The 61,983-nt window shown below is 35.9% G+C and overlaps 1 protein-coding gene across 1 annotated transcript; it reads left to right on the top strand.

The window, feature by feature from the left end:
* Positions 1-1,525: 1,525 nt before the first annotated feature.
* Positions 1,526-36,353, top strand: LOC104276218 (cadherin-8; the record flags this gene model as incomplete). The annotated part of the gene is made up of 4 exons (XM_009872448.1): positions 1,526-1,647; positions 8,870-8,987; positions 32,934-33,185; positions 34,291-36,353. Coding segments are annotated over 4 exons (986 nt in total), but the record flags the coding sequence as incomplete, so codon positions are not given.
* Between the last annotated feature and the right edge of the window lie 25,630 nt (positions 36,354-61,983).

Genomic DNA, 61,983 nt, shown 5'->3' with positions numbered 1-61,983 from the left:
AATATTAGAAAAAACTTTTTCACTGTGAGGGTGACAGAGCACTGGCACAGGCTGCCCAGGGAGGGTGTGGAGTCTCATTCTTTGGAGACATTCAAACCTGCCTGGACACGTTCCTGTGCGATCTACTGTAGCTGATCCTGCTCTGGTGGGGGGGCTGGACTAGATGATCTTTTGAGGTCCCTTCCAGCCCCTAACATTCTGTGATTCTGTGATTCTTCCTTTAAGCATCTCTACCACTTGCAGGGCTGCCACCACTTGCTACCTGGTGGAGCCTGACGTACTGCTGCTTTGTAGACATTTGTTATGAGAGGTACACTGAACACCAGGCACTAGGGAGTTCTGTCCTGCCTTCCTCTCAGCCAGTTCTGTATTGCCAGAGAACAGAACCCACATGGACTGACGACAGCTTTGGACAGCTGCTCAGCTGTCACAACAACTGTGAGTAAGTAGATACACAGACTTGTGGTAGCAGCTTTCCTGCCTGCAGTAATGATGTAGGCAAAACCATGTAGTTCAATTACAAGTCAGACCCAGAGTTTAATTCACACAGTGTACAGGTCTTCAAATTGTAGATAAAATACAGTGGTTTTAAAATAGTACTCAGAGATGGAATTTGAAACTAGCATTGAGTTACTTGTAGAAGTATACATCTGCTATAGGACAGTTTTTTAAATTGCTCAGATCAGCTGGTCACCTCAGTTTACCCCAAATTCATGTTTTTGCTTTTTGGGGAAAAATAATCTAAAATATGTATAAATAGTCTCTTAAATCAGCTATACCAAATTGAAGTAAAGACACTAGAAGCTGACTGTGAAATCTATTCAAAGTAGAATGAGAACTGTTGATTTGGCTTTCCTTTCCTTAGAGTTTAACAAGGTTATTCTATTCTTTACAGTGATAAACAATTTTATGCAAAATAGCTCTTTATTATAAATAATGGGACTTTATTTCAGTGAAGAAGGAGATCCATAGATCCTGTTTTGGGTCAGTGGCAGATGAATGTGCTTTAATAGTCCAAAGTACTATCTAGTTTTTGCCTATGTCAATCTACCATCTGTCTTTCTCACAGTGGGGGTCACTGCGTTAATCGTATTTGTAATGAAGAAATAATAGATGTGCAGTCAGAAAAACTAATAGAGTAAAATGTTCTGTGCTCTGCCAAAGATAAACAAAGAAATAAATCTATGTTGCTTACAGCCTTCCCTTTTCCATGTATAATGCACTTTATCAATAAAACAATACAAACTTCATCAAAGAAAAATCTTGCCAATTTAGTCCAAGAAATGTCTTCATTGAGCTAATCTCCAACAAATGCTGTTTGCAATAGGGATCTATTTATTCTTTTCGGTCATAAAATACTGGTCATTCTTCTTTATCTCATGCTCTAAATCTACGATCCCTTACAGATAAGACAATCCAATTAACAAAGACAGAAGACGGGAGGAATATGGTTACTACATAAGCATTTATGCATTAGCCCCAGATTAAATATGTTTACCTTTTATGCTTTGATTTCTTTTCTTAGGGAATCACAGTCAAGTGTCCCGGGTGCCTGTTGCTATCAAAGTGCTCGATGTAAATGACAATGCTCCTGAGTTTGCATCAGAACATGAAGCCTTTTTATGTGAGAATGGGAAGCCTGGACAAGTAAGTATCTCCACATTTTTATGTTGCGTACTTTGGTGTGGGAGAATGAGGTTCAGCTTCTCCCTGCCATCTTATCTTTATTCCCAAAATATATGCCTATGTGTTCATGCTAACAACTCTTCACAATCATTTAAGATAAACGTATGATTGTATTCTGTGCTACATCTCTCTATACATGGATATAAATATTTTTTAAAGTACAAGTTTTAAATTAAAGGTAGGTGTCTTGGGAAAATATCCAGAAAAAATGTTGAGTGTCTTTAAGCTTCCACTGTTTTCACTTTTTGATAGAGCTCATCATTTCATAGGTTCATGGGTGTTAATAGGTAAAATTATAATCCAGCTGGAATTCCAATTAAATTATTGAACTATATTGCAGCTAGGTCCAGGCATAATTTAGAAGAAACACTTAAAACAATAAAGCCATTTCCCCTTACCCATATCTCAGTTATAATCTCTACCCAATTAGTACTTACTCATCTTTCTGTAATTGGGAAAAAACAAGAAAGCAGACTAGAACTTGGTGGAAAGTCAAGTAAATTGTAACAGTATTTAAAGTATCTAAAGAGAGATGGGATGTTTGTTGGGGAAGTGGAGTTCAAGTTTTCAAGTCACACAGAAAAGCAAATGATAGATTATTTCCTTCTTGGTTTAATGAAATAAAATGAAAGGGTTGGCAAAGGAATTTACACAACCCTCTACAATGTGAAGTAAACACAAGATACCAGAAACAAGATTTAACCTGTATAGCCATTTTCAAAGAAAATTAAACAGATTTCTAAAAAGACATCCATTTGAAGGACAAATATACAGAAATAGGGAAGAAAATTCAAGAAAATGTACAGACGAATGTTATAGACAGCAATGCAAAGTAAATGAGATTTAACCTTTGTCCAGCATAAGAAACACTATATGTTACAACAATTCACTGTTTTTAAAATTTCTAATTTATTTCTAGATTGTGACATTTTTTTTAAATAAACAGCAGCTGACAGCATGACACTAGTCTTGTTAATCCAACTATTCCTGTGCCTCATGTGGGTGTTAGGCATTAAATTCACTGTTCTCTGAAGATGGTTACCTGACAATAGTTAGAAATTATTTTCTTTCAGTAGTATTAAATGACAACCTATACAGAAGTATATGACACCCTACCTCTGCCAAGACTGGGTTGTGGCAGAAGGTGATTTTACTTCCAGCACCCCTTTTTATTTATTAAAGAAGTGTCAAAAATGTGTCATTTAAGAAATGAGAATACTCTCTAATCACTAAAAAGCAGATTATTGAAATATGCCCTTATGGGCAGACAGTTATGTTGCTGTTGGTATTTAAGTTCTTCTAGCTATGAGTGGATTTCTCTTTAGCTCAGGATGGATTTCAGAAGCTGAGTAGTCACATTTTCTAGGATATATTAAATTCTAATGAGCATACCTTTATCCAGGGCTCAGTAAGCTTCCCTGAAATCAAAAAGCTGTGTCGCACAGTGTTTTCTGAATATATTTATCTAGGTATTGCTATCAAATTTCACGTGGTTTAAGAGATGTTGATTGCATTTTATTTTGGAATGAAACAATAAATTAGATGATTAAGAATCTGATAGTAAAAAGGCTTTTGTTTAAGCACTTACAGAAAACTTTCATTAAACCTTGGTATTCTTCATCTTACCATTACCTCTTACACTCTTGATCTGATGGCAGATATCACTCTTGAGTGTGAATCCTTATGTGAACTTTACAGATGGTTATTAAATATTTGGCTGCCAGCATGGATGAGGTGGCACTGATCCTGCAATTTATTCTCTGTTTTAAACAAATAACATTATTGGAACAGTAACCAGTCTAGAATAATCACTGAGGTTAGGTTCTAAATTTAAGTTGTCATTCAAAAATTATCTGCTCCTGTAAGGATTTTAGTATCTACAGTACCTGATTTTTCTTATGCTTATTATTCTATATTCAAATTTTAGAAGAAATCATATTAGTCAGTCAAGATGTAGAATTCAAAAAATTAAATGTGTCTCATCTATGGAATAGTAATAGACACTACTCTCTTTCCTTGTAGCAAAAGCCTAATTTGGATAGTTCTCAAAAGTATAAACTTAGATGTTGCATTTGCAGGGAAGGCACAATTGTGTTACGGTATTCCAATCTATTTACATTTGCAGTTCAACTTAAATCTAAGTTTAAATCAAGTTTGAATTACCATAAGGGAGATTACATTTGAACCTTTTATGAAACCTTATTTGCAGCCCCTAAATACATTGAACCATCTATTCCAGTTCAGTTTCTAAGTGTTCTATTTTGGGTTCTGATATAATTGCAAGTGGCAAGTGCAGCTGCTGGTGATGTGACAGAATGTATTAAAAACTGTTGATGTATAACACAGCCAGATGCATATTCTTTGCTTTAACCTACGTCTAACAGTAGAGATACTACATCTAGTAGGAGAAGAAAGGGAGAGGAGGAGGAAATGTATTTGTCCATGCAGGTATTAATGTGCTCCTTGTACATTTTAACAGTCAACAGAAAGTTCCCAGAAATGTGGAGGGGGTTGTCAGTTTTAAGGAGAAAAAAAAAGAAAAAAAAAAAGAAAATTCTCTTGGAGCACCTATAAGGTACCCACGAGCCAGCTCATGCCTTTCCCCATTATTGCTTATTTTGCATAATTCCAGTTACTAAAGCCAGAATATGCATAGTTTTGCTAGCTATAGCTGTACAGGTAATTGTTCTCAAGCTGAGCTAAATTACTTTCCTATACTCCTGGAACAGAACATCTATACTGCTGTGTAAGAAAAGTGCCTCACTCCCTGTTCCCCAGTCCACACAGAGACTTTTCCAGTGAAGTGCTATTTGATCAAAAGAAAGCTACAAAATTGTCAAACACTTAAGTAATACAGACAATAATATATCAGTGCTCAAGCCAGAGTTCCAACTAGAGCAACATAAAACTGAATGCAGCGTTCCTCCAGTCTCGCACAATTTGTTTCTGTTTTATTCGGTTCTCCTAATAGAACTGGCTTTTCCTAATGGAAGGAATCTTCAGATAGATCTTTGTCTCTCTGAAGAGTCAAAGCTCATTCACATGGCAAAATGCAGGTTCTAGCAGTAAAGGGCTGGTTTTAGCTGAAAAGACATTTAAAATTGTACTTGACAAGCTGACTGCTTATAGGATTGTGAGTTTGCAAAGTAATTCAGAGATAACTGTGAGCACCAATGTAACTGCAAATGTTTATTCGAAGTTGGAAGAACAGTTTTATAAAAGTAGGGAACAGTTTACTAATGAAAAGGAGCCACTCCAAGGTTAAGAAGTTGCATTGCAGGGAAATATGTAAATTAAATTCACACATAGATATGGTATCTTGGTAAGAACTTTGTTTTGCTATTATGCTTCTACATCATTCATTATGATTTTACCTATACTCTTTTATAAGTGTTATTTCAGGCAATGCAATACAAATGTGCAAACTATAATGCCAAAATGTCCTGGGGGTTCATTTAACTATTCATTTAACTATTACTTTGCCTGTTAGGCAAAATATGCTGATTTACTGTATTTCTACTAAATGTATATACAGAATCAAATACATGCTTTTTAATAGTACATCAAAGTTGAAATTTTACATGGAAGAATTTCACAAATTTCAAGATTGAACAGCCAAGGAGTTATTAACTCTCTGTGTAGTGCTTGTGGATACGTAGTGAGAAAAAATCAGTTCTTGTTTTCTTTATTATTAGTAATTATGAGTTTTGTTACATGGAACATCTTTTTTATGCATGTTATTACTAGGAAAAAACCCAACACACCTGTAGTGACAGGTAGCACTGGTGATAGTGATAGGACTGGAAGATTCTCTGCCATGTTATGAACACCAGATTAAGAGTTGGAGAATTACTTCAGCAGGGTTCTATTGCATGATCACACAATACCGAGCATTAAAGTATGCTCATCAGCATACTAATAAAAATGTGGTAATGAGAATTACTGCACTTTTCTCACCCCTATGGAGTAAAAGATACAGCTACTTTGTATCCCTGTATATATGTGATGCTTTTTTTTTAAAAAAAGAGCTTATTTTAATGCAAACGCACAAAGAAATAAGGTTGCTATGGGAACACTAACTCTTAATTCCTTGATGTGTGCATATAACACAACAAATGTAGTATTCCACTAAGCCTGTCATTTGCATATAATTTTCAGTGCATTTTCAGAGAAAGAATGATTTGGTAAACAATGAATGGAAAGAACTTAAATGTATAAAAGAATTCTGTAGGACGTTAAGAGGTATCCATAGTTCTTGGGGAGGACAGGAGAAAAGGACAAAGAACATTCCCAGGTCTTTTATTTCTTAAAATTTCCAATTTAGATGATATCCCAAGCTTATTTCATAAAATTTGTGAGCTGAAAACCCACATTACTATTGCTCTTGGCTACTGGTTTTCAGGTATATTAACTGAAAACCTAGAGAGAGAGAAGTGAATATTTACAGTCAACTCTCTTACATAATGCTGGAAAGAGCTAGCATTTATGTAGCCCATAGAGATAAAATCATATAGCCCTCTGATAAATTGCACGCATTATGTGCAGTTGACCCTCCAGACTTCACTGTGCCATTATCCTTTTTCCCTTTTGCTTTCCCATTCTAGCAGTGTTTTATAACATGGAACAAACATAAAATACATCTGTCTGAAGACACTTCTTTGGGATTCCATTCTAAACTGCAGTTACCTGTGATGCAGAATTATTAGTATCTAGTCCAGCACTGGGCCTGATGCATGGTGGATAGTTTAGGCCTTTACACCTCTGCAAAGAGGTAGCTGAAAATATTCCACATCTGTAAATGGGTCCATTCCCACAGTGGGACAGGCAACATCTGCTTATGTATTTTTTAGCTGTTATATTTTTTTCAGACAGCAAAGCTCTTTAGGATCTGTTTTACAGCTGTTAAATTGGAGACCTACTTCTTTAAGCAAAAGCTGTGTTTGGCTTTTTTTCGTCCAACTCTTCTAATACATGTGTTTGAAATCATATTGGTCAAGGTTTCCACCTTGACAGTTGCAGTTATCAAATAAAAGAATCTGCTTATGTGGTATTAAAACAATCTAAAACTTTTTCCATTAGATATTGGACAATAACTCTGACCTGACCAGAATATGGTTAGGCAAGGAATGAATTCTCTCAGATTCCTTCCTAGGTTATCTTACAAATTATGTATGCCTATATCAATACCTGCTCAAACATCTTTTTACACATATAATTTCAAATAGTTGGGGTTGGGTGTTGCTCTTTGTAGTTATCTAGTAAGATTTTATTCTTTCTTTGAATATTGAGGAACATAGAACAAAGAATGGGACGTTGACTATTATCAGAGTCCTGAGTTTGGCTGGAATAAAATTAATCTCTTACTAGTAGCCGGTACAGTGCTGAGTTTTGGATTTTGGATGAGATAGTGTTGGTAACACACTGATGTTTTAGTTGTTGCTAAGCAGTGTTTACAGTAAGTCAAGGACTTCTCGATTTCTCACGCTGCCCTGCAAGCAGAGTCTGGCTGTGAACAAGGTGGTGGGAGGGGACACAGCATGGGGAGCTGACCCACACGAGCCAAAGGGGTGCTCCATACCATAGGATGTCATGCCCAGAATATAGATAATATAAACATAAGCATAAATAATATAAATATAAAGATGCCCAGAATATAAATTTGGGGAAGTTGCCTGAGGGACACCATGGCTTGGGGACTGGCTGAGCACGACCAGCAACAAAATAATAGTAATAGTAGTAATCATATTAATAATAAGAATCCATTCCTTTGCTGTCCTATTAAACTGTCTTTATCTCAGCCCATGAGTTTTACGTTTTTTCTCCAATTCTCTTCCCCATCCCATTTGTGAGCGAGCGGTTGCGTGGTGCTTAGTTGCTAGCTGGGGTTAAACCACAACAACTGTATATGTAATATACATAGATTAAGAGTCCTTTCTCTTGTGGTAAAACCAGTATAAAATAATAGTTATTAGCATTTTGCTAGTGAAGCCTTGAAAATTTAAATTATAAGACTATGATTTTGAAGAGCATCAGACCCTGTTTCCATTTTTTACTCTAATCTTCAAAAATTAAATTTGTAATGATTCCTAATTTGAATTTAATTGTCCAAATTATTGGTCAGTTGGTTTAGGCATGACAAAAATAACTACATAAAACAAAAGTATTATTGAATTCAATGGACATGGGAAAGGTCAATAATTGTCATTAAATTTATAAACCACATCTAGCATGAGCTAAACTACTACTGAAATCCATCTCCAAGCTTGCTCCTAATTCTTGGGAAAATATTAGGAATCAAAAGTAATTGCACCAAGTACTAAAAAAGTTAAATTCAAACCTCCTGATTATTTTAAATAATACTTCCTCCCTTGATATTCCTGTGCAGCTTTGTATGATTTGAACGTGATCAACTGCAATGTCTGAATAATGTTGAAAGTGCAAGAGGTAATTAGAGGTAAATACACTGCAGATACTGTAGTTCGTCATATAATTCATATGAGTTATTTAATTATTCAAACTTCTTCAGTCTATCCAAACACTCTGTTCTGAAGTTAGTATCCAGCATTATTCTGGGAATCATTTCTTAATAATAGTATTTTAAAGCAAACCTGTGTTCCTAGTACGGGAATGACTGAGTTATTATTAAGTTAAAAAAAATCAAATATAAACTTAGATTTTTTTTGTCAGATTAGGTTATTTATCATATAAAACTTCACACCAAAAGTTAAATAAAAAAAAATAAATTATTTATTCAATAAAGAAAAAAATGGTGATGGGGGAAATGAGAAGGGGTTAAAGATAGATTATACGTTTTGGTCCAGTGTGAAGCGTGGCTATGTGAATGAACTGTTTCTGAAACTCACTTCTTCTTCTTTATTGCCAAATAATAATTTATTATTTGCCTAAATCAGCAGCAGTTTTTACTGGCTTCTTATGTGCCTGTCTCTCCTTATTTTCTGTCTCCTTGTTCTCAAAACAATGGACCAGATGCAGTCTCAGTTCCCCAGACTTTCAGCCTAAGATCTGTAAAAGCCTTGCAAGATTATAAAAAAGCATTTTTAATCTGGCATATAGATGAATATAGATAAATGACAATGTGTCTGATATAATGGAAGTTTGTTTTTTTTCAATACTGTAATTTATAAGGAGTGTGAATACTTAATGAGAGCTTTTTCGGTTGTAGGTAATTCAGATTATCAGTGCTGTTGACAAAGATGACCCTAAAAATGGACATTATTTCCTATACAGTCTTCTTCCTGAAATGGTCAACAATCCAAATTTCACCATCAAGAAAAATGAAGGTAAATATAATACATACATAAAGTATATCTGAAGAATGTAGTTTTGAATTGCTTTGTTGACTTCCAGTTATCTTACCAGTTTGTCCATCAGGCAATTACAATGTACATGATCTGTTTAATAGTACATTCGTTATATGAAGAAAGTAAAATGTATACTGAAGTTAGATCCAGAAGGCAACTCACTGGCTTAAATAAAAGAAAAGGATGGATTTACTGCCTGTTTGATTTCTATTAATTTGAAATTCCAGAGATATGCTCTGAGATGAAAATCTGAAACTGTGTTGATAAATACATGTTGATCCTACGTTGACTGGGTATAGATGTGAGCATAAAATTAAATATCTGCTGATTCCCCCAAAGGATATACCTTTTTTATGCCTGTTTGTTGTGTGCATAAAAGTTCCAAGGAATTTCAGTTAGGCACTTTTACTAGAAAGAGAAACCTGCTAGGTCAGCAAAGCCCAGAAGGGCCCTCTATATCACTATGCTTTAGAGCACTTCTAGAAGAGCATAATGTCATTCTGTAGTACTACAGAAGTGGAATTTCATGTGTGATGGAAAAAAAACCCACAAACATTTAATGTTGTTGAGCAATAAATTTATACTGATGCTTTTCTTTGGCACACAGATATAATTGAAGGTCATGTGAGAAAGAGCAAGGAATGATCACAAGAATGCTATAAATAGTACTTTATGTATTTGTACTTAAATATTCAGTAAAGTTTTTCCACCTTGGTGATTTTTTTTTTAATAAAGCAGTACCCCGTCAAGAATTTTAGTCAAATTCAGTTTCTTATTTCTCTTCTTTGAAATGATAATGAAAAAAATCCTTATTTAGTCTGTTACTAATAGGTGCATGTATATGTGAAGGGGGTGAACATTAGTATAAAAGTAATACGCAAAATGTCAAATAAAGAGAAAATGCTGTTTTCATTTTTTTATTCTAGCTGTTCCAACCAAGAGGAACAACAGTGCCATTTTGTTAAATGATTCTATTGAAACCTAAATTTTTAAATGTGTCCTGAATTTTTCTTTTCATTATTTTTGTTTTTCTCTTATAGCTTTCACAAAGTCTCTTACTTCTACTTGTCTCTGTATGTTTTCTGCACTTACAGGAGAAGATAAACCTCTTCAAAGTGCATTTCATAATCATCAGTAATGTAACACAAATTGAATTAAGCATCCTAAATGTGAGGTGGTTTGCTTTGCACAGTGTGATGAAGAGAAATAGGTCCTAGCATTTCTCTTCATGTTTAAATAATTAGCTAGTATCACTAATTAACCTTGTCCTTCCAATCTGTTACCCATTTAAGACCCACTTTTAGTCCTAGTCACAGCCAATGGCAAAATGACTCCTGATCTGAGTGGGAGTGCGTAATCTTTCTATATAGTATGGCTTAGAAAAATAAGTACAATTCTGTTAAAACATTGCCGCTCAATTTTACGCAATTTTTAATGCATTTGAATCAGTTAAATGAGTAAGTCCTCTTAAACCAACCAACTGAAATCTCTTGAAAGTAAAAGTCCAGAAGAGGCTCCTCTGATTTAATCTTTCAGTATCCAGCAATAAAATTCCAGCTATGTATATCATCCTTTTCTATCAAGATTGCTCAGCCAAGCATACAGTCCATGGTTGATGCTAGAACATGATCTCCCACCAGAAGCAAGTATTCCTGTGAAAGCCTAAATCAGGAACTAATTTGGTGGAGGTGAGGTTTCATGCCATTTATACATCAAAAATCTCTACTAAGTCTTTATTTAGTTATGCCACTTAAACAACGAATTTGACCATGACTTTCCCTTGCATATATGTGCTAGATAAACAAAAATGAGTGTTCTGGTTGAAAAAACTCTGCTTCAGTAGAAACATTGTAAGAAAATGCCTATAACAAACCTTACTCTAATTTCTGGAGACTTGTGTTTCTAAGGATCAGATTAGTGCACAACCTGCTTAGGCTCAGAATGGAAAAACATTTCCTCAAAGTGATGGGCAAAATCCTTGATATCTTCCTGACCGTGACATCAGCCTCAACGTCCTCCCATATTCGTGGCCCTGCCAAATTCTTTAAGGGGGTGGAGAGTATCTTGACGGCTACTGAAGAAATCCTATCCTCTTACGGATAGGTTAAATGGATTGCATTTTCTCACGAAAGCTAATATAGAACACAATCTTATATTTGCTAGAATTAGTAATTGTTTTTCTTTAAATGATTTTTCTTATCTTACCTTCTCAAAAATTCTCTCAAGTGCAGAGATAAACAAGAGAGTTTGTGAAATTATATTACCCTGTGGGATTCTTCTTCTGTGCTTTCGGGAACATTGTGGTATTTGACAATTACTTCTCTACTTCAGAGTAATGGCGTTATCTGATCTGGTGGCACTAAGTATGCAAACAACACAGTTTGGCATCTACCATGGGAAGAAAGCTGTGACGTTCGGTTTCTGCCCATCACAATAAAGAATATGTAAGATGCACATAGTCTGAAATTTTGTCTTGCTATATGGAACATAAGCGTAGCTGTTAATTACTCTAATTTGTCACCTACAGCCTAATTCTATTGTTTAAGCTTTCCAGATTGCCACAAGGCAAATTCACATGATACTTCAGTAATTAACTGTGCTGCCCCAAAATGCCACAAATATTATGATTGGCTAAATAGTTATTGCCAAATATATTTAAATGAGTGACACAACAGTGTATCTTCATCAAAACCAGAAAAAAACACTTTTCCCAAGATTATATTATGTGTTACAGAAATTATCCTGTGATTGTAGCAGAATCTGTTCCTTCAGACGATATACCAGTATCCTTTATTTGTTTGGTCTGTTAAATTTGCATATTTACAATCCCTTCTGTGGACAACATACCTAAAACTGTGGAGGCTGTAGTGCCTTTCTAGTGTAAGTAATGTAAAAATGTAAATTTAAATGTCATCATGCCTCTCACTAAATGTCGTTAGATCATCTCTTAGAAATCTTTATTTTTCATATCTCTTGATCTACTCTTTCTGTTCTTTTCCAAGCTCAGATGTCTGTTACTGAGTAGTTTTAATTAGGCTTTGTGCCTTAGATAAATGGGCAGCTACTGATCATCTGAAGTAAAGCAATGTTACTCTCTGAAACTGTAATGCAAGGAACACTGATCATTTAGATTGCCAGATCCATAAATCTTTATCCCTTCACAAGAGAAATAATAAAATTATGTAGTAAAAATATATAAAGCTAATGCAACATGAAAATCATGTTACGTTTTCTATGTTAGTCCTGGTGACTAAACCTTTGAATCCATGACATAACAATCCTAATAATCCTCGACTGCATAAACTCACGTAGACTGACTGTCTGATCACTTACTTTTCACATGTCTTTGTGCTGGATTTCTGCATAGAGGCAGAAATGGCAAAAATAAATAAATAAATGTTTTGTGTAGTGTTTCTGACAAACTTTGAACCAGAAAAAACCCTAAAACTTCAGATGAAAATAGCTGTGATGTTTAGGCAGGTGTTGATACGCTCTAGCAATGTGGTTTAGATTCTTTAGCAGGATGAAATTAACCCTTCCAAAAAGCTATAGGATCACAGTAAATGACAAAAAACTAACAGGAGTTTAGACAACTGATAAGGATTTTGTACAGCTATGGCATCAATAAGTTGAAATGAGACCTCTGGAAATGGAATTAGCATTTGTTGACAGTCTTTTTTCAGCTGAGTGATCTTCACAAAGTGTTACCTAAAACCTAATGCCACTACATGGATCATCTTGTGCATCTCAAACAATATGTTCATAGCAATACGTGTTTTCAGCATTGAATTCCTAATGCTGTTATGGCTTCCTTACGTTGTTCAAGTGAGAACAGAATTTTGTGATAAAAACATTTTCAAAGATGTAAACATTTTGATATGCTGTGAATGCAATTTTTACTTTCAAAAACTAGTAAATACATCTTTACCATAAAGAGACGTAAAGTTTTTCCCCAAAGGTGTTTCCATTGCTCTTCCGTTTTTCTTATGCCAAATTCTGGTTCCTAATGGAATAACCCCCAAATCTCATATTCTACAGGGCCTTTCAGTGCAGTAACTCTTCTTACAGAAGAAATGGTGTATGTCTGCTATATAAATGTGGTATTATGTATCTCTTACTAGAGCTTATGGAGTAGAAGCAATCACAGATTTGCTTGGACATGGGCAGGCCTTATCTTTGGGTGAAGAGAACCATCTCAATGAGATGCATTCGTATTCTTGCAGATATTCAATAGCCTTGTAAGTAACCAGCCTCCCCTCTCCCAAAATATTCAATGTCCATCTGGTGATATGAGTTCTGAATTTGGGCCAAACTGGTTTTAGTGAGCACATAGTAAAGACGATCTTTTTTTCCTTTTGAATTGAAGCATTATACTGCAGTGATGAACTGTTCTATTGGTTCTCTATAATGAATTTAATATTTATTCTCAGCCATGCTTAGTCTATCATATCTATGATACCTATAATAGCTCCAAGAATGTTCATGTTTAAATGTCCATTTCTTTTGTTCTTTCCATCCTGCAAGTTTAATCTATCGCTTATGTTTTCATTGTGCTGCCTTGAAAGTATAGGCAGTGGCATGTATTTAAAAGGAAATAAACTGGTATAATCACTAACTGGCTTGCATGTCTTTTACACTATTGGCACATCTTATTTTAAAATATTTTCTATTTCTTATCACCTCTTAACCATTAATAAACAAATAATTCTAAACTATTTTGAAACAGCCAGAGAAGACAATTACATGCAACCTTTATTTTAGATATTTTAAATAATAAAAAATGATCAGCACTACCTCATTTTTGAGGGTACTTGTTTGTCACTGTATATTTAATATAATAAAACCTAGATTTTTTTTTGCACCACTTTTTCCTGAAAATATTTTTAGCAGCATCTGTCAAATGTATACCTAGAGGGTGAGTCTTTTGTTCCCACAAGAGTAACTCTTGTGTTAAAATGAGTTTCTTTCCCTGATTCAATTTCTCTTGGCATTTTTCGGTAAGTCTTTCTGCCATTGTCTCAGCTGCCAGCTAAAGCTCCCTCTGTGTTTTTGATTGACTTTTCTTTCCAAATATATGACTCAGAGAGCTAAAAGGTGGCACTACTATTTCATTGCCCTCCTTCCACTTTGCCCAATTCCAAAGTTAACCCACTGACCTTAGGTACAAATTGCCTTAGCAAGGACATCATTAAACCCATCATTTCTTGATGGCTGTACAATGAGCATCTAGAATAACAGCACCCATATTGTCCCTTGGATATGAGCAGTAAATCCTCATGCATTTTTGCAGGTTTTCAAGAGCCTTGGGAAACTTTGTCGCCCAGCTGCCATCTACGCCAGAGGGTGTTTTACAATGGCAACTCTTAAGGGAAAGCACATGCTTATGAATTTCTAGTGTGTTTAATTCTTATCCTCATTTCTTTTATATATCAATAATTTGACTTTCAAAGTACATCTCTAAAACACACCAAATCACATCCTCATTAGTGGGATTTCTTGAAAAGTAAAATTAAGTGATGTGATCAGATATAGTCTTGCATCCTTTATGTAAACGTTTTCCTACCACGTCTATCAATATTAGTGGTGTGGAATAACATCTAGAAGACTGCATCTAAAATTATAAAAGAATATGCTGCATAATCTAGGAAAAAGCACGGATCAGCATCTCTCTTAATAGGCATAGTTTTATCACCACAAATCACGAGGAATAGCTGCCTAGTAGGGTGCATTTAGTGTTAAAGTAGTAGAGTTTAAAATAAATTATTCAAATGTATTAAAAAACAACAAATACAAACTAACCTGTAATCTGGCATTTCTTTGCCAGAACCTGCCATCCACAGGCATGCATCCTGTTTCTCTCTGAGTGTTCATAGTGTGAAAAAACGTATTATAAATATCATACTATCAATCTTTTTCTCAGCATGGCATTAAAACTGGAGCTGTTTAAATAGCAAAGTTCAATGTTTTTGTAAACTGAGTATACCAGAACAACCTCAGATTATTGATTGTTTTAATGAATGATATAGTCAATAACGAAATTTTTAATTTAGAATTATTGAAAATTTTCCTTTTTAGTGTGATTGAAAGGTTTTTTCAGTAAGTTCTTTTTTGCTTATGTTATAAATTTTAAGTTATAGAAATTAAGCAAGCATAAAGAAGAGTAGAAAGGTCTAAGTAGAAAGGTCCTGAGTAGAAAGGTCTAAGTTTTATCAAAACAATCATGTGATAGTTAAGGTAGCTAAGCTCCATGACACGTTTTAGTTCTGTGGATTCAGATTATTCTGATATGAAAATGTATTTCAGAATACTCCTAATTATATTTCGGTTGCAGTTAAAAATGAAATGTGATTTACAGGCTTGAACTACTACATTCTGCTAATGATCAACAGGTTATATGGCACTGATGGGTCTGAGTCCCACTCTAAGAATGACATCTCAAGTGTGTCTGTGTGCTGGAAAGCATGGAAGACCTGTGATCCAGCTATGTGGTGATAAAAGAACACCTTAGCACCCACACTATTGGAGCCAGCAGGCAGGGATATCGTGTCCTGAAAAGGAAGGGACAGATCCTTGCTTCCACTCTATTAGTACACAAAACATGGTGTACATTCAGTGCAAGTACTTTTCCTGAAGCAAGTGGTTGTGCATTAGGTGGTAAGAGTCATGTCCCTGTTTTTATAAAAGAGGAAGTTCAGAGGAAATGCAGTTCCTTATTTAAAATACTCAGGGTCCTTCATCCTTAGTCCTTAGACAGTTGACCTGATTGAAACTATTTTGGATCAGAAACCATGTTAGATCATTCTTTGTAGAAAAGTAATCCATTTTCTTATTTACATATCTGACAAAATTCTAAGATGTAACGTCATCCTGTGAAATGATGGACTGTGTCTAAAAGACTCAAAGAGATGAGCCCTTTCTGCTAGCAATAAAGTAATAAGCAATGTGAGGTGGAAATTGGTACTGTAGATCTTTATTTTTAAATTCTACAAGACTGGTAGGATTTCAGGTTAATGATAATATTACCAAGGGACCCAATACACTCCATGAATGCTCAGAAGTTGTGTCTTGCCAGGCACTGAATGCATTTCCATTTCCATTGTATGATTTCACTTTGCAGTTGAAGTAATATATTCAACTCCCTTCTACTATACCATTTCGTGGTCCTAGCAAAGTTACACTTTTCCATGGTACAGTAGTGTAAGTACCATCTAGTCTGAGAATATCTGAAAATATTCTCAGTAAAAATCTTTCATACCTGATAGCCTTCTGCTTCCTTTTCCCTCTTCTTTTTTTACTGTCATCACTATTGACTATGTTCTGTTATTCCCTAATGTTCTGGTTTTCCTTGATGTTGAGTATCAATTGAGTGTGATTTGAAACAACTTCTCTGGTATACAAGGATGTGATTTTTTTTTTTCTGAAGTGAAGATTACATTAATGTAGATGGGAAACAAGCATTTTTCCACTCCAATCTTTTGTGTGCCACTTCCTTCACTGACACCTGCTTCTGCTGTCTTTCCCATCTTTCTTCTTGCATGCAGATCACTGCTCTTTCTGGACTCCCTTCTAATTAGAACCAAAGAATAAGTGAAGACTAAGTTCCTCTACAAACCTGCTTTTTAGCCCTATCTGGAAAATTTACACCTTCTTACAATGGTTATGTGCTTTTCACCACTTCAACAGGCTAAAGAAATAAATCCTTCTTGGTGCACATACCTGCTCTAGCTGAAACTGAGTGTCAGAAAAAGAGAATCAGCTCTTCAAAGGCTAACTACGCTACCCAGCTCCTCCACACTTTGACCATTCTGTCAATTCTGTCCATCTGAAACCTTATTCACTCCTCTCCTGTATTCAGGATGCAGGGCTCCAGACAGATTCCCTCTCTTCTCCGCCCTAAGCCAGATGTGATCCATCACGTCTTCATTCGACTGGACAGGCCAAGCTGATGAATGAACCAGCAAGGAGGGGGCCATCTGGTAAGCCGATTGTCCTCTTTTAGGCATCTTTAGGTTCTTCTTCAGCTCTGCTGTGTTCCCCAGAACGTCTGTACTTTTTACAGTTTTGTAGCTGGCAAGGTGTTTTTCTGGGAGCATTTCTATTCCACATGCTGTTTAACTTTCAGTCCTGTTTTAGTTTAGCTCTGTGATGACAACTTCCATCCAAGCCTCACAAATGCAAACTTTCAGACAACTGTTGAGGAGTTGTACATGCACACTGGAAAATAAGACTCATTTCCACAGCATCTCATTCTTGCAGAGAGTGTCTCTTTTTTAATCGTATGAATCAATCACAATTACATAGCTATTTCAGGACATTTATATAAACATGACCCAGCCCAAAACAACATAAAATGTGAGTGATGAAATACAGGATAATACTGTATATGTGCAGCATGCCATTATGCGTATGTGACCAAAGAGCTTTACTTCACTCATTCTTAATTTATTATTTGTTCTGCTAGCAACATAATGTTGCCAAGGCATCAATTATGTTTCATTTTATAAATCAAGCTAATTAAGAACCAGATGCAATCTGAGCAAAAAAGATCTGAGGTCAGTGTTGTGCACCAAACATACAACAGTGCTTACTTATGATGGAGAGATGGATTGGACAGCTGTGAGTTTTCCTTCTATAGGGATTTCATCATGCTCAGATACTGTAATATACTTATCCCTCCTTTTTCCAGTTTATTTCTTTAATTTCGTAATAAAACTAAAGAAAGATCAGCACCATTGCCATGACTTTTAAAGACTATGTAAGGAATAAAAGGTTATGAAAATAAAAAAGAAGAGGAAAATAATTTGGTCAGCAAATTAGCATGAAAAGTAATCTATTTTAGTAATATTATGGAACACGGGTGAAAGAAATTACAGAGATAAGAACAAATGGAATCTTTAGTGTGACTTAATTTCAGACACACAATGGGGAAATATACATTAAATCAGAGTCTCAAAACTGAACTGATTAGCAGAAAGAAAGATGTTCTTAATGAGTACAAAACTTCTCAACTAAGTGCTATCAGAACAACAGTAAGATCTGCAGTACCATCTATCTGGAATTTGTCTTGCACTGAAACTTTGCCCCAATATCCCTTTAATTTTCAAACGTGCCCTAGGTGTTTTAAAAACATAACTCCATGATAATTATATTCTAGGACTTCAAAAGTTATTTCACAGTAGTATTTATAACTAAGTGGATATTGAATGTTTGGAAGTTTCCAGATTTTTAACCAACAGGCTTCTGAAAATATGTTAAGGGATTTCTGCCAAAGTACCATTTCTGATGTCATGGGTTGATCTAATTCCTCCAGGTTTCCTCCAAGAAACAATTCCTGTAGTGGAAGTGTTCATGGAATTCACTGTCTGTGTTTGATTTCTTGTAAATGGATTTAATTTGCTGAGTAGGAGGAATGATGTTCTGGAGATGAAGGTTCTAGTAGGACCTCTAACCCTCCAGCTCCATCAGTATATTACCTGACAGAGACATATTGCATCATAAGAAGACCCCCTCTATTTTCATGTCATTGATAGGTTTTGTTTTGAATATTTGGATATTCTTTCTAACTGCCTAATTGCTAATTATGGCACAAGGCCGTTTTTTCGTCCCTTTTTTTGCACCTTGTAAATTTAATGGTTGGCCTCATTATGGAATGCTTTCTTTTTTTTATCATGTTCTAAATACAGGCTGTTAAGCAGGAATAACAATTAATTTATTAGTTGGTCTAATTGTACTTTGTCAATTAATGAGAAGCTAGATAGGCATCCCATTTTAAAGTTTCAGCTGTAGCAAAAGAACCCCAACACTCTTCTACTAGAGGAGTAATCTAAACAGGACAAAATGAAAACAATGTAAGCAGGAATCATCACATATTAGCTGTTAAATTTTCCTTTGATTAGGAAAATCTCCTTTTGTCATTATAACAGATATAAAGTATATATATGGTTCCTCCATTAAAATAGAAGGTATTAATTTTTCACATTTAGCCTCAAGGCTTGTCTGATAAATTATTGCAAAACTAGCACTATAATGTGAATAAAAAAGACAGAGACCATGTTCCAATTTGCATATTGTTTTGAACCTACTACATACATGGTATACAGGGAGGAGGCAATTAGTATTGGAATCACAGTCTTCCTAGGAGGTGACCATTAAACTGATTATTATGTGAACTATATGTCTATACATTCTTCTGAACTTCTCTGATGTGGACACATTTATTCCATACTCTTTCATTTCCTCCTTCCTCCTTTTGAGGAGGTGACTGCTCAAAAATGGGCTGCATATCTCTGGCAAGAGCAAATACAGCCATGACATACTGAGAGAAATCAAAAATTTTTAATCATTTTGGTCAGAGCTTCTCACGTCAAACTTTAAAGAACATGGGATACAAAGCTTTAATTCTTTTTGGCTGGAAAAGGTTTTGTACCACAAGATATTTTCCTGTCAGCTTCTGATTTTGTAATTTGTATGGGTGGCCTTGCAACATGTGTCAGTTTGTTGGTCTCCATTTAATTCTATCTAATTAAGATGTATTCTGTTTGTCAAGCATCCAGTAATTAGTGATATATTTATGCAATTATTAGTATTTAATATTTATATAATAAATATGCCTAGAAGGCAATCCATTCAGAGGCCAGAAGAGAGGTAGAGTACATGATTTTACTGAACACAAAGATCTACATACTGAACCAAATGCAGAAAATAAAAGAAACGCGTAAGCTGACCTGTCTAGTCTGGGGAAACAGTTTGCATATCCTAAAATGACAGCATGTGCGTGCTTGGTAATCAGTACTGATTATAGAGGGAGTGAAGATGGGCCCCTGATTGAAGTGAGATAATAAGCCAGCTTGTTAAAGAGAGATAAATAGAAGAACTTCAAGAAAAGGACCAGATGTCTACTTGATGGTATTGAAGAGGGAACACTAGTGGGATCGTTTGTAGGTAACATGTATAGATGCGTAGTCAGATTACAGTGAGCGAGCTAAGCGGTGGTAGCCGTATGCCTGTATTAAAATAGCAAAGTCAGATCACCCCATCTTGGCCTAAACTAATTGTGTGCTCAAGTAAGTAAACTAGCCTTTTGCTATAGGCTAAGGGCTATGTACATTCTTAAGCAGCAACTATATTGCTATGGTATTTTTTTTCATACATCCGATTCTATGATAAGAGGTAAGTCAGGAATAAAGTCTTATCTGTGAAGTTTGGAATAGACTTAGGTATTCCAATCATAAACCTTAAAAGGTACATCAGTAATAATCACTGAATGTTGATCAGAGTACTCTGCTGTATTCTGTAGAATGCTGGACTGTCTTGAACATGAACACTGACATTTTCTTCTCTTTAATTTCTAGAAAGTAATAAATGACATCAGTTCCACATTGCTTTCATAAAAACACATAGAACTTTTAGGGTTTGGTTTTGTTAGAAAACTTTCATTCAGTCTAACCTAGAATTAAAATGTTTCATGTAGCCTTTTTGAACTTGTCACTCTCTAACCTTGTTTAACTCTATCGTGTCACTTTCCATAACATTTTCATCCATCATATATGACTCTCCTGTAAACTATACAGTCTTCACCCCGATAAAGATTAAGCCCTTGTGATCTAAAAGTACTCTACAGGAGTGATGGTCTTTTGGATAGGGAACTGTCCTGGAGTTCAGAGTAGTTTTGTACAATTTAGTTACAGGTTTCCTGTATGATTTTGGATAAGTTATTTTATTAGTCAATAATAGTCATTAATTTATTCCTGTCATTGTGCCATGCATGCACTGCAGATGTCTTTTAAAATGTTCATCTGATAATATATGACATTACTAGCACCTATTAGCAGCTCTCTATGGACCGGTAAAGACTGAGATTGTCAAGAGTGCATTACAGTGTCTTTTTGGATTCTTCTAAAACTCCCAATTAGGAAACATGTGGAAGCTATTCTGCAGCTCAGGTGCAGCCCAGTCTTATGACAGCTGTAGCTAAAGCATTGTTGTATCTTTGATACAAGCTGGAATACTAAATATAATGAAAGATAGTTTATACTTGATTCTGCACTGTACATCTCCTGTAACATCTGTATCTATCCCACAACATTACAACTTCTGTCATTGAACTACTGTTTTCTATTTTTAAATGAGAAAAATATCTTTTATAACAAATCAACCTTTTCGTATGTTGTGCTTTTCTTCTGCTAACATGGGAGATCAAAAGATGCATTTGTTAAAACTTTGTAGAGTTGTAACACACTCTGTCTAGCAAAACCACTTGCTTCAAAACTTTGAGAAGAAACTTCATCTTTTTTTAGATTAAAATTGTTTTTTAAAGCACTTTTTCTCCTAGCAAGGAAACATGTATCTTTCTCAAAGTTTCTGTTAGGTTTTTATCTGCTCTCCTTTTTCACTACTTAAGTTTTCCTTCATGATCATGGACATTTTTTGCCATCTTAAGATATATTTTCCTTTGCTGATATAATTGCAAAATCTTTTGTAATACCGTTACTTGATCTTGCTTCATAATTTTATTGCAGCTTCTGCCTATACACCTAATTTTCACTTTGTCAGACTCTTCATTGTGAATTAGAAGACACCAGTTTAATTACAACATGCAAGTTGTTTTCTTAGTGTAGAGACATTATATATTTGTATCTTTTAACTTCTTAATTTGATAGAAAGTGAAGGAATGAAAAAGATATATTGTTTTATTGCACATATATTTCAACTGTGACAAATAAGTGATTTACTATTTGCAGAATTTCAAATCTTGGACATACTAAAAGGCTGCCCAGATATGGTCCTGGGCTGTAGGTAACTGTACTTGAGCTGGAGGGTAGACCAGATGACCTCCAGAGGTCCGTTCCAACCTCATCCATTCTGTGATTCTATGAAAACTCTAGAACGTCTTACGAAGTGATGCTATAGTTTGCAAATATTTGCCAATATATGTATTGACTTTGTAATATGTCTACACCAGCAGAACTCTAATAGTGACATCTTTTTTTCTAAGTGTTGTGTCATGAAACATATATAGCGAGGTTAGGGTCTTGCAGTATGTCCCAGTCTTGATGTATAAATGCATATGCAGTTGTGTTCCTGTAGACTTGCTTTGATTCTCAGTAATTTGACTGTGTATGGTAGTTTGGAACTTCTGACTGTGCCACATTTTCTCTGTGTAATATTTAAGTGGTGTGCAGAAAGGTTCCCAAGAATATTTGGAAGGTTTAATTTAAAAACTTCATACAATCTATTGCACTCCGTAGACAGGCAATTGTTTTCTTCACTTACTGAGGCTCCTTCTCTGGATGCCTTTTGCTGTATTTCAAACAACCAACTTCACCATAGGAGACGTGTTCTCATTGAGAGGTGTGCATATGATAAGACATTATGTGTATACATTGGGTGTAAGACAGAGGTATAAATTATGGCCATTATTGGCCTGATGATAACAAATTGTTATTGTTATATGTAATCTGCATATGAGTATGTCTTCAAAAAGTCATTATCATGCTGCCTGTGTGCCCAGGGGCGATCTTATACCATAGCATTTCAGTCTTTCAAATTACAAAAAACTAATATAACTCTTGATGACACGTACAAAAATGTGTAACAGCAATCCTTTCAGTTCTCTCAGAAATTATTCTCAGTGAAGTTGAAGAGAGTTCTGCATATATAAAAACTGCAGCATGTCGCACTTTTAAAAATCAAAGCTCCATTTTTTTAAGTCGTACCAGCTCAAGAAAATATTAAGTCAAAGTTTTAAAATTTATTTTCTGATTTAAAATGCCTTGTCAACTAAGTCATATTTAACTTTCAGTGCTCTTTGGCAGAAAGAACACATTCTAAATTTCTTCTTATAGTAAGTTTTTATGTCAGAGTTATATACCCCTGAAAATTGACATTTTCGATTGGAAGTGCTGACAAGACCTTTATTACACCAGCACAAATAGGCGACATTCCAATAAATGCTGGTTGTTTTTTTTATAATCTAGTTGCTTTCTGCCAGTCTATTTCAAAATGAATATTATAAAAAATGTAAAAGTGTAATTAAGTACACTGATTGTCTTGAATTTGGCTATTTAACTGTTGTAACAAAACTTCAATATGGGTGATATGTCTGATTCCAGACTCGGATTTAAAGGTCCGTTATATATTCTACTAGTAAATTTTTTTAAAATCTTACTATGTGTGTGTATATGTTCCATACAGTATTGGAAATAGAAAAGACAACCATCCTGGCATGGAGAAGCGGATGTTAAGGTGCTTAGTGTAAAACTCACTTAAATGCCAAAAACCAATCACATTTAAAGCCCAAAATGTTCCTGCTTAAGTTTCATTTTTCTTACTGTGGTATTCACAGATTACATTCTAGAAAGGAAGATTCACTTCAGATGCCTGTGCTTGTCTTCATAGTTGTGAAGACTGAACTTTTTGAGACCCTAGAAGAAACTGAATTTAGAATTGAAGAATGTTTTTGAGGTGTGGAAGGTGAAGAAGATAGGATGGAATTCTTTGAACTCTTCTGTCACTTACCAAAAGTACCATATATTTCATTGAATCTGCTTGAGATTTAGTTTTACACATAAGAGAACATCAAATCAATTTAATGTGTAAAACTGTAAGTCTCACAATGACCTAATGGGCTTAGATACATGTCTTTCACTAGTTTCATCTCCTAGGCTGCACTTGTAAGTAAGCATTTATAAAAATAATAAGAATCCATTATCCCTCAGATGGCAAAGCCTTGGGAAATTCTTGCTTTTTTATTTATCATTGCAACATTTTGTTGGAATGTGGTGACACAGTAATGGAAAGTTTTTGGTTTGAATGCAAAACATAACCATTATTTTATCAAAGCATTTTAAAAAACAGTATTACTTTCTGAAACTTTTTTGGTTAAAATAACAAGATAATAGAATTAACTAGAATATGTAGATTTCAAAAATGATCCATCAGTCTATGCAAATTGCTATGTTAATAATGTATTTTTAATGCTAAGCGCATTTGACAGCCATTTCATCTCTTTTTCTAAACTAGAGCTTGGCAACCTGCATTAATTCTTACACTTTACAGATGTAACATTCAATGCACATGCCATGTAGTGATGTGATCCGAATAAAGTAAAACATGTCAAAGCAATGTGATTATTAGTAAACAAGTTCGTGGCTGGCTTCTTGAATACAGAAGAGAGAAATAAGAGGCAAAAGCCAGTACTGTTTTAGCATATCTTACATCTTCACAGGCCTGAATTTGCCTCAGATTATGGGAGTGTGAATCATAACTGACAGCAGGGGATTCAGAAGCATAAATGGGCATAACATGAAGCAGGTGAGATTAAAATCCTGCATGTTGGATACAGTTCAGACAACCATGGTAACTGTAGTTAAAACACACCCAGAGCCCAAAGTTTCCAGGTTTCACTTGCCATAAATATCCATAAATTAAAAAGAGACAGGTACTATGTCCTTATTGTTTCTCTACCCCATTAAGAATAACATTCATATCATTTCAGACTCAATACTTGCTTCTTTCATCAATAGGGATGTTCTATCCTTCCTTCAATGAGTTAAAAAGCCAAGGTACAAAATGTAAGAGTTGCAGCAAGACTGCAAGTGACCATGTAGATAGGTTTGATTATAGCTCTGCTGGACTAAAGGTCAAAGGAAAGTTTTAGAATACTTAAGAGACAATTATCTAAAGTTCAGACTTTTCCAAAGGAATAGAACTAGAAATTGTACAGACTATTATCTAAAGTTCACATTTTTCAAAGGGAAAAGGTAGGAGGAAATGCTTATTCCATCACTTTGCTGTTAATTTGTCTGGTTTTTTTTTTTTATTTTGTCAAGAATTTATTTAGTACAAGCTCTGCATCACAGTAGTATTAACAAGATTATTCCCCTTTCCAAGAAATTTTAACATATGAGTGACGTATTCTTATACATGATTAAATATCACTTTCCTCGTGATTCAAAACTCCCAGCATCACTTTTTATTTCTGCAAAGGAATACATGATGTGGAAGTGCATTTAGCTCTTTTATTCATTAGTTGATTCAGCAGTTCGATTCTGGCATAAGCTATTGTTTAGGCCAACTGGTAAAGAAAAAAAATAGAGATACAAACTATATGACATTTTCCAATTCTTCTTCTCATCACTATGTTTTCTCCCATGAAACAAGTTTTTTCCTCTGTTCTTATTGGGTTTTTTAAGTGATTCCAGAAAGTCCAAGTCTCTAGAAAAATAAAATTTCATTCAGGTATTTGCTAATTTGTCATCGGAATGTTTTGTGAATTGCCATTAGATGTGTCAGTATGGCATTTGACTTACTGTGATGCAGGAGAGACAGTTTGATCAGTCAGCTGAATTTTTAGAGCACAAAAACTTTTTTCTTTTGAACCTGATGTCTGCTATCAAATTTCATAGCAGTCATCAATCTGCTTTTTTGAAGACATCACAAATTTTTGACATTCATGAAAAGCAGGTCAGTCTGAAATACCTGTGAATGCTTCATTGCCCATATGCTTTGGCTATCATAAATCAGAAAAAATATACCATAAAAATGGCATCTTTTTATTTTCAGATTATTTTATAAGCCTTCTACTTGAATAGAACATTTATGCCTTTACCATACAGATTAGGGAAAGGGTCATCTTCCTTGTAAACTGCTGTTCAACAGGATTTTGACTGAGACACTCAAGTCGTCAGGGAAGGTCTTCTACCACATATGTGAAATATTACATGACAGTCATGTATTTATATTAATATATGTACGTATATGAGTTCTCATAAAAACTTGGTGATCATAAATACATCCATGTTGAAAGGTTTAATCATGTAACAAGATTATTGTGATAATACTAATGAACAAATTATTTTTTTTCATCTGCTAATGACTGGCAAATTTAGAACATGAAGACTCAGAAATGTTCCCTTTTAATCAGGTATTCCTTTAAAATGGTTTATAGCCAAAGGCAGAAACAAAAAAAAAAAACCAAAATCTGTCTTACATAAGTATGGACGTATCTCTCAAAGCATTTTAATTGCAATCTTCTATAAGCAAGAAACTGATGCTTCTAACTCGTCCTTAAAGGTAGTCTAAAATGTACAGATCAGTTTTCCAGCTCAAGGCCTGTCTATGAATAATGTTCTTTTACAAGGTGAACATTGATGAAGGTATGCTCCAAGTTGCCTCTTCTGCTTCATCAGAAACCAAGGCATGAATATTCTTTTCCACTTCTTTTGTGATTATGAGAATGAAAAAAGATTTCAAAACAGTTGAGTGAACAGAGAGATATCACTATGGATAGTGGATTGTTGGGGCTGCATTCATTGGTGTTGTTTCTGTAATGTGATGGTACCATTTTAAATATGTTTTGTTTCTCAATCCTTTCATAGAAAGGAATGTACTATTGATGAAATATCCAAAAGAATAATGATTAAGACATGGCTTGTATCTCATGGAGAGTATATAAAGACTTTTTGAGAGTCTTTTGAGTTGTCTTTGGACAACTTTATGAGTTACCAGACTCAAAAATGAGGATTAGATTTGAATTTTGATGAAAAAACAAAATATTGGTATTACTACAGATCTTTTGGAAATCTATGTGTAGTGCTGTAAGGTCTCTAGTACTGAATAGTATTACAGACAGCATGCATGTGAATTAATAGCTATGCAAAGAGCTGAAATGCTATCTTAGCAGCCTCTTCAGTGTTCTCTTCTAGTGCATTTGCAGATAACTGCTAAATATTACACAGCTAACATTTCTTATGTCTTACATTTTGTTTTTTCTGCCTGTACTTTGGTAGTTTCCACTGAAACCTTTATGATAACAACTTAATTACTCAGTTATTTCAAGTTTTTATGTGACAATAGCTGCCATTCAAGAACTGGGAAAGGATATGAATGAGGTATCCTTGTGTTTTCATTATCAAAAAAAAGCAGGGAGTATCACAGAAAGGATATTCTTGCTGCTACTTGTGTGAAAGAACTCAGTGTTAGGGAGAATGTGTTTTAAACTATAAAATGTGCACAAAAAAAAGATAGCTCTAATAAACATGAAGAAACATATATTTCTGTTGTTCTAATGTTTCCAGCTGTAAAGTTTCCAATTAAAATTCGTTCTTCACATGAGTAACATATCCAGCATAGATAACCATTTCTACCACAAAGTCCTTAATACGGTTAATTTGATCTTTCTGAGAACATCATAAAAGGGATAGAAAAAGAAAGACAGAAAAAGAGCTATGTAGGTGGAAGGTTACACATCAGGGAAGTCCACTGATCTCAAAATATTAAAAAGACCACAAGGGAATTAAAGATATGTGCAGAGAAAATGACACTCGGATGTAAACTGAGTGCCTCTCTTTTTTACTTCTTTTTTGTCATTTTGTTGTCTGACTTAAGATTGCAACATGCATTCTTGTACAAAGTGGAAGATGAAATTAACTTCTGCCTGCTAATTTCACATCCAGATTGATGTCAGTGGTGTTAAAGTCACTCATGTCCATCAAATACAAAAGTAGGTTTGTATTAAAATTATTATGTACACTTTTTTCCCCAAATCTTTCCCCCAAGAACATCTTTAGAACAGTTGGGAATCTGCTGTATGCCTTTGGCCCTGTGATAATCAGGTCTTTGGCTGTGGTTATTCAAACTACTTTTGTCTAGAAATCTCACTGGACATCTTATAAAGACCTTCTGCATTGTTGTTCTCCTTTCCAGCTCAGAGGGAGATACTCCCATAATAGTTTTACGGTTGTTTTTCTAATCTGCTTATAAACTGCAGAAACTGAGTCATCTGGTCATCTAAATGACTGATTTGGTTTTATATTTTAAAAAAAAAGTAAAAATGAGCTCCAAATCTCAATTGTAGTTATGTATACCTTGAGCTATGTTAAACTGACCTTAAACTGATGCAAAAATTTTTAATGACTTAAGACACTTACTAAGATCACTTACTAAGATCCTTAAGCCTACAGGACAGAATGTACCTCCTAGGCCATCTCATGTGGTTGGTACATCATCAGGGAGTTGGAATTAATAGGATTCAGGCATTTCAATGAGCTTCTATTCATTCTCCCTCAGAAAGGTACAGAATTCAGGGAAGCTAATTTTGATTGAGAATCAAATCACCTGAATGTACCTCACTGACTGGAGGTAAAGACTTTGCATCTCTCTTTGTTTGTGGCAGGTTACCTCAGAGCTTTTTAACAGAGAGGGGTTCTTTTTTTCCTGCATGTAATTTTCCTTGTTTTGCTAAAAGTAACATGAATAAATAAATAACCTGAACAGCGCTATAATGAAGGATCAGCAGGTTAATTGGAAAGATAAGTGGAAAGAGATTGTCCCCTCTCCTGCTGAGCACCTGCTGCCAAGTTAATTCATGCAGCAGTGCTGGAGGTTGTTCCTGGAGGGGATTCCCACAGTTTTGGCAGCTATGGATAAGGGGAACATCCACAGAGAGGAAAAAGTGAATCAGATAAATTGAGCTTATTGTTAATCAGCTGCTAGGTTTTATTTTCGAATTCTGATAACCAGCTAAAATGAGAGTCAGTATTCTTCACTCAGGAGTCACATCTCCAGCAACATCAAGGTATATTTACTTTAGGGGATAGCATAGAGGGGAAGGAATTTGTTGCTAAACAGAAATTCACAAGGCAAAATTGAGTACTTGCCATCCACTGGCAAAAAAATTCCATTATTTCATTTTGCTTTTCTTATTGACTACTTCTGATTGCTAGTTTCTTTCCAGGCACAACAAATTGAACTTTAATCTAGCACAGCAGTTTTTAACAAAACAAAAGAAAAACCAAAACAAAACCACAAAAAAACCCAAAACAAACCTCTGCTAAGAAAGGAAGGTTTATTCTCTTCTCCCCTTGTCTCACATCTCTCCTTACATAGTACTAGCTATTCAACAGTGCAACTTCTTTTACTCTTAAATATTTCAGCTAATATCCCAAATATCTTGCTTATCTTTTACTTAACCTGATGTGTTTTGAACTTGAATTGATAACCATTAATGGGACCAGGTAGTTTCTATACTCAGCATAGCTTCCCTGATGGGAAGAAATGGGCACTTTGTTTTCTCCATCCCTCTTCCTTTTGTTTATGCCACCCACTTATATTTGTCTCTTTATAGTGTTTTACCTTTTAAGCTTTTCTTTACTCTCTGATTCTGGTTTATTAGAATTTTCTGAACCAGGCACAGTAGCAGTGAGATTGTCAGAAAGCTGGAAGGGATCTGAAGCTGTCACCAACAGAAGCAGCTTCTTTTCTGCATCTCTTCCCCAAAGCAGATGCCTTACCGCTTTTGAATATCTATAAAGAGCAGGGATGCTCGGGCTCAGCATATAAATCCTGTCCTCCAGCTTGGATGGAGAAGGACTGTACCGGGCTTATGGGAAAGAACAGGCTGTATCAGTACAGGTTTCTAGAGCACAAGAAGTCGCTATATAACTGTAAAAGTCTCTAGAGTTCTGAATAAATGACTACAGATGTGACACTTCTGAGGGAGATTTGTCTCAAAGACAGAAAGAGCTGGAAATTGAGCCCCAAGTATTTTTTTTCCTTAAAAAGTTAAAGCAAAAGGGTGCAACTGTTGCTGAAGAAAGAAAAATGGACAGATAAATTTATTTTTCAGTGTTTGAAAATGGGCGGTGTGCAGGAGAAAAAGAATGCATCAGGTAAAAAATTTACCTTTTGCACATTACAATAGATGTGGCAGTCACTCTACTTTGGTAGAGCTATATACACTGACATTTTGGAAAATTTAGCCACAATATTATTTTACTAACACTTTTCTCCTAGTTCTTTGCAATCCAGCTGGAAAGCATGTATGACACTGGAAGTGTTTTAACTTGCATATGCGTGTATCTAAATCTCTGACACATTCAGCCAAGAATTGCAGTTTTTGCTTAATTCTAAATGTGTGCTAATTGTTGACTTAAAACATAGTTGACTTTTCCACTGCGTCATAGTGACACATATGACTCTGGGTATCATCAAGGAGTTTGGTCCTATTTAAGTTGTCAGAATTCTTAAGAGCTTATACCTGAAATTTATCTTCAGTAAATACATATGCTTCTGCTAATTTTAAAAAGGGCACAAGGAAGGACTAGACTATTTATTTAGCTGCAGGGTGCCATCTGGTTTCGTGTGACAGTTTCTCCTTTGAATAGATAAAAACTCAGGATACCTGAAAAGAAAAATTAGGAATCCTTTTTGTTCTGCAAAAGTCACCTTACACTGTTTTATGAAATTGCCGATCTTTAGGTTGATCTTCATGTGTTATGTACTCTAAATGCTATTAAAAATGCCAAAATGATTACATAACCTGCAATTTAAATTATATTAATAACCTCTTCAGGCTGCATAAGTGTGATTGGTAGGTGATTCCACCATGGAAGGAATACAGTAAGACTGCAAAATCAAAGACCCTGAACTTCAGAAGATTACTTGAAGTTCAATTGCTTAGTTACTGAATGAGAAAACAAAAACTTCTTTGTTTTCTTGTGTGAGACAATTACGCCGTATGCTTAATATCAAATAATCTTTTTTCATCCTTTATTTTATGGCAGTAAGGAATTAACTATAGGAGTTACCTACTGAGTGATGTCTTGATTAGGTTCAGAACATGACAAAGTTTAGTAACATTTTATTCTGTAATCCTTATATTCTGTAACTACCTTTATTCCTTATACGTCCTTAATAAGAAGGACTTAAAGAATAAAATACAGCATTTTAATTTTATATTTTTTTGAATGTGAAAAATGTCTACAGTATCAACTTCATGAATGTTTTCCCCTTCCTCCTGCTCTACATCTTCCTCTGTCTTTTGTACTTCAGAGACTGCCAGCTGTTTTGAGCATACACGTGTCTTTTCTGTTGGGGCAGTGATACGTGCTATACAAATACCATGGGCTTCCAGAAATGTTCCTGGTGAACACAAATTAAATTTCTAAACTATTTCATGTTTTCAAGTGAATACCTGGCCAGTAACAAGATCAAAGTAGATACAGAGCTTTCTTACAGTCACTATATGTATATGTATACATCATACACTTCAGGAACCTTTTTTTTTGTTTTAAACTCAGGAATTGGGTCTTTGTTGTATCTGTCATGTGAACACTGCCTGTCTTTCAAGTCTTTTCTCCCTTGTGCCTGCCACATAACTCTTAGTCATTTCTTTTCTTCCATAGAATGCCATTTAGTGATTACATGTGCCCTTTTTGTAGCATAAAATATCAAGAAGCTTACTTTTTTCCATGATACTCCAGGAAAATTAATTTTGGTAGCACAGAGGAGGGGAGATTAATGAAATACAATCTCTTTCTCCTGGCTTTTTTTTAAATTGTCATTGAAATCCTCAGTAACACACACACATATTCCTATTTGGTGTACGTGTCAGAATCTTTCTACTAATTTGTGGTGTTATTTTTAATGGAAGAACACAAAAAACAAACTAGTAAAAGTCAACATGCACTCCATTTGTATATATCTCCTAATACTGGATTATTTTTTTTAATTATTCCATGCAATAAAGCAGTAAAGTGAATATTTAAGTATGTAAATAAATCAAAGTGTTTTGTATATTTGACATGCTCACTAATTGAAGGTTTATATCTGACCATTCTGGCACATACAAGATCATTGATATTTGTTAGTATATTGTTAAATGACTAGAATTTATAATTTTTGTGACTATACACAATTATTACCCTAAATAAAATCAACTCATTTCTTAATTGATTGCAAAGATCAATTACAATTAATAATATTTAAAGTACCACATGTACCACATTATACATAACTATTCAAAGAGTTGCAATATAAGCATTTTGATGGTGAACTGAAAACTGAATGACTATGAGGAGTCTGCATATACGAAAAAGGGAGAGGATGAAAAAAGCATATATAATTCATGAATTAAATGTTCAGCTTTATATACATAGAAAAGGTAGGCGTCTGCATTTGCCACTAAATGGACTGTGTCCTACTACTGGCACAGCCATATTTGTTGTGTTTAACTCTGAGGCTAAGCTTAGGTGGCTAAACAGATCTCTACTGGCATCCTTTAAGTTCAGCTTAACGCTATACTGAAATAGTGTTAAGCCATTATGAAGAGGAAAGAAATTGCAACTGTACTTGGGCAACTCCCTCATCTCCCCGTCTTTGTTTTACTGCTGCCTGTATTCTTCTGACCACTGTTACCAGCTTAGTGCATAGTAGTGTTATAAGAGCTGATAAGTAACTTTATGTCTGGGTAGCATGCCATGTAGTCAACGTGCCTCTATATGTTTCTAAAATTAAGTATCTGCATATGTGTGCAGAGGTCATTTCCTGTGGCTGCTTTCATAGGAGAAACATTCTGTTGTGGTTTATTCTCTCTTCATGACTGAGACCCAATAAATGTTTAGGTCATTGAAAATTAGGCCTACAGCTTTTAATACATTCAGCTTTTCCTTTGTTTGTATTTATATTGCTTCTTAGAAGAGTCTTTTATAGCAGGGCAAAATATTTTGCAATTTGTGCTTATAATGCACAGAACACCTGTTTTAATTGATGGATGCACTTTGTTAAGTTTGGATTGCTTTAACATTTAATTTCTATCTTTGTTGTACTGGTTGTATTTTTATGACTGTGTGACTTGAAAAACGATGGTGAATCATGCTGGGAAGACGTCTGTAGGGATGTATGCAGAGAAGAAAGTGAGGGGATGCCATTATGATCATACTACACGACACAAGCAAATGTTACACTCATTTATTTGGAGCATTGGCAGCCAGACAGGAAGGAGGACTTCTGTGTCACGTGCTGCTAGGATGAGTTTAATAAAGTGCATATGTGTTTGTACAGAGGTTTTCTGAAAACATTAAGAAAAAACTGTGGTTTTAGCAGTTACTTTGTGTGTTGAAACAATGCAATTTTTCCCTTTTCCAGATAATACTCTCAGCATATTGGCAAAGCATAGTGGATTCAGCCGTCAGAAGCAAGAAGTATATCTACTGCCAATCATAATAAGCGATAGTGGAAATCCTCCCATGAGCAGCACTAGCACTCTCACCATTCGAGTCTGTGGTTGCAGCAGTGATGGTATTGTCCAGTCCTGTAATGTTGAAGCCTATGTTCTTCCCATTGGACTTAGTATGGGAGCCCTAATTGCAATATTAGCCTGCATCATTTTGCTGCTAGGTATGTATTCATTTCATAGCATGTTGTTCAAAATTTTTTCCTCACTTCTGCAGGTGAGTGAAGAAGTCACATAGAAGGACATGGCATCTAATACAATGTAATGTGCAGCAGTACTGAGAGACCTCTCAGAACTGCATCCCTACTGCACTAAGAATTAAACAAAAGCGTATAAAATAAAGTCCCAATCTGAAGTAGTCTGACACACAAGTTACATAATAAATAGGTATGGAATATGAAACCAAAAATCCAGTCAGGTATGGTAAGCAGCAACATGTACCCAGGATATACTGCAGATGATGGAAAATGGATTTATTGTGCCTTCTAAGACTTGTATTCTTCATTCTGGATTGTAATGGCATAAGAGACATTACAATTTTACAAGAGAAGAAGCACTGTATATTTTAATAAAACATAGAAAATTTGTATTTGACATCAAGCAAGGGAGAGAACAGTGAAGGAAGAAGCCTATTTCTGTGCTTTGCAGCTTCACTTTGTAACTGAGATTTACATCAGTAACTGAGATTTCAGCATTAACTGCAAAAAACAACAGTGTAACCAAATTAGAGCTTTTTATGCATCTGTCCATGATTCTGAAACTGATGTATCTAAGCTCTTTCTTTCTCCCTTCCTGTCTCATTCTCTTTTCAGTTTTATAGTGTGAGCCTGTTGCAATACACAGAAAAAAAAAAGACAGCAATTTCCTTCTGTCATCAGGGCTATGTTTTCAGAAAAACTCGCTCTAATTTTGGAAACTTCCATCCATAATGTAGATCATTTTAGACCATGTTCACTGAGTGATATCTTGACTTCACCTAGTTTTGTAGCTCATCCAAAAGGAAAAGTTGTTGTCTAAACTCGAGGCTTAAAAATGGAAGTATGCAAAATCTTAGTCCTTATATAAAATTGAGCTTCAGATGTAAATATGAGCTGTTAATAGAAAAGCAGAGGACTAACTAGAGCTTGTGATCAAATTTTCATCATTTGAATGGGGTTGAAGTTATAGGTCTTTAAGCTTTTCACTACCCTTATTACTCTTACTTTCACAAAAAACAGTCCTTTGTCTGGAAATTTTTTACCTAATCATTCTGTGATACTTTATTTGCAGTCATTGTGGTGCTGTTTGTAACACTGAGAAGACATAAGAATGAGCCTCTAATCATCAAAGATGATGAAGACGTGAGGGAAAATATTATTCGCTACGATGATGAAGGAGGAGGAGAAGAAGATACAGAAGCTTTTGATATTGCAACTTTGCAAAATCCGGATGGAATTAATGGATTTTTGCCTCGTAAGGATATTAAGCCTGATCTTCAATTTATGCCGAGGCAGGGTCTTGCCCCTGTTCCTAATGGTGTCGATGTTGACGAATTTATTAATGTAAGGCTTCATGAAGCTGATAATGATCCCACGGCTCCACCATATGACTCTATCCAGATTTATGGCTATGAAGGAAGAGGGTCAGCAGCTGGTTCCCTTAGCTCGTTGGAGTCCTCTACATCAGACTCAGATCAGAATTTTGACTACCTCAGTGAATGGGGTCCTCGCTTTAAAAGACTTGGAGAACTTTACTCAGTTGGAGAAAGTGACAAAGAAACTTGACAGTGGATTACAAACTTTTTCACTGTTGACTTACTGAACATGTAATATTCTAGGGCCACTGCTGTTAGTTAAAACTAATGTGGCTTTTTGTTTTAGAGGCAAGTTTAGCGCCAGTCATCTATAAAATCAACTACATTGTAATGTTGAACCAAAAATAAAAAGTATATGTTAGGAGGTTAAGTCTTGTGGAGTGTGAAGTAAAGTATGTGGAGTGTCTAGAAGTCTTTGGATATTTGATATTCACTTGACCGCTCTGAAGATGGAGATTTGGATCTTTGATTATCTTCAGTGAATTGAAAAGAACAAAAAGTAATTGGTGCTTTCTTGGAAAATGGACTTGCAGGGATTTTGCTGTTGAACAGTAGTTCCTGCCAGTATGTGTAAAGCTAATTATTTGTTTCTGCATTGCCAACAAAGATCCCGCCACAGAAATGTTAAAAGCAATACCTTGGTCTTCTTAGCAATGCTGAGTAGAAATAGCATTGTAAATTCCTACTGGCTTCTACTGTGTAGTGACCATACATTGTACATACAGTAATTGTTGGCCACGTAGCCACAGACTGAATATCATCTTTAAATATTGTGTCAAGCCTTAAAATATTCACATGTTCTTAATCCATTCCAGTGATGGGTAATCAATCCTACTAATGTGCAGAGATTCAGAGGCAGGGCTACAAAACCTTGCTTTACAAAAGGATCTTTTTCTAGAAGAAGGATCAATGCTGTGCTTTGTCTTCTCAAAGGAAAGAAAAAACTGTGAAAGGGGATGGACTTACATATATGAAAGAATTGCTGATTTTATTGCTAAAGATCAAATTTATTTGTTTAATCCTTGAAATAAATATTTTGTTGATGTCCATTACTGCTTTTATTTATTAAGACTGATAATCTATAGAGTAAGATTATGAAAAAAACTAAATTATATCTGTTAGATTTTTTTTCTATATATGATGAATGTTTAATACATGTACATTTTGAAAAGAAAAATGAGAAATTGTTCTGGGTTAAAGCAGTAACCTATCCATTTGCAGTAGCTGAATTTTAAGAGAATGCTGGCAGGAATGAAACTTTCCCAGAGAAAACTTTTGACAGTTTTATATCTTCTTCATAAATCTAGTACCTGGTGTTTTTAATACAAGCACAAACAGCTGGAAGTAAACTGGTTCATGTGAATATTTAAACTATAGACTTTTAGAAATCCACACGTAACACAGTACAGTAAAAAACATGCTTATAGTTCTCCACCATATTAGAGCAGGAACCAGTGTGTACATAATTTTACTGCTTATGTTATTAGCATTTCTTTTCTATAATATTCATAGTGATGCACCAGGGCTCTTGCACACAGAGAAAGAACAACACTAGAAGCTGCAAGCATACTCAATTTGTAATGCAAACTTGCCATTTAGAAGTAGCAGTTGTATAATAAAACTACGTATTACATGCAAATCATTTTAATTTTCTACTTTGTTTTGAAGCTATATTATTGTTTGTTTATTTACTCCGTGTATTGTATTCAGAGAAACTCCTGTATTGTTTCCTACTTTGTGAAATATATTTTTATAAATACTTCTCTTGTTATTGCGCTTTTTTCAGTTTTACCTGTACACAGCAGAAAGAAATCTGCCTGAATAACTTCATAGATTGTTGAGGAATGTAGTTCCTTCAAAATCATTTATTTATTAGTTGACTAAAGTAAAAATAAAAAAGATAACGTTTGAAGTAATTTTTGACAGCGTTCGCGGAATTAGTTATGCAGCAGCTTGTGACCACAGGAGTTATGCTTGTCAAATTCACTGTGCCATGCCGAAAAATAACCTCACACTTTTTTTGTGTTAAAACAATCCCCTCTCTTTAAGCTGCTCAGTAATGTTTGTTCTGCAAACAAAACTATCTTAATGCGTCACCCCCAATTATTCCTGTATTTCAAAATGGAAACATTTTCTTCACTTCAGCTGTGGCATGGCTGGTTTTAATGACTGTAGTTTGTAGCTAACTAATACACTAACACCACTTCTGTATATACTATAAAGATTTTATTGAAATTAATGAAGTACCCATTAAGTTGCGCCATGTAAAAAAAACCAAACCAAACCCGAAACAAAACCTCTGAATAACTTTAGCAGTTTTAGTAATACTATAAACTAAACAATGAAGTCATCTAAAGATAGAAAAGAAGCAGTCATCAAGATTTCAATTAAATCAAAAATATTTATGTAACAGACTGGAATAACATCCAGGCACATTCTTAGTAATCACTTGGACCAAATGCCAGGGTTTTCTGAATTGCCATGCCAAACCAAATAGTAGTACAGATGGGAAAGTCTGATTTGAAACTTGGGCTAAGCCCATTTCTAGTCTACATCCCAGTCGTGGGAGCAAAGGAAGATGCTGTGAGATATGGATCACGTTATTGTCAAGTTACATAAGCATTTAGGGCAAGTAGCTCCGACTATGAGTTATAGTATATACTGTAAAGTTTTGCTGAGCTCTTTTGTAGGAAAACTCACAAATGCATAATCTTCTGATTGCCTTTTTGATTGAAAGTTCCGTCTGAGACCACAACAGCACATTCAGTAATAAGATTTCCAGGAAAAAAAATCCCATCACTGGCACTGTAGGAGAGGCAAAGCATGACAGAAATCTCATCATTGTCCATCAAAAAGAGATGATTGCTGCTACTGGTGGGCATAGCTGTAAATTGTGCATTTATACAGGTTTCAAACATTATTATCTACAATGCAAAGGGGAGAGAAAAAAATAATGCATTTGTGATCTGTCAATAGTGATGTACTACTTCTTGAAGTCAGTGCTGCCCCACCAAAGGGAAAGGATTCATTCTGGAAACTAATTCTAATATAAAATTTATACCAATACATGCTAGAGGGTTAAATGTTGATCATTCAGTTTTCCAGTACTTGCTCCTTTGTTGACAATTAAATTAATTCACTATAAAATTGTTTTGGGTAACAACAGTATTTAAAGGGATTAGAATCACATCTTTCTACATTTTACATCTAGATTTAGACATACTAGCAACCTTTAAGCATGTAAAAGGCAATTCATCTTTTAAAACAACATTTAATTAGCAATTGACTCATGACAAGGAAAATGAATTAAATTAGAATTATTAATGCTGATAAATTCAAGAATTAAATTCTCAGAATCTTTTATAAGTGTCGCATGCCTTAGAGTCCCACTGACTCTGGCTCGTCTTCACCTAGCTATGTCTCACACTCATTTGTCAGCGCTGCAGAAGTAAATAATCTAATCTAAAATCTAGAATTCTAAATTTTGGGCCTAGGCATTGTCCAGATGCAAAATTCAACTTGGTCATTTCAATGTGCAAGTCCTGTGAAGTGAATGTGTGTATATCTTTACTAATTATAACTCAGATGACTAAAGGTCTTCATCATGTTCCACCCTTTACAGTAGCTGAAAGCATGTGCTCTGTGCTGTGACCTTGAAATCAAATCATGAAAAGCTCATTTAGACACAATACGTTTTTCACTCAGTATCATTTATACCTTTTTGTCTATGATGAATTTGAAATGACTGTGAAATATACAGGAGAGAAAATGGCTGCAGATTTTCATTTAAATCAGCAGTTGCACAGGAGAAACATTTAACACTGGCAACTCCAAATACTATCAACTCTGTCTCAGCACAGCAGTAACAATTCTCAATCTGGAGAATAGACAGAATGGCTGCAAATCAAAATAACTTTATTTGTACAGCTCTGCTAAAGATGGATCTGCTGATACAAATATACAGAGAAAAATAAATCAACTATACTCTATCCGTGTAGTTGCATGTATCTACACATACCTACTTATCTGTGTGGCTAATTTTTTCTACAGCCTGCACAATCATTGAATTCTAGAAACATATAAATGGGCTTGGAAAGCTTCTCCAAGTTCTGTCCAGCTGTAGGAAACCTTAGAAAGTAGTCTAGTTTTGCATCTGATTTTCTTGGGACACAGTTTCAGTCTTAATTGAGCTATAATACTGTGAACATAATGTCAAGAACTAAGTTTATCGAGACCACATAGCCCTTTTTCAGCTGGTGTGTTCACTGTCTGGAAAAAAAAAAAGCAGGATAGTTAAGTTCACCAAGGTCTCTTCCATCTTTCTTACAATTCTGTCTGTGTTAAAAAAAAAAAAAAAAGGAAAAAAAGCCACAAACAACTGCATACAAGTGACTTTTCAGCTGTTGGCAGAGGACTTGAATGAATTCACGTGCTGCGTAAAAATATAAACGTACAACTAGAAGAAGTACCAAAACCTATCAATCACAGGAAAATTTACATTGAATAGTCTGGATCATTTACACCCAAGGACTGTTTCTCTACGTTAAATTACACAGAAAAATCTAAAACCAGTGCTGGCACTTTGAATTAATAGGAAGAATGTTCAGTAGCAACACACAATCAGGAGTGGTTCTGATCAAGAAATGTGAAAAGAGGTTACTCGATAGAATTATTTTTAAGATTTGTGAAGTTTTTAGCTGTGGCAGGATGTCCTAATAAATTAAAGCTTAGCAAAAGAAAAAAAAAAAGTGGGAGTATTCACCATTATTAGAGTTTGCTTTCAGAACATAGCAGGTGTTATTAGCCGCAGAGAGAGAGCACTGATGGAGAGAGCAGTGGAAGCTTTCTGTAGTCTGTCGTTCAGAGAAGTTGGACCTTTATTATTTCTACATTTGTACACTATTTGTGCAAGATAATATTCTGGCTTTGCAGAAGGTGGAAACCAATTTAACTTTCTGTATAATTCACTCTGATGGGTTTTGTAATCACACTGCAAAATGAGCCTAGCTGCTGTATTATACAATACTGATACTGGCTTATGTGCTGCAGAACTAGTCTCTCTCCAAATAATGTCATAGTATTCTAAATGAGAAAATATAAAAGCCCTGACAATGCTTTTTCTGCAACTGCAACTAAGACATCTTCCAAAATGGCTAATAAAGGCAAGCTGAAGCACAGAGTTTCTGGCAGAGTCTTGTAAATGTGCTCATTAGCATCGCGCCACAACTATTCCTTCTTTTATCTCCTCCTATCCCTCCCCCATTGCACAAATTAAACTAGTGAAATGAACAAAATTAAAATCTCACCCTTCTCTTCAGTGGAGATATGTAATAATTTACAAAATTCCCTTTCTTCTCCTTACGCTATTTCACATGCTTGCTTGAATGAGGTCTGTGTGATGATGAAAGACAGAAGGGATGTTCAGAGGTTACCTGGTTCATTACATGAATGGAGAAAGAATTTATGGTACAAGGGCAGTAGTACACTCTCCTCAAAGTTTTGTCAAAGTAAAAATATTGCAGATATTCCTCTAGAGAATTGTCATTAGACCACATATATCCAGGGAAAGATCCTCCTCAAAGGTATACAAAATAGAACTGTTATGCTGTGCACTTGCAATGAACTAAAAGTCTGATACTGATGTATCAAATTCCTATTCATGAAGTGAACACAGGCCTTCTGTAGTAGGTATTTATATACAGACTCACTCCATGGTGCTCATGAACACATAAGATTTGTTTCTTTACTGATGTGAAAAGGTTCCTATTTATGAAATTTAGAATAGACTGCCAGTAAGACAGAGGGCAAGTAGCATAGATAACATGATAAAAGGATGGATGATTCTGGAATGGGTCCTCATTTTGTATCTTACGTGGGTCTTTGTAATGTCTAACTCTAGCTCTGATTTTTCACCTTCAAAATATTTTTTTAGCAGCAAAAAGTCAATTCCCTGCTCTTCATGACAGCTTGGTTTTTGTATTATAAAATGGTCTTGTGTTGGGGGGAGGTGTCTTTTGTCATTTCTCTCTTTGTTAAAGCGGCTTTCACTGATGGCAGCATGACACAGTTCATTCTGCCAAGTTTCACATGCTGGCAGTTTTAACAATTAATGTGAAAATAAAAGACATGCATTTTTTTTAACTGAAATCTTATTTATGCAATTAGAAGCAATGCAAAATCAGTTGAATTACCTTTAAAATAAACTCCAACAGTCCCACATTTCCAGCCATATATTTGATCACTTTTTGGACTCATTTTCAAATACACTGGTATACCTGGAGTCATGTGCAATTGGTACAAGTTTTACATGCGAGGGAATAGCTCAGTCTCTTTAGACATTGTTGAGGAATAAGTTTCCTATATTTCATCAAAAAAGTATGTGATGACTTAAACCTATGGACAAGGAAAGGACAGGTATTTATAGTCAAAACCACAAGCGTAAGTAGAATCCAGAGCTGAATTCACAATCCCCGTCCAGTGATTCAGCTGTGAGATACAGGTAAGAGGACAGGTGATTAGAGGTACATAGCACATTGGCAATATATACAACCTCACCCCTTCCCACAATCAGGGGCTTTTGTTGCAACTATCAAGCATATGGTTATTTTGTAGGTTTCTTGAGGCAAGGCAGTATCCCAGCCTCCTGCCAGGTAAGTGTCATCACAAAGTGGTGAAGGTGGCCAGAGCCTGCCATCGACAGAGGGGTAGATGTGGCTTAATAGTCTTTGTATTAAGACAGCTTTTGCAGTCTTCCAGTCAGCGCTGGCTTCCTTTCAGTTTCTGCAGTTTCAAGTCTTAACTGTTTCAAGCTGTAGCAACCCAGTATAACCTGTTACACCAAATAAAGGCAGCGTATTGTTAGGTAAAATGTCATTGCAAGACAGAGCAGGAGAGACAATTAAATCTTGCAGAAAAAGGTCAAATATGAATCATCAAATTATGTAGGTTTTTAATGGATATTTTCCAACCCCACTTATTTCACATAAAATAGCAGCCATTTATTTTATTGTACGTAATATTTCTTTCGTAAGTAAAAGTAAGAGTTGATGATAAAGGGGCTTTATTTAGACTGTCATGATGTCTGCTGGTTCTCTTTCGTAATTTACAAAACAAACAGGAAACTTTCAGCCAATGATTGTATAGATCCAGCTTAATGTCTGGCCAGAGCAGAAGACTACATTATTCCATTCTTTTTTGTCCCATCCTCATGAAAGCTTTTGGCTTGCTTTATTAATTAGTTAATTAATTGAATTCAATATTGTGTCTGATCTTGTCCATGTGGCAGTTTGAGGGCTTTTTTTGACTCAGACTCCCCTTCCTTTCAGGCAGTGTGCTAATATCAGATAGTGAAGTACTACCTCACAAACCTGATTGCCTTAATAACTGCTTTTCAAGTTTTTCCTCAGTTTCTAAATATAATAATAAAATTTCTGACATAAGGAGAGTTCAGGTAAGTTTTTTTTTTGATAGAAAGTTTCACTTTACATTGTAAACTGTGTTTCCACTGCCGAGAATTCTTGGGTTCCTCCTGCATCATTCAAACCTAATTATAACTACCAATATACATACAACACTTCCGCAAACTGGAATCTATTGTTTCTCTTTGTGAAAAATTGAGCAGTGACTACAGCATTTCTTTTCAGTAGTATTTTCAGTGTGCTTTGTGGAATATTTTGTGGAAACAGTGATAGAAAAATTATTACTATTAAGAGAACACATATTGTAGCTACAATTGCCTGGTTTCAATTTAGCTTTCAACACGAAATTGTGGGAGCTGTAGTCCTCATGGAGGGCTTGGATACACTTAGGGGGCTGGTTAGCTCAATCAGTTGAGCATGGCGCTGACAACACAAAGGTCGCGGGTTCGATTCCTGTTCAGTCTCCATGTGTTGCCTGATCTAGTCGAGAGGTGGAGTCTGGAGCAAAATGATCTCTAAGGTCCCTTCCAGCCTATGCTATTCATATGATTCTATGATATGATTTAATTGCTGTAAGTCATGGCAGGAGAAAAATGTGAGAATTTCAGAGTTAACAGGAGGTTTACAAGGTGTCAGAAAAGTTAGTAGGAAGACACAGATTATGCTCCAGGTGTTAGTGTTATTCTTTTAAATTCTTCTTCATATGAATTCTTGTTTTCATACGAGACCAGAAAACAGCAGACTGAATAAGCATTTCAGAGAGTGGACCTAGCTACACAAGCTCTGTGCGGGAAGTAAGCAACCCTTTTGTTATACAGTAGCCTAATTTAGAGGAGGAAGTATTTAGGGCTCCTTGCAGTGTGATATGTTATTTTAGTAATTTCTGTGAGTAAGGAATGCACTACTGAGTAAAGGGGTAATGAACTGCTTAGTCCTAGCAAAGTGCCGACTCCACCAGGTGTGAATGCTATAGAGTGAGAAGGCTTAATTTACCTCTTTCTGTTTTGGCGTTTGTTTCTGATTGTTTTCAGGTGGAAGGTGACACATCAATAAAATTGTCTAGACACAAAATGAGGCACCAAGTCAGATGTAATACAACATGCCATGATCTAACCTGATATCTGATCAGGTAGGTGTGTAACAATCTTTTTTATATTTGCGCTAGGAATGCAAACATTTTTCTTTGAAAGCTGAAATTTAAATTATGAATACTTAGAAGGGCTTACAGAATGTCATCTGTATTTGTAGCTCTTGATGTTTTATGTAAAACATTCGAACTAATTTCTAGAGGTTGGGAAGGGCTGATGATGAAAAAGGGGTACAACTGAAAAGAAAGAGAAAAAATTACTGCTATGAATGGTTGACGTAGCTCAAAGGGTAAAAGCTTCCCCTGTGCAGAGAACCAGAGTAAGACCTATACACCACTTAATTAACACTTAAACCTACAAAATATGGCCCTCAGCACTGCAGTGATTTTCTCTGAGGACACAAACATAGAGAATAAGCTTCAAACTTGCAGGCTATTGCCATTATGTTGGCAGTCTCATACATCATTGTAACTTTCATGCCTGTGCCCAATGGCTTTACAGTTCCGTAGTGCAGTGTAAGCTGAAAATGTTCAAAATTGTACCAGTCAGCTGGTGAGAATTCAAATAAAGTACAAGAGTTGAAAGTGAATGAGCAGCTAAAACATAAGGTGTCACTTATGATCTAATCACTGTGTTGCAATCCGAGTTTCAGCATAATTGTTTTTAGTGTGTATGCAGTAAACCCCAAGTCTGATTGGGATTGTAGTGATTTCTAGTATGAGTAGCAGAGCAGAAAGCAGTATAAATGAGAATTAAAAACCACAGCACTCTCCCAAATACGTTATATGAGACAGAGTATGTGTGTGGAGTACATGACACAGGAATTACCGAAATTTGCCAAAAGTTTCTCCAAACATGGACATTTAACATCCTGACATTCAGTCTTCATAGACAGGATTAATGGTCCAGTTTATACAGTTCTCAAGCATTTTTATTTCAGTGAGATAAATATTGGAAAACTTCCATATCTACTCAGGTTACTTTCTTCACTGCTCATATCTGCAACACAAGCAACTTTATTTTTCCTTCTTATAAAAGGAATCATCATCAGTGCCACATGATCTGAGCAATAACATATGTCTGATCACCTCACTATGCCTTAAATAGAATTTCATATTTCAGATTGCCTTTCACCCAAAGGTGAAAGGCAATCAAACATCTTAAGCGTTTTTTTCAGATGTTGCAGTATTTCATCTCTTTGATTTGATGATATTCATCAGCTCCTTTGCCTACTGCAAATTGAAGGAAAGATGTGAGGTCATTCTCTTTTTGAAAAGAGGAATCATCCTTACTGGTCAGTTTCAGTGAAGTAGCGCTGGGTAAAGAAAATATTTTCTTCCAATTCAACGGAATTACATAGCAACAAAGGAACAAAGTAATTTTTTTTTCCTTTAGAAACCATGTTCGAGAACAGATGGATTTCCCCATCATCACTAATTTATACATGTTTTACAGAGAGAACTACAATGATCCTGATGGGATTAGTACTGATGCTAAAAAAGAGCAAGGTAACTCAAGGTTTTTCTTGAAGTGGTAGGTTTAAGCCTGAGTTTGATTCCCAGTGAATCTTTCAGTGTGATACACAGACTATAGACAATACCAAGTGGGAATGAGCATTCACACTGCACAGCTGTCCAGCAGGAAGTGAATATCACAGAAGCATGATGCCAGAGAGCATTCTCATATTTTCCATAGTATCATAGGAAAAAAATGGTTTGGAGGACACCTCCTGAGGCCTTTGATCCAACCTCCTTCTCAAACTCCTAACTTCAAAAGTAGGCAATGTTGTACAGGTCTTTGTAAAACTAAATTTTGAAAGTATCCAGTGATGGAAATTCCCTAGCTTCTCTGTGCATCTAACCACCTGCACATCCTTTTTAGTTGTACATATCTGAAAAAACATTATGTTTGTCTGTGAAAGGTAACCAGGCTAAACCATGCTGGAGATGGAAAAGGATGGTTTGCCTATTCTGGAAAAGAGAAGGGTAATGGGGAACATGGTGGCAGTATTCAATAAAAAGAACACAGAGTCAGACTCTTTCCAAAAACTCCCAGGGAAATGGTGAGTCAAAGACCACAACTTGCAACAAAGGCAATTCTGAGTGTACAGAAGGAAAGAGTCTTCACAACAGAAGACCCTCGGGTAGACTGTGGCATAAACCAATATGCTAAGTTGAAGTCCTTGAGAGCTTCAGTGATTTGAGGCACAGTGAGGCTTCAGTATTTAGCATATTTTTTTTCTTTAAGCTGGGTGTACAAGAAAAAAAACCAATAAACATCACAAACCCCTCAACAGAATCATTTCTGGATCATCTGGCTATATTATCTGTTATTATCCAGATATTTAAAGAGCAAAGTAGGAATCAACTAATAAAGAAATCTAAGACTACATGTCACATAAAGTTGGGGAGAGATACTGGAAGATTCTGAGAACTATCCAGTCATCTGCTCCTCTCTTGGTACAAGTTCTAAGCAAATCCTAAATTTGTAGTGGCTTCCCTCCTGCGAGTCTGGAATGTCCTTCTATGAAAACAAACATTTGAGGAAGGACTGCACATGCACGCAGGATACCGAGCCTTGGATATTTTCCTGGCACTGTCTACTTAGATGTAGCCTAAATGAGTTCAAGTTTGTCAGAAAGTGTTTTTCTGTCTCACCAGGGGACCAGAGCATGACATTTTTGCTCTCTCACAGTAATGCCAAACAAATTAATAAGTGTGAATAAAGAAAGGCATTAGAATCAAAACCACAAAAGGCAAAGATTAGAAATAAAATATCTAGTCCCCTGCAAGATTAATTGCTCTTGAGAGTGAAGAAAAAAGGACTTCCCCATCTTATTTTGCAAAAACATGCAATAAGCTTGAACAAATTATATGAACCTATAAATAACTTGAATTTTTGAGTAGGAATTGTCGTTGTAACATATAGATCAATGAAGAGGGTTTATGTAGTTCTCAAGCAGGTATTCAGAACAGTCAATTTCTCATTACCCTTTACTCTGTGATGGTCTTATTTTATGTGCTATTCTGTCAAAAATATTCCTAACATGCCTGTATGTTTTGCTGATGGTGTTCCTGTGAAATGGGTTGCATGCCAAACTTTTTATTTTATATGCGGTGTCCAGGAAAAAAAAAAAAAATCAACCCTCCTTCCAATTCTCCTCTCCTCTCTTTAGTTATTTTTTAAATTATAACCCTGTCTGGTCATCTCGTGTTTTGAGCTATGTTTGAGTTCTGGGTAATGAGTGATTTTTAATCATAACTAACTCGATTCATTGAAACAGACACATTATGTGCCAAAACACTGTCCTTTCGGGAACTGATACTGTGTTTATAAATATCTGTGTGAAAAGAACAGAAGACAAGCTTGTTTTAAATGATAGAGTCTCTGAAAAAAAATCAAAATGTGACATTCAAGCCATGTGTTTTCTGAAGTCTATCTCATCAATAAAGAAAGAGTATGAACAGTTTGCCCTTATATTGCCTGAGGTTAGTGGAAAGGTAGAAAAGAAGGAAAATAGAGGCAAATCATACTGGATTGGTGAGAGACAAAATTATAACGGAGGTTGAAAAAGACTGCTATTATTCATAGGAGGTTCCTGAATCATTAACCTAGTTATTTGCCTCTGTAGTGGAGCATAAAAAGAACACATTAATAGTTTAATTAATAGCCAGACATTAGAGACCCTAGAATATCAAGACACTGTAGGAATTGCGTCTTGAGAGATAGATTCCATCAAGAATCTAAGAGAATTGAGAAGTGAAGGGGAAGAATATATTTCTGTCTCTTGAATGTACATTATTAGTTTCCATTACTGTAGTAGCTGAATGCCTTGCTTTTTTTAAGTTACCTCCACAACACTTCTATGCTGTAACAACGTACTGTTAACCACCTTGCTCAAATTCAGGAACTCAAAGAGCAAAGAACTTGTGCAGGGCCACACAGAAAATATAATAAAACAGGGATCTTAATCTAAAGCCTATGCATGTCCTCTTAGACCAGGGTAGACTTCTTTCCTATTTCTGTTAAAACAGACTATACAGTAGCTTGAACAAGCTAACAGAATATATTATAACAGAAGAGAATATAATAGAAAACACCAGATTTCATGTTTCTGTTGATTACAATCTCTTCTTTTAACATAGTTGTCATGTTGTTCAGCTTCTATTGAACAAGAACCTTCCATTGAGGTCACACATGCCAGTGTGACCAACTGAATAATTAATGATTTCTCAACATTCAGATGAGTGAGCTGCCTCCTGCCTTTGTAATCTTTTTAAATGAATCAATATAGAATTTGTTACTTCATTCGAAATCCTGATAATTTTCGGTCTGTAAATTAAGAATTGGAATGTCTCTGCACTCCTGTGAGGTACTTGTGAGTGAAATGGAAGTACTATGTGGGAAAGGCATTTCTGGGTATTCCAAATGGGGACGGTAGTCTCGAGAGATGAAGAAATTATTCTAGCCTGCTTTTTTTATACCAGTGGGTTGCTTTGGATAATCATTCAAAAATCTTTTGAAATGAACCTTCAAAAATTTTACAGTCATCCCTCCGTCATAAAAAGCCTTTTCTGCAACACATCAGTGAGATGAAATGAAGATGAAGGTTGCTCTGTTTAAAATTATTTCTTTCTGACATTAGTTCAAATTTGGCTTTTATTCACTTTACAGCAATCTCAGTGGAGATCATGTGACACGGGCTGCTGTTCCCATGCTCAGGAGTTTTAAATTTCAATGATATGTTTGTATTTCCAGATCTGAGCAGATAGAGATTTAAGCACACCCTGAATCCAGAATATGCTGTGGGCAAGCTGGGGAATAGACATAGTTATCATGGGTTAGTTGTTCATGTTCCTGAGGGGGCTAGGACTGGAGGAGAGGGCTTTAAACACTAGTGATGTTTAGCTTAGCTCTGCGCTGTATGCACTGCGAGTGTGGCGTATCCTTGGGTAATTTGACCCTGCTGAGCACATGCTCTGAAGCTCACTGGCACGCACAGCAAGGCGCCACTCTTCTGAATGAGCAGCTTTCACATGTGGAGATCTGGGACAAACAGCCCTTCTTGTTTGTTTTCTTCTGGGCTGCTTGGCGGAAATACAGAGGGCCTTCTCTTGCAAAAACACGGAAGGGTGTGTCTTGTGAAAGGAAATAACGTGTTCTCTGTAAAACTGGAAAAATTTCTGCAGATTTCTCATTCAGATCCTTGAAATGCAATATGCTCGACAACACCTTTACTCTTCCTTTTTATTACGACATAATACATCAGGCTGACAACTAAATAAACAGGGGGCTTTCCAGACAGACAAGCGTTTTTTGTAGCAGTTGTGATCTGTAACACTTTAGGTAATGACATTCCATAAACTATGCATCCAGATTTGTAATCATGTCTTAGACCAGTGCAAATTTGCAATACTTCCTGTGAAGTGTTCTAATCCAGAGATGGCTGAAATCAGTGAAGAGAACTGACATCACTGGGTTTACCTAATACCCTGCTTCTCCATTTCTACTAGAGTAATCATGTCCACATATGGACATTGATCCATGGAAGATCTGCATAACAATACCTATTAGCAATTTTGCTTTCATCTTACTTGCTATTTCAGTTGTTCCATATGAGAAGACAGCCTAGGCATTTTTTTTTCCTTCCATGTTTTAAGGAAAAACAGTAGGCCTGAAAACAATGTCTGCAAATGACTTTTGGTTTGCTTTTTGTGATGATTATGGATAAAAGTATAACAGCAGTTCCATAAAAAATGCAACATGCTCTGAAGGTATGATACTTCCCCTCACGTTTATGCATTATTACTTATCTAAATATTTCCTTCTTTCTGTTCTCTGAGTTTTGGAAATAACAAAATTTATCAATCACCTGGAACTGTGCTCATGTTTCCATGGCAGTTTAGTAATTAGGTCTGTTCACCAGGAGCTCTGATTAGTCCAATAAAATCTTTTGTGCAATTCTTTCAGATAGACTATTACCCTAAGTTACCAGCCCAGAAATAAAGTTATTCTAGACACAGACACTTGCTAATTGATACACAATATTTGAGTCTTAAATGCCTTTATTATGTTCTTTTCGGTTTCTCAATATTCAATTCTGCTCTAGAAAGCCAAGCTCTGACCTGAGAATGATCATGCATTCACCAGCAGGGAAAAAACTTAATGACGTTTGGACTCTAAAAAGTGCTAACAGGTGCATCCCATCCCATAAACATCACCGTATTATAAAGGGGGAATTTTTCTCCTCTTCCTTCCTCCCTCCATCCCTGGAAGGGCTTGCTTACTATTCTGCTCCGAAGGGCTGCTTTCCTGTTTATTGTGAATGTTGTACGTTCATTCACTGAGCTGAGTACAGCTTTGTATAGTTTATGCTGGCAGTAGTATTAATATTAGTTTTTCTGAGGTTTTTAATTCTGTTTTCTTTTCAAACTATGGGTATCCTTTCCTTTTCCCACTGCCCCTTTTTGGTTGTGGAGGTTTCACTGGTTGACAGAACAACTGCTACAGTTCAGCCTCACATATAGGACATACCTTCATCTTGATCTGACTTGCACTTAAACAAGGAAAACATATTCCCACAGTTGTGATATGACTGAAATTTCTATTGTATTTCTGTTTATATACTCATATCTATGAGCATTGCTGTATGAAACCACTGAGGTGCATTATTCCCTAGAAAGAGGCTGGTGTGATTAAGACATGGGAGCATCCTCAGATACACAGTGGACAGAGACCTTAACGGTAAGTTATTTTCCATTTTGGAAGATGAAGGGAAACTCTGATGACTTGGAATTTCCTGTAAATCTATGGTACTGAAAAGAATCATAAGGCCAATATGTCATGCTAATCCAGTATTCAATTCTTTCTCATTTCACCTTGCCATCTCTAATATTTATTAAACAATTAGTTCTAGACAGTAAGCTGCTAATTCTTCTGGGCTCTCCAGTAACATTAAACAATTAATTCTTGTCACGTGGAGATTTTAATTGTTCTTTACTGCCTTGTTGAACCCTAAGTCTCTGCCATAAATACAATACACAGAAGTTTGTGGTTTCCTAGATAGTCTAAACAAACACTCTGTGTATTGTTTCCTATACTAACATAACTGCAATCATCCATGTTCATCACTCGAAACAAATGTGCAGACACCTAATGAGGTGGCCAGCAAATGAAAAATGGCACATACATGGTATATTCACAATAGCAGAGGGATGGAAACTACTACCAATGTTACATACTAAAATTCACAGGTGAAGTTTCAGAAACTTGTTCACAGTTTTGAAGCCTTTTAGTCTTTTGATAGAAAAGACCACTTTTTGGAACTCAAATGGTAGTGAGGAAGATGGAACAGATTTTACTCTGTCCCGTATTTTTGCCTTTTTCCTGCTGCACTTTACTACTTCTCCCCCACAAAAAATCCAGAAAACTTTGTTTCCATGTTTCTACAGCAGTGAAAGTGTCAACTGTATCAAATCCTAAAGAAATAGAAAATATTTAATTCCTTTTTTTCATCAGTTTTATGCTGCAAAATACAAGTTTCATGCCACTTAACCTCTTCCTTCTTCTATCCAGCAAGCAACCTTTGTTTTTTTCTTCCTATCAGTTAATGACTTCTTAATTTCTCCTCTAAGAACAGGGGAAAAATATGATGGAATGTGAAGTTTTCATAAAGAGCTGTGACTATACTCAAGGGTAACCAATACCAAGCAGAATAAAAATATGGTCACCACTTATTATTCAGAGGGAAGAGATGCTCAACCCACATCATTGCCATGGAGACCCTGAAATTTCCGAATACCTTGCTGTTGAACCTTTAGAGATGTAAATGGGACATGCAGTGAACATAGCTCTTATTAAGTTTTGAATATGCATAAATATAAAAATGAGGTATCATCTACCTACACACAGCCTATAATTTTCTTCAGATTGATTTGTGAGTATTAGTGCTAATTTGAGTCTCTTTGCTAGTGTATGTTACGTCTGCTATGAGCTAAATGGCAGAGATTGCCCTTTTAAAGTACCTTGAATTTTCAAATGAGTACTCAGAAGTTGGAGTAACACACAAAGTTGTCTTGTGTAAAATCAGTATACTTTTGCCAAGTGGTCTATTATTTTGAGCTTTTTATATAACTCATATTTGGATAAGAACAATACATAAATATTAATAGTATTTTTTATTGGAGATGCTTTCCTTAGATATCAGAGGTTTACAAAGGTACCAAGATCTATCAATGTATTTGGTGTATCTGAGATATTACAGATCTTTTCATGTATATTGATCAGATATCTGGTTATGTAATTGCCATGATTATTGCAAATTAATGTGGTGAAAATTATAATGTATCGCATGCTTAATTTACGTTATCTAGTCTTACTAGATTAACTCAGATGAGTAATGCATGTTCTCTTCTGTATTTTTTAAATATTTTACTTTCTGGTATATTGTTAGACATTAACCAAGTAATTCCTGATCCAATATGCACATTGACACAAAAGCCAGAAATATTCCCTAATTGTAAATGATAACAAACTGTATGAGAACTATTGATGGGTCTGAGCAAATAAGTTAAATTCCAGACTTCTCCAAGTAGTTATTTTGCAATGACACTTATTGTACGTCTAGAATCTAAGACCAAGAGGGATCTTGTTCTTGCCCTAAGAGCTAACTTTGTTCGTATTCTTATTTGACTCTTCATAACTCCATTTCTTGAATTGTGTGTAGCTGAAATCACAGAAGCAATGCTGGAGATGAAGTATAGCTGGTAGACTAATTTCAAGTTCTGCAGGAGTTTCAGAGTGCCCAAAAAGGAATAAAATATATCTATTATGGTCAATACCAAGAAAGGAAACACAGCAGCCTAATACTTAATTCTGTGGGTTGTTTTGGTTTTTTTTTTACAGACTAATGGGTACATGGAATGGGTTAAACAAGTTTTAGAGATTTTTATTATATTAACTGTTTTTAAGTTAGGACAGTTGTCTGTGTTATATGTCCTAGTTCATTAAGTTTATATCTTGCCGATGATTCTTCTATCCATTCAACATTAAAAATGCAGGCAGTAACACAAATTTCTATTATAAATAAAAAAAAAACCTAATAAAACCTCCTTACTCCACTCACCTCACTTTGAGATGAGTTTCAGATTTAAACTTGCTTCTAATGAAAAATAAAATTTAATGTTCAAGTTCAGAATGCACTCACTTTTGATACTGTATTTGTTCACTACGTATGTTTCAGTGTATTCATTTCTTCCTACACTCCAGCTGAGTCACATTTTCATCAGCTGACTGCCTTGGTAGCATTTCAGTCCAAGCTAACAATTTTTATTCTCAAAGATAAAACAATAGCATAGTTCTTCCAGCAATACAATATTTTTATTTAATTTCTCAAACATTATGCTTGAATGTCAGTTTTCAGTTAGATGAAATGAAAATTATATCCTTAAGCAAACAATGGGGGATTCTGCCAGTATGACCTTTAGGGTCAATCATCTCATTAGCAGTCAGCTTTTACAACTGCATGTTATTTATTGGAGAGGGATTTACAAGCTGTTAAACTAAACAACAAATTAAATTGTCCATGAGCCATCATCATCCGATATAGGAATTCCCTGTGGGTAACAAGCTGCTCCTTTTTCAATGGGAACTTTTAGAAAAAAGTAATACATTTTATTTTTTGCCAGCATAACCTTTATAGGGAACAGTCCCTTTTTTATTATGATGGAATATTGTGCCATCAGTGTAAACAGCTCCAGATGCACAGTGAAATTCAGCAGTCACAATCCACAAGCCTCATTTTAATGAATGCTCACAGGCATCTCTCTCATCTGCTAATTGTTTTCAATCAAATTTAAAATACCACAAATAGAGTAGCTCAGTAGTTCATTTACAGTTTCCATTAACTAACATTTTTTGTTAAATATCCTTAAAAAGCAATAGTCTGAGAAGATAGCTTTAGGAAAGATTTCCATCTCTGCATATTGAAAACAGTATTATTGTTTGAAATAAAATGTCAGTCTAATCATAATGTGAAATAATTGTGATGACATATATCCAATGTTCTTAAAGAATAGGTAGACCAGATTTCTAGCATTCCTAGTGATGCGGTTTTGCACTGACAGACTTAAGCATACAGCACTTTGGTCACTATTACATGGATTCTTCATGTTTCACTGTTTCTGACAATCTTTTCAGATAATTCAGTATTAAGTGTTAGTCTTCTCATACAAAGTCTTTTAATTGTTCTATTTTGAATCAAATTGCTTATTGTTTTCAGAACTCTAAGTCATTGCTCCATTATGTGTTTCAGCTTACTTCTTTGCATTTTTTTAGTACTGTTCTTATAAAAGAAATGTAGTTCAATCCTAATGTATTATTTTCCCTTGTTTCAATACTCATTTTTGCCTGAGAAACATTCATATCAAGACAATTCCAAAGAAAACTTCTGCTACTCACTGTGCTTTATGCTTGTTCTGGCCTCTCTTTATACTGCCTATGGATAGCAGCGAAACCAAAAGCTTTCAGGACATCTGAATTCCTTGTAGAGAATATTTTTCTGGAAAAGAAACAGAAGCCAGAGTCAGAGGCTTACTTAAAACGGGGAAAAAAACCCCAAACCAATCAAGCCACCAAACTCCACAATGTTTTTCACGCTTCAGCGTTTAGTCTGTATTGCTAGACATTGACAGGTAGGGTAGGAGAGAGCCAATAGCTTCAAGTGAAACAATGCTTGCTTTTCGTAAGACCTAAATGAAATTTGTGAAATCTGAATTAAACTGTGTGACACAGTCCAATCAAGTCACCAACCCCTTCATGACATACTTAGTCTATGATCTTAAACAATGATAGACTAACATCAAAGATCTAATCAAAGCTAATGATTTTAGACAAGCTTGGTGACTCTGTAACCAATAAGACTACTAACATCAGGTCTGCATGCTGACTTAATGCTTAAATTCATGGTAAACATTAAAAAAATGCCCTGCAGGACATATAATGTTACATAAAAATTTTCTAATTAATCACATAGCATGGATGTAAGCCCACTTATTTGCAGAGAGAGCTTTTTGTCAGGGTAGTGGTTCTAAAATATTATGATAAGGTGAATCTAAGTTTAGACTGGCAAGAAATCAAAGACAGCATGGAGTTTTTACTACAAGAAGGGTATGCTCTATACCTACCTTCTGATATATATAGCATGGACTAGATAATCAGACAAATTAACATGTTCCTAATTGCATGTTCAGGACAGGTTCTTATTTTCTTTCTTCCCCTCATGTGTTGGAAGAACACTGTCTAAATCCCATGGTGAGAGTTCACATTAAAAGAATTAATGACAGTTTAGGACTTTTGAAAAACAACTCAGTAGAAGATAGCAAAGTATGAATCGCGACTTTAAACCTGTGAAAATGGTTAAAGATTATGCACTCTGCATGCTAGAATTATATTTTGTACGCTAATGAAATTACATCTCAATGAAAGACTGCTGCTAAATATTGGACACAAACCACTGTCATTGTTCTGTCTCAGGTGATTAATTCAAGTCAATCATTTGAGTGGCATCTCCTTTTTACTTCTCTTACAACTGTTGAGCTAATAATACTGTGAGCTGGTATGTACTTTGTTGCATGCATCATCAGCAGAATTGCAGCTGCTTTTCACTGTAGAACTTTTATTAGAAAGATGATGTAAGACGCAGAAGGAACACAGCTTGACTTTCAGGTCCCAGACTGAGTTTGCTGCTGTAGCAGTTGGAGAAGTGGGAGAAAGGCTTTTGACATGCAAATTTGGTATCATTTTGGTACAAAGGCAAATGATGTATGGTAAATATCATACCCCGTTATACATGCTTTGCAGACAGAATGGCACTTTGATATGCACAAGCAGGAGAAAAGGAGTCAAAGGGGGACTGTGATAGGGATGTAAATGTCTACTAATAATTGAGCAGCAATAATCCCTGTTGCATTATTGACAGTGGCATCATAAAGAGCAATTGCGTGAAATTACTGCATAAATGGAAACATTTAAATCAGATATTAGGGGGAAAAAAGCTTTAACCATAGAAAAATTGGGTAATGGAAGTAACTATTTGTAGAGATATTTAAAACATCACTATGAGGTGTTCCCAAGTATGATTTCACTTGAAAACTTGCAGTTTCTTTATCTATTATATTTCTTTAGTCACATTTAATGATTTTTAGTGATAACTTGTTTTTGTACTATACGGTTCTTGCCATGAGCACTGAGAATCAACAAAGTGAGAGAACAAGGTGAAATTTATTGGGCTTCAGTTATTATCAAGAAAATTGATGTTCTTCAGGGTAAACTGACAGTGTCTTCTGGATTCCTGAAAGATCTTGATTTTTAGGACTAAACTTTAATTAATAGAAGTAAGCATGACATTTTACTTAAAGTGCAAAACTCGGCCACAAGGCTATTCTAAGTAGAAGTATAACTTCTGAAAACTGTGCAATATTTATACTGAGAGTTGGTGTAAGAATATGAGCACAAAGGTATGCTGGGAGAAATAGTATCTTTAATTAAATTTTTGACAGTGCTATTGAGCCTGTTTTTATAATCTAGCATGGCAGCAGCCTTTATGTCTCAGTGTAATTTCTGCAGGTCACAGTGAAAACTGGAGTGGGGTGAACATGCTGAAATGTATGAAAAATGTGGAAAGTTAACAACAGTTCATTTCTTCAAGAAACAATTAAGTTTGTGTTCAGAGTTTCTTCTGTGTGATGAACTGTGGAGGTAGTACTTTTTTTAACAACTCAATTGTGTGGCTAAGTTTTCTTATGAGTAAGTAGGGGATGTTTGTTTTTGGTTTTGAGTGGTATTTTAGTTTCGAGTTTCAGTCCTATTTTGGTGCAGAAAGTTTGATTCACATTTGAGGAGTGCAAGGACAAATTAAGGATAGATGGCAAGCTCTCTTACTTTTGGCTACAGGACAGAAGCCATTTGTAAGGCCTTCTCTTGGTAAACATGCATCTCAAACACTAAGCATATCTTGATACCAGGCATATTTTGCAAAGGATTACATGTGACTTTCTGCAGTAACAAATGTGGTAACATTAGGAAAAAAACCTCTAGGCTGCATTCCCATTTCCTGGTTATTTCCTAGAAACCATATTCTTATATAAAGCAGGAAGATACCTTCCAGAATTGGCTGGTTTGGTCTTCTGCTTATTAGAGAAGAAGTCATTGTATCAAAATTTACCAGAAAACGTTGTCTAATTTCTTCTTTTTATTTCTCACTCTTTCAAAATTTCATTCTTCTGTAAGGAAGTTTACTGTTTACTTTCTAGAAATTCACAGTATTTTAGCATATCTAGTATGCTGGGACTCCTGTCCATTCCTAATTTGTGTTAGATTCTGTCATGAGCAGTCAATACCCATGCTTACTCATGAACCACAAGTAATCCATTATATCTGGTACACTACAGCCTTTAATGTTGTAGTATATTTTATGTATTTAACTTAGACTGTTTTATTATTTAGCTTAGTTTATTTTAAGATAGATCAATACCACCTGCTAAATTTGGTACTGTTTCCAAGACATTCACTAGCATTACAGCTAAGAAAACAAGCACCCAACCATAACGTATATTCTTTTTTATCACTTAAGATAATTCCAGGTAGAGCAGCTTATGTACACTTTTTAAAAAAAAAAAGAATATTGAAAGAATTTTAAGAGGATTCAGGGGTAGAATTACTGAAATTCCGAAATGCTGCTTAAATACTGAGTTAATCTACTATGTACTCAACTGGTTGAGGGTTTTTAACTTTTCCTTTAGGTCATCGTTTTGCATTTGTTCATTGGTCCAGAGATGAAATGCCATAGCTTGCCGCTTTTAAGTCACGAACAAGCTCACTATTTCAGTTCACCGTGAAAAGTTTCCTGGTGAATATATTACAGGGATCCACAGCCGTTCCATTTGATGAATCTCTACTGAATGTACTTATTCTTCAGGAAGAAGGATCTGGCAGCCAGTCTGGAAAACCTGACCTGTGTTCAGAGAGTCAGACAGGTGTTGGGTTTTGGGGGTTTATTTGATTTTTTTTTCCCATTTCAAGCATTACTACTGGTAATAGAGTCTGTCTGCTGAACTAAGCTCCTAGCAGCACCTCTGTAACCCCTATTGTACAGCTATAACTGACTGGAACCTACCGAACTATTTCAATGAGGTACTGGCAGCAATACCGTTCAGATATCTATTTTAGCTCTGCAGGAGTAATAGGAAAAAACTTTTGTCGCTAATTAGATATGACTGGATACATATATATATCAGATTTGTTGAGAAAGAAGGTGCCATTTTATCTTGTCACTTCCCAGAGTGAAGCAATGATTTAAATACGACCTGACAGAACACTGCTCTTTCTGGTGTCTGGGCGGACAACTTGATACATTACTCCATAACATCACCATTTGTTTACAGTTCTTTAGCCAGCTTCCAGTCCAGCTGGCTTGTTTCCAAGTCATTTTGAATTGCGTTTGGAAGATGATGTTAAGACATTCTGTCCAATGGTTTATTGCTATAGAGATATTGAGCCACATCATCCTTTCAGATGCCTTTTTTTCTCTGTTTTTTTCTATATTTTTCTAAGGGGGATCAGCCCCTGAAGCCAATTTACAAAACCTTTAGAAGAGTTCTTCCAACAGAGGGAAAACTCTTGTGGTAGACGAGTGCTGCAGAGTCCACATCCCCTTGCCATATTTGTTGTCTTCTTATGTCTTCATGTTTACAGTCTTGTTTTGTAATACTATTAAATAAGATTAAAATTAATGACAGCAGTGAAATGTATTGAGGAGAAATCCTCTTTTAAAACTTGTCCAGTTTCTAGATGGTAGGTAGAGCCAGTAGTTAGTGCAGGCTTTCAGGCTCCAGACTTCAGTTCAGTTCTTTGCCTGGAACTCTTTGCCAAGACTTCTCCTTGTGCCCCAGTCTTCTCTTCCCTAAAATACAGAGAATGAAACTGATCTTTGTAAATTACTTGGAGATCTATGACAAAAAGCATACAGGTAAACAATTATCTTTTTATTTTGATATTTTTTAAGCAGAAAATAGTATTAAAATATTTGGGGAGGGGCAGGAGAGTTGTGAAATTTAAAATCATTCTTCCTCTGCAAGATGCACCAAAAGCTGGCTGCCAAGATGGCCCTTTTGTGGCTACTCTTCCCGTGGATGTTGATTAATATTAAAACAAAGTTTTTATTAAAAGTTATTTTTTCTTTCCTAACAAAACTTCATCCTTACTTGTTTCCTTTTTCCTGTAAAAGAGTAGCAGAAAAGAACCTATGCACCTGTCCAACAACGAAGTTTGGGTGTTGAGGATTTTTTTTAGTGCTTCAGTAGATCATTGTTCAGTAAGATGACAATGTTTCTAGCGTTACTGAGAAAAGAAATAATAGATTGGATAATTTTTGGCTTTTTGTTTTTCTAAAAACGTCGTGTCATAACTTTTCTATTTCCATGTTTTCTACTTCCTGTTATTCTGAAAGAATGAGTCACAGAAATGGAAACATAGCTGCTGTGAATAATTTAAAAGTGGTCTGAGAATAGCTAACCATTACTTCTGGTGATGCTCCTTGTGATGGTTACACAATGATAAGATTATCAAAAGAATTGTGGGAGACAGAAAAATGGAAAGGATGCATTAAGTCATGTAGTCATTTTTGCTATTGTAGAATTATGCCTTACATTAGTTTTACTAATGGCTTGTCTGGCTACCTTCAAAAAGTTTGAAAAAATGGATTTCCAGTATTTCTTCAACATTACCCCTATATCTTCTACTTCCACTAAAACATTTTTTCTTTTTTTTTCTTTTCTTTCTCCTCTTTTCTCTTCTTTATTTTTTCCTTAGTTTCTGTTTTCTATTTTCTTTTCTTTCTTTTTTTTTCTTTTAATTTCATAGAGTCATAGAATGAGTTGGGCTGGAAGAGACCTTTAAAGGTCATCTAGTCCAATCCTTCTGCAGTAAGCAGGGTTCCAGTATTTCATCCTTGTTTTAGAAGGCTAACACCATAAAAAAGTGATTACATATTAACTTATTCTAATTTAGTTTCCAATGTCACTTTTTGGTGAAAAGAAACTTTGATTGCTTTGCCATCAAAAAGCATGTGCTGAAGAACTGTAATGACCAAATTTGATCAGGATGGGAGGATTCCACTTTCCAGACTGTAATTTCTAAGCTTTCCTATTTACTTTTCTCCTGCTAATGCTGTTTTCATAAGAGATTTCAATCCTTAAAGACAGAGAAAAAGTCTGGAATTAAGAGATATAAATGGCTCAGGGATACATACAAGCAGTGGGTAATTTTTTCCATGTTGCCTGCCAAAATATAACAGTGGATATTTCCCATCTGGCATCACTTTAATTAGCTGATTCCATTGTAACTACACAATTACCTATCTATCAGTATTTCTTAAACCCTGTTAATTTTCAGGAAAAGTCAACCTGTGAAACTGAACGCCTTCTTGCAGCTCTACTTGTAAGGCCTTTTCTATGACTCTAAACTATTCAACTACAGGGATATAAATACAAAAGGACAGGCCAGGGTGAATCCCTGGAGCTATATGTTTGCAGAATGATGGAAATCGGATTTCGTGTTTGCTTGAAGTCTGGCTTAACACAGAGTAGCTCTCTACTTTCTGGTCCTCTGAGTACTGAGTAGCAGCCAACAAATGTCTTGGCCATTTACTCCTTCTTGATCTGCATGTTGCCTTATCAAGCCCTACCTGGTAATATCTTCTGCACCTGTGTATTTGACAACAATCATTCACTTCACTTGAGGTTTGACGTTCCTCTAGTTGCATAAATTCCATGTTTCCACTCAAAGCAGTATTAATCTCTTATCACCACCATCACTGTTCCAGAGAATGAAGCAGTCAGGCAGCCTCTCTGTTTCCTTTCTTCACAGCCTGTTGAGCTTACGTCTAACGGGCAAATACAAAACTGGGACCAGTGCCTTGGAAACCCCTTTAAATTTCACTCAGAGGTCAAGTAGACACGGACCCCTAACAACGGCTGATTTTCTTCTAGCTTCTCAATTTGCTTTTCTCTCAACTCTTTTCCTCACAGATTCAAGTAATAGTTTTAAGTCTTTACGAGAATTGGTCACTTGTCATTGCTGCTAGATCTTTCGGCAGGATGAAATCTACTTCAGGGAAAGACATAGTCACCTATCATTAAAGTCTTTTGACATTGATCTCTACAAGAAACTACTTCTGTTCGGGTTTGACTTCAGCAAGTTTCAATTACGTAAGTTAAAAGGTTTCCAGTGTGGATTTTTCTCCTGGATTTCCTGGATGAGAGAAGAGTGGGAGGCAAAACATTACAAAAGATTTATCAAGGACCTGCTACAGTGGGCTCTTGCCTTTGTCTGCGATGAGGGACAAAAGGCAATCTTTTCCTTTAAAAGTACTATCTTTCTTATATTAGGACTGAATGTTTTCTCCTTTCTTCTTAAGGAAATAGCATTGGAATCTCAATGTCTATATGAATTTTCTTAAAAGTCCTTTGCCTCAAAAACACCATAGAGGAAAGCCAGAAGCAGCCCACAGCAGCTGGGCCTATTCCCTGGGCACGGTGCTCCCATAGGACAATGGGCTGGCACCAAGGACACACAATGGGCTGACAACAAGGGCACGCAATGGGCTGGCACCAGGGCCACACAATGGGCTGGCACCAGGGCCACACAATGGGCTGACACCAAGGACACCCAATGGGCTGACACCAAGGACACACGGGCGGAGCGACAGAGGCTGGCCCTGCTCCTGTAGAACAGCATTGCTGGGAGGCTTACAACCCTCCACCTCCAAACCGCCCGCAGCCTCTCCCTGCCCTCCTCCCATCCCCTGTCTCACTGCGGGGGGTGTAGAGGAGGGAAGAGGGAGCAGTCGGTCAGCCGGTAATGGCAGCGGCCCCTGGCATGAAGGCGGGAACACGACCAACACCCCCCACACACACACCGAGCACTGCCTCTAGCGGTGGAGAGGGCCGGACGGCTTTGGGGCAGAGGGGTTACGAACACACCAATCGAAAACGCGCCTCCTACCAACCCGAGCGGGACTGGCTGAACGCTGCGGGCGCCGGGCGCTGCAGGCCTCTCTGAGCTGAAGTCTGCCTAGCAACCTGGAATGTTCTGGAAACTCTGAGGCAGAGAGGTGGTAGCCTGTGTTGGTTCTTGCTGTGCTGGACAGGGAGTGCTGGACAGGTTTCTCAAGGGCCTCTGACAGTCTGGCCATCCAGTGCTCGTGTGCTTTGTTTGCTTTTGGTTTCTCTCCCTTGTGAATCCCGTGCAGTTTGTCTCCCTTAGTGACGGAGGAATTGCCTGTGGCTGTCTCTTTGGGTAACTGGTGCTGTGGGGAGATGGCTGCTGCTTAGTGCACCTGGAAAAAAAGGTGAGAATTGCTGTTGCCACAGTTTTCATGTCCTTGGTGTGACCGCGCTCTGTTGTGAGTGCCTCTTGCCTCCTTTTGTAAACCCAGTCACTCGTGCTGCCTTGGCCTGGGCCTGCTTGGTTCCTGACCCCCGTGAGTGCTGCAGAACAGTGACGCTGTCAAGAAACTGACGGGGTTTGGTCACTTCCTAAGGTAAAAACATCCAAAGTTTACTATTTCCTTTTTTAGATTACAAAATAAAGTGCTTAACAATGCAGAATGTTAGTGTTTAACTCTCAGTAGTCGTAGGTTGGTTTCCTGAAGAAATGAGATTTAGCTGTTTGTCCTCCTCAGCTCTAACAATGCAATTGAGTGCATGAGATATTTGCTCAAAGTGATTTTTGCATTACCAGACCAAAAAAAAAAAAAAGGAGATGTTTTTTCAAGATGATTTTTGTATTTTACTAGACTAAAGGAAATTAATTACACTTAAGAAGG

Source organism: Apaloderma vittatum, unplaced genomic scaffold (genome assembly GCF_000703405.1).
Source record: "Apaloderma vittatum isolate BGI_N311 unplaced genomic scaffold, ASM70340v1 scaffold157, whole genome shotgun sequence".
In the NCBI taxonomy this organism is placed as follows: Eukaryota; Metazoa; Chordata; class Aves; order Trogoniformes; family Trogonidae; genus Apaloderma; species Apaloderma vittatum.
Note: the sequence above shows the minus strand (reverse complement) of the source record. Positions and strands in the feature narration are given on the sequence as shown.